At 46.9% G+C, this 68,825-nt stretch overlaps 6 protein-coding genes across 11 annotated transcripts; 2 read left to right on the forward strand and 4 right to left on the reverse strand.

The window, feature by feature from the left end:
• Positions 1 to 990: 990 nt before the first annotated feature.
• LOC136515993 (uncharacterized) lies at positions 991 to 1,293 on the reverse strand. Its single transcript, XM_066509420.1, has one exon. The coding sequence runs from the start codon at positions 1,291 to 1,293 to the stop codon at positions 991 to 993; it is 303 nt and encodes a 100-aa protein (XP_066365517.1).
• A 5,530-nt stretch (positions 1,294 to 6,823) lies between these two features.
• On the reverse strand, positions 6,824 to 10,488 carry LOC136515103 (chaperone protein ClpB1-like). 2 transcript variants are annotated; one of them, XM_066508795.1, is made up of 6 exons: positions 8,988 to 10,486; positions 8,605 to 8,886; positions 8,145 to 8,485; positions 7,754 to 8,033; positions 7,451 to 7,648; positions 6,824 to 7,348 (listed from the first exon to the last, which is right to left on the reverse strand). In XM_066508795.1, the coding sequence occupies exons 1-6, from the start codon at positions 10,323 to 10,325 to the stop codon at positions 7,040 to 7,042; spliced, it is 2,748 nt and encodes a 915-aa protein (XP_066364892.1). In that variant the 5' UTR covers positions 10,326 to 10,486; the 3' UTR covers positions 6,824 to 7,039. The 2 variants fall into 2 exon arrangements, with proteins under 2 accessions (XP_066364892.1, XP_066364891.1); XM_066508794.1 differs by having other exon boundaries at positions 7,451 to 8,033; positions 8,988 to 10,488.
• A 433-nt stretch (positions 10,489 to 10,921) lies between these two features.
• LOC136515105 (probable transcriptional regulatory protein At2g25830) lies at positions 10,922 to 16,220 on the forward strand. 2 transcript variants are annotated; one of them, XM_066508799.1, is made up of 8 exons: positions 10,922 to 11,217; positions 11,315 to 11,430; positions 11,770 to 11,831; positions 12,237 to 12,393; positions 12,827 to 12,876; positions 12,989 to 13,129; positions 15,152 to 15,272; positions 15,622 to 16,220. In XM_066508799.1, exons 1-8 carry the CDS (start codon positions 11,121 to 11,123, stop codon positions 15,712 to 15,714), a joined length of 837 nt encoding a protein of 278 aa, XP_066364896.1. In that variant the 5' UTR covers positions 10,922 to 11,120; the 3' UTR covers positions 15,715 to 16,220. The 2 variants fall into 2 exon arrangements, with proteins under 2 accessions (XP_066364896.1, XP_066364895.1); XM_066508798.1 differs by having other exon boundaries at positions 10,955 to 11,217; positions 12,855 to 13,129.
• A 147-nt stretch (positions 16,221 to 16,367) lies between these two features.
• Positions 16,368 to 22,216, reverse strand: LOC136515104 (dolichyl-diphosphooligosaccharide--protein glycosyltransferase subunit STT3A). 2 transcript variants are annotated; one of them, XM_066508797.1, is made up of 23 exons: positions 22,001 to 22,216; positions 21,833 to 21,895; positions 21,496 to 21,551; positions 21,320 to 21,391; positions 21,129 to 21,234; positions 20,996 to 21,046; positions 20,359 to 20,454; positions 20,223 to 20,282; positions 20,041 to 20,154; positions 19,864 to 19,950; positions 19,385 to 19,488; positions 19,133 to 19,228; positions 18,706 to 18,826; positions 18,545 to 18,625; positions 18,325 to 18,456; positions 17,999 to 18,232; positions 17,769 to 17,912; positions 17,508 to 17,694; positions 17,322 to 17,419; positions 17,077 to 17,156; positions 16,913 to 17,000; positions 16,717 to 16,806; positions 16,368 to 16,629 (listed from the first exon to the last, which is right to left on the reverse strand). In XM_066508797.1, exons 1-23 carry the CDS (start codon positions 22,130 to 22,132, stop codon positions 16,573 to 16,575), a joined length of 2,349 nt encoding a protein of 782 aa, XP_066364894.1. In that variant the 5' UTR covers positions 22,133 to 22,216; the 3' UTR covers positions 16,368 to 16,572. The 2 variants fall into 2 exon arrangements, with proteins under 2 accessions (XP_066364894.1, XP_066364893.1); XM_066508796.1 differs by having other exon boundaries at positions 21,320 to 21,406.
• A 1,879-nt stretch (positions 22,217 to 24,095) lies between these two features.
• Positions 24,096 to 33,349, reverse strand: LOC136518615 (uncharacterized). Of its 3 annotated transcripts, XM_066512288.1 has the most exons (10): positions 33,221 to 33,349; positions 32,921 to 33,136; positions 32,591 to 32,651; positions 32,336 to 32,372; positions 28,334 to 28,411; positions 28,144 to 28,216; positions 27,714 to 27,753; positions 27,491 to 27,536; positions 25,424 to 25,535; positions 24,096 to 24,612 (listed from the first exon to the last, which is right to left on the reverse strand). In XM_066512288.1, the coding sequence occupies exons 1-10, from the start codon at positions 33,269 to 33,271 to the stop codon at positions 24,274 to 24,276; spliced, it is 1,053 nt and encodes a 350-aa protein (XP_066368385.1). In that variant the 5' UTR covers positions 33,272 to 33,349; the 3' UTR covers positions 24,096 to 24,273. The 3 variants fall into 3 exon arrangements, with proteins under 3 accessions (XP_066368385.1, XP_066368383.1, XP_066368384.1); XM_066512287.1 differs by lacking the exons at positions 24,096 to 24,612; positions 25,424 to 25,535 and adding an exon at positions 26,783 to 27,245 and having other exon boundaries at positions 27,470 to 27,536; XM_066512286.1 differs by lacking the exons at positions 27,491 to 27,536; positions 27,714 to 27,753; positions 28,144 to 28,216; ... (3 more) ...; positions 32,921 to 33,136; positions 33,221 to 33,349 and adding an exon at positions 25,778 to 26,415.
• A 29,140-nt stretch (positions 33,350 to 62,489) lies between these two features.
• LOC136517546 (GATA transcription factor 12-like) lies at positions 62,490 to 64,784 on the forward strand. The gene is made up of 2 exons (XM_066511136.1): positions 62,490 to 63,058; positions 63,400 to 64,784. Exons 1-2 carry the CDS (start codon positions 62,732 to 62,734, stop codon positions 64,291 to 64,293), a joined length of 1,221 nt encoding a protein of 406 aa, XP_066367233.1. The 5' UTR covers positions 62,490 to 62,731; the 3' UTR covers positions 64,294 to 64,784.
• Positions 64,785 to 68,825: the final 4,041 nt, after the last annotated feature.

Below are 68,825 nucleotides of genomic sequence, written 5' to 3' on the forward strand. Positions count from 1 at the left end.
CAGGATGGGAGGATTGGAGAGCAGTGCCTTGAGCTTGGTGAGGGCTTCTTCGGCCTCGGGGGTCTAGGAAAAGCGTTCGGATTTTCTCAAGAGGCGGTATAGAGGCAAGCCTTTTTCACCAAGGCGCGAGATGAAGTAGCTCAGGGCCGCAAGGCATCCCATAACCCTCTGCACCCCCTTGAGGTCTCAGATTGGTCCCATGTTGGTCACGGCCGAGACCTTCTCTGGGTTGGCCTCGATGCCGCGCTCCGAGACTATGAATCCTAAGAGCATGCCTCGGGGAACCCCAAAGACACACTTCTTGGGGTTGAGCTTGATGTCCTTCTCTCTAAGGCATTTGAAGGCTATCTCTAGGTCATCGACGAGATCACTGGCCTTTCTGGACTTGACCACAATGTTGTCCACGTAGGCCTCGATGGTTTGCCCTATGCGCTCACCAAAGACCTAGGTCATGCACCACTGGTATGTGGCCCCTATGTTTCTGAGGCCAAATGGCATAGTCACATAGCAGTACATGCCGAATGGGGTGATGAAAGAAGTCGTGAGCTAGTCGGATTCTTTCATCCTGATTTGATGGTAACTGGAATACGCATCAAGGAAAGATAGGGTTTCGCATCCCGCAGTGGAGTCAATGATTTAATCGATTCGAGGTAATGGGAAAGGGACTTTTGGATATGCTTTATTCAAACCAGTGTAGTCTACACATATCCTCCACTTCCCATTTTTCTTCTTAACTAACACAGGATTAGCTAACCACTCCGGATGGGACACTTCCTTGATGAATCTGACCGCCAAAAGCTTCTGCACCTCCTCACCGATGGACCTGCACTTTTCCTCGTCAAATCAGCGTAGGCGCTGCTTCACTGGTCTAGAGTCGGCCCGGATGTCCAAGGCCTGCTCAGCGACCTCCCTCGATATGCCCGGCATGTCTGAGGGACTCCACACGAATACATCGGCATTCGTGCGAAGAAAGTCGATGGGCACAGCTTCCTATTTGATGTCGAGGGTGGCGCTGTTCCTTAGGGCCTGGTCGTCGGAGCCGATGGGGTTGACCGGGACGAGCTTGGCGGCCTCCGTGGGCTCAAAAGTCCTAGCATGACACTTGGAGTCGGGTGCCTTGCTACCAAGTTGGTCAAGGTTGACGATGAGGGTCTCGGCCTCCACGAGAGCCTCGGCGTACTCGATGCATTCGATGTTGTAGTCGTAGGCATGCTCATACGTGGACTCAACAGTGATTATGCTGTTGGGGCTAGGCATCTTGAGCTTGAGGTAGGCGTAGTTGGGGATCGCCATGAACTTGGCATAGCACGGGCGCCCCAGGATGGCGTGATAGGTCCCCTTGAACCCAACCACCTTGAAGGTGAGGACCTCCTTGCGGTAGTTGGAGGGAGTGCCGAAGTAGACGGGCAAGTTGATGTGCCCGAGGGGTCACGTGCGTTTCCCTGGCATGATGCCGTGGAAGGGCGCGGCATTGCCTCAGAGCTGTGACTAGTCGATCCCTAGGAGTTCTAGGGTGTTGGCATAGAGGATGTTGAGACCACTGCCTTCGTCCATCAACACCTTGGTGAGCCAAGTGTTGCCGATGATCGAGTCGACAACGAGTGGGTACTGCCTAGGATTTGGGACGTAATCAGGGTGGTCATCCCGATCGAAGGTGATCGCCTCCCAAGACCAGTCGAGGTACCGAGGAGTGGGCACCTTAACCGAGAAGACCTCTCGATGCTCCCTCTTTCGCTGACATGCCGTGAGGCACGCTGAATGCCCGCCAAAGATCATGAAGGCATTGAACACCTCAGGGAATCCATCGTCCTTGTCGTTGTCCCTATCGTCGGTGTCCCTCTTCTTGGCCTCATCGTTGGGGAGCTTGAGCTTGGCGTAGTAATGCCGGAGCATGGTGCACTCTTCGAGGGTGTGCTTCACTAGGCCCTGGTGGTAAGGGCAGGGCTTCTTAAGCATGTCGCCGAAGAGCCTAGGGCCTCTGGCGGGGCCTCGGGGATTCATGCGTTCTGTAGCTGCGACTAGACTGGCCTCAAGGACCTCCTGCTTTCCCTAGTGACCCTTTTTTTCTTGTGGAGGTGGGAGGCCAAGGCCCCGGGGGCCTCGTCCCTCTGCTTCCCCTTGGCGTCGTTGTCGGGGAAGATGGCCCCGATAGCCTCTTCGCCCGAGGTGAAGTTGGTGGCGATGTCGAGGAGTGCGACCGTCGTGGTCGGTACGTTTCGACCTAACTCCTGGACCAGGTCTCGGTAGGAGGTGTCGGAGAGGAATGCCTGGACAATTTCTGAGTCGCCGACACGGAGCAACTCGGTGCATTGCTTGGAGAAGCATCGGATGAAGTCTTGAAGAGACTCGTTCGATATCTGGCGACAACTCTTGAGGTCCCAGGAGTTCCCGAGGCACATGTATGTGCCCTAGAAATTCCCGACGAAGATGTTTACCAAGTCGCACCAGTCGTGGATCTACAAGGGAGCAAGGTGTTCGAGCCAGGCTCGCACCGAGTCTGACAGGAACAAGGGGAGGTTACGGATGATGAGCAGGTCATCGTCCGCGCCGCCTAGCTAACAAGCTAGGCGGTAATCAGCCAGCCACAACTCAGGGTAGGTCTTGAGGGCCAGGTGGCCCTAGAGAAGGACTATGGTCCTCCCCACTATCGTAGCGACTGCCTCGGTGCGGGTGGTAGCCTCGAGCGGGCCCCTCATTGTCGTGGCGCCATCGCCTGCTGACCACATCATGGTCGCCTTGTGCCTCGTGTCGGTCGCCAAGGCGATCGTGCACCGAGGGGGCCTTGTTGGCCATCGATGCCCGAGCAGGCTCAGGACGAACCGAGGCCTCTCTATCCTACCAAGGCGATGCTACGGGCAGTTCCAAGGCATGCCCGCGCCATCGAGAGGCGGAGCTTTTGGCCTGCTGTACCGTGATGGTCTCGAGGAGGTCTCGGAGCTCGCCGTGGACCTGTCGCCCCTCTATGGTAGAGGGCTCGGGCATAGCCCGGAGTAGCATCGCCGCTGCCGTGACATTCTGGCTATCACAATTGAAGATAAGGGGTTGCTCGCCCCCTTCGTCATTGTTGATGCGGTGGTTGACATCGTGAGCCCTGCGCCGAGCTGCTCCGCCATCACCGCGACCCCGCTGCTCTTGCTCGAGAGTGTCTCGGAGCTGCTGTAGAAGGAGTCGGTCTTGTTTGACCTTGGCCTGAAGCTCACGGAGCTGCTCCAAGTCAAGACGTCGAAGTTCCTCATGTGCGGGGTTCTCGTTCTGTGCCATCGGGGGCACGACACGCGGAGGTGTGGCGTCGCCTGCCCCCTCGTGGGGCAGGGAGCGATTGCCTGCCCCTTCATCCTCATCGCCCGCTCTCGGCATCCCAAGCTCGACGTAGAAGCACTCACGAGTGGGATCGTAAGTGCCTTCATCATCGGAGTCGGAGTAGCCGAAGTAGTAGTCGCTCGTGGCCATGAAGCGGCGCATGGCTTCAGGGTCGCGAAGCCTGGAGAAGTCTGCTCTGGCCCACGCCTCGTCCTCCTCTGAGGAGTTAGCGTGGGTGTGGGTTGAGGTCATGGCGAAGAGGTTAAGGACGAAGCATTGGTGGTGTCCTAGGGGCTCCACATGAGCGGAAGCGTAGGCGATGGCGGTATTGCCCCAACCCGAAGGGGTACAGGGATGGTGCCGTCGTCGAGCGCTGCTCCACCGGAGTCGACTCCTCAGGAGGTAGCGAGGCAGAGCTTGATGATGGGGCGTCGCTGCATGCCACCGGCGTCTTTCCCTTGCTTAGGCTTAAGCTGGACAGGTCCCCAACCAGGGAGCCTGTACCAACAGCCGGGCATGGGGTACCGGCGGAGCGCAGTGCGTCGCCCTGAGCTTGCACGATGTCGGGGTGGTCCCGCCCGCGTCGTGCCTGGCGAGCGCGACGAGAGCGGTGGCCCAGGCGCCGCCTGTGCCTGGGCTGCTGGTGCGTGATGTCGTCGTCGATTGGTGGGGCTCGGGGTGTGAGGAGTACCATATCGTACTCACATCCTAGAGACATGAACTTTAGGCTCTCGAACCAGATCACCGTGCCGAGACGCAGTGGTCGTACGGGGTCTACCATCCGAAACTTGTTGGGATGACTAAGCTGACACGCAGTAGATCCCCTACCTGGCGCGCCAACTGTCGGTGTTTTGGACCGGCAGATCCTCAACCAACTAGTGAAAGTGTACTGCGTGCCCCTAATCCCAGATGGTGATGCAAAGAGACACAAGGTTTATACTAGTTTGGTAATAAGTGCCCTACGTCAAGTCTGAGAGAGCGATCTTATATTCCTTGCACCGAGGTGCTTGTAGTAGGGGTTTATAAGCTAGCGAGAGAGGGAGCTTGTCCTAGGTCTCTGCGTGGAGCAGCGTGGGTTGCTTGAGATGTTGATCTCAGGCAGCGGGGGAGCGTGCGTATTATAGAGTGTTGGGCATTGCTAGAGCGTATGTGTCTGAGTCTACGTGAGTCTGTCTGTGTGTGAGCGTGTGACTCCCCTAGAAACGGCCTCGGTCACTCCCTTTTATAGTTGAAGGGGGGGACAGGGGTGATACATGTGTTCACTATGTGGCTTTTTGTGAGCGGAGGCGGTATGTCCGAGCCCTATACTTGTCACTGTGGCAGCATGGTCGATGGAGCGGTCTTGTCCTCGATGCACTAGAGTGATGCGCCGGTCATGCCCAATCTTGTGCGACGTGGGGGCTCCTATGATGGCTTGACGCAGGGCATGGCGCAGACTTTGGACGACGTGTCGGTCGCTGTATGTCGACAGCGTAGAGAGCCGAGGCCCCGTCGGTGCAGAGGCTGAACCATCGTGGGGGGGGGGCTCGGCGGGCACGAGTTCCGAGGCTACAGGGGTGTGGAGGCAGGTAGCCGAGGCTCGGAGGGAGCAGTTGGTCTTTTATGCTGATTCCGAGGCTACAGGGACCGGACATGACTCTCCACGCCACACTATCCTCGGAGCAGGTGGGGTTAGGCAGCACAGTGCCACATGGATGTCAGTCGTGGGCACAGTGCCGAGCACAGCGACCGGTAACCCCTGCCCCGTCCTGTCCCGGGCGGCATGGCGTTGATGCGACTCCCATCTCGTTGGTCACTCCGCTGTGTTGAGCCATCGTTCGGCTGGTGTCGCGGGAGTGGTTGGTCGCGTTAGTTGGACGTGACATCCCGGTCGAAGCGGTGGTGATGGGGTAGCTACCGAGCTGGCCTCGAGCGAGGCGGAGAATCGGCACCTCGTCCGAGGCCTTACGGGCGGAGCCTCGAGCGAGGCGGAGAATCGACACCTCGTCCGAGGCCTTAAGAGCGGGGCCTTGGGCGAGGTGGAGAATCGGCACCTCGTCGAGGCCTTACGTGCGGGGCCTCGAGCGAGGCGGAGAATCGGCACCTCATCCGAGGCCTTACGTGCGGGGCCTCGAGCGAGGCGGAGAATCGGCACCTCGTCCGAGGCCTTGCGTGCGGGGCCTCGGGCGAGGCGGGAAACTGTCCGAGGTGGGCCGGGTGATCCAGCCGAGTCTCGGATAAGGTGGGGGTTTGCCGGTTATTGTCTCTTGGCTTCGATTTTTACAAGGTCTAAGCGATTTTTTCGGTTCTTGCTTAGGGGACCCATTTTTATGATACCCGACATAATGGTTTTCACATATTTTTCAGGCGTTTTCGTAAGTGTTTCAGACGCTTGCTTTAAGTGATTCATTTATCTTCTTTTGTATGTTGCATCTGGATGTTTCAAAAGTAGATCAGGTGTTGCACATGGGATGCGCGTGGAAAGCGGCTGACGGCGCGGACGACGTTCGAGGTGGCGTGCGCGATGTCCAAGGCGGTGTAGGCCCACGGTTGGCCCTCTCCCTGGCGAGCCCGACGCGCTATGCGCTCGTTTGCTCCCTTTGCGCGTCAGCGTCCGAACGCTACCGTCCTGGACGAACAACCGGATGCTAGCAAGTCCTTTTTAGAATCTTCATGTCTTCTAGAATAAAGAAAATGGCTTAACTTGATGATATATTATTATATGTATTAGAATTTCTTGAGCGTAAGGCCCAATTTTATAGTTTGCACTAGCCCCTCAAATTTCCAGGTACTCCCTCCGTCTCAATTTATCTGTCGTTTTCGGTGTCCGTGCCACGACTTTGACTCAATTTGTATAAAATATATGCAACATTTGTGTCTCTAAATAAATTTGTTAAAAAACTAGATTCAAAGATCTTTCCAATAATGCTAATTATGTATCATAAATAATAATATTTTTTAATATATATTTTGTTAAAGTTATTTTTCGGAAAACGAGAACGACAGATATTCTGAGACGGAGGGAGTACATCCCTATTTGTAATGTCTAGAATAGCTTCAAGAGCTCTACCAAAAGGGCCTTCCTAATTCTTGTGCCTAGCCATCACGTCTTTTGACACTAGAGGGTGCCCATTTCAATTGATATAGCAGGTAAAAAGCACGAAATTGATATAGCAGGTAAATAGCACCGCTAATCTTGAGCTCCGGCGATCACTTGGGTGTTCGCTAGCCCAGACTGGCCCTTGTGTTAATTGACACTAGAGGGTGCCCATTTCAATTGATATAGCAGGTAAAAAACACGAAATCGGTATAGCAGGTAAATAGCACACTGCTAATCTTGAATTGAGGATAGCTTTATGTGTACAACTTCTATTGCTTCTACACATTCATGTAGTACTACACTCCTAGCTCAAGTTCCGATCCAAATCACACAACCGCAATGTGTGATTTGGATTTAAAAAAAATGACGAACTGATAACATTCGTTGAATGATGGAACCAAGTAGTACCACATTGGGGTGAGGCCACCTCTTTCTTCTGAGCACTTTACAAAAACATCATTTCATTCATTCATGCATCCATTCCGTTGCAGATGCTTGACAAACAGCCGCGTTACAAGATCGTCATCAGTCAGAAAACAACATCGTCTTCACACGTTCACGACTTATCTACACGCTTATTCAGAAGACACTCGATGATGACGGCGCCAGACCAGAGCCGGGGCGCGTCTCCGCGTCCTCCGGCCGGCAACCTGCACGCTCTCACTCCTCGTCCATGCCGTCCTCGTCCTCGTCCTCCTCCTCCATGATCCTCATCTTCTTGACGGCCTGCGCGGCGTCGCTCCTGACGGCGTCGTTGGGGACCTGGATCAGGATGTCCGACTTGAGCCCCGTCTCCGCGTTCACCAGCCCGCCGCTCCGGTCCACCCTGTATGCCAGCTCGTCCTTGGCCGGCGCGGCGTCGATGTACACGGTGCAGTTCTCGTCGATCTCCTCCTGGATCAGCATCTTCGACAGCTGCGTCACCACCCTCTTCTCGATCCACCTCCTGATCGGCCGCGCGCCGTACACCTGTTGAATGTCACGCAACAGAGTCAGCGTCATCAGAGCAATAGTGGTTTTCTGACGAGCGGAATTCAGATGAATCAAATCATGGATGCTATGGCAACATACCGGATCGTAAGAGAGAGACAAGATGATGTCCAATGCGGCGTCGGTCACGGCCAGAGCGATGCCCCTCTCGGCAAGGCGGACGGCGACGTCCTTCATCTGAAGGCGAGCCACCTTCCTCAGTTGCTCGTGGGACAGAGGATCGAAGATCACGATCTCATCGAGCCGGTTCAGCAGCTCAGGGCGGAAGTGCCTCCTCACCTGCACACACACCCCACTCGAGTTCAGCATCACATTGCAGATAGGAAGAGGAACAATGTCGAACACACACACAATGGATGATTCTAGATGTATCGCGCTGCGTACCTCCTGCATGACCAGATCGCGAGCGACCTTCATGGAGTTCTTGCCCACCATCCCGGCGAGGAGGTGCTCAGCGCCGAGGTTCGATGTCATGATGATCACGGTGTTCCTGAAGTCCACCGTCCTGCCTTGCCCGTCCGTCAGCCTGCCGTCGTCGAGGACCTGGAGCAGGGTGTTGAACACCGCGACATGCGCCTTCTCCACCTCATCGAAGAGGATCACGCTGTACGGCCTCCTCCTCACTTGTTCAGTCAGCTGTCCACCCTCTTCATGGCCGACGTAGCTTCAGTCAAAAAAAAAAAACCATTCCATGTCAGAACGCGAGTTCAGCCGATTACTCCAAGCTAAAAGCGCAGTGAAAATACGACAGATGCATCCGTGTTGTGCTACTTACCCAGGTGGTGCTCCGATGAGGCGAGCAACCGAGTGCTGCTCCATGTACTCGGACATGTCGATGCGGACAAGCAGGTTCTCGTCGTCGAAGAGCTGCTCGGCAAGGGCCTTGGCCAGCTCGGTCTTGCCCACACCAGTCGGACCCAGGAAGAGGAAGGAGCCGGTCGGCTGCTGTGGCCTGCCAAGACCGGCTCTCGACCTCAGCACCGCCTCTGCGACGGCGTTCACCGCCTCCGTCTGGCCGACCACCCTCTGGTGAAGCCTGTCAGCCAGGCCCACCAGCCTCTCCTTGTCGTTCTGGCCAAGCCGGGTCACTGGAATACCCGTCCACCGGCTCACCACCTGCCCATAGGAAAAAAAACACACACCATTTCAGCACGCTGCACGACTTACACTACAAAGAGACGATCGGCAATCCGGCATTGCTCTGGGAATTCCTATGGTGGTGAACATCAACATACCTCTGCAATTTGTTCAGGGCCGACGGTTTCAGTGAGCATCAGGTTCTCCCCTGTTTCGCTCTCCAGCTTGGCGATCGCGGCGTCGATCTCCTGCAGGGCGCCGTACTTGAGGTCGGCCACGCGGGCCAGGTCCATCCGGCGCTCGGCCTCCTGCAGGGTGAACTGCAGCTCCTCGCGGCGCTGCTTGAGCGTCCTAATCTCATCGATCCTCTCCTTCTCCTTCCTGTACTTCATGGTCAGGGGCTGCAGCTTGTCCCTCAGATCGTCCAATTCCTTCTTGACCTGAACAATGGCCACAGTTAAGCAACGTCAGCATCAAAACAGAACATCAGGCAGAGGATTTGTTAGCCTTACTCTGAAAATTCAGCGATCAAGATACGCACCTCAACCAGCCGGGCTTTGCTGGCCTTGTCCTTCTCCTTCTCGAGCGCGTGGAGCTCAACTTCAAGCTGGATTCTCTTCCTCTCGAGGTTATCAATCTCCTCCGGCTGGCTGTCGAGCTGCACCCTCACATTGGCGCAGGCCTCGTCCACCAAGTCGATGGCTTTATCAGGCAGGTGCCGACCCATGATGTACCTCGCGGAGAGCTGCGCCGCGACGACGAGGGCGCGGTCCTGGATCCTCACACCATGGTGGCCCTCGTACTTCTCCTTGAGCCCCCTCAGAATGCTGATGGTGTCGGGCACGCTCGGCTCCGCGACGAATACCTGCTGGAACCGCCGCTCGAACGCCGCGTCCTTCTCCACGTACTTGCGGTACTCCTCCAGCGTGGTGGCGCCGATGCACCGGAGCTGTCCCCTCGCCAGCATCGGCTTGAACAGGTTGGCAGCGTCCATGGAACCCTCCGTCCTGCCCGCGCCCAGGACGAGGTGTATCTCGTCGATGAAGAGAATGACCTTCCCCTCGGCCTCCTCCACCTCCTTGAGCACGGACTTGAGCCGCTCCTCGAACTCGCCGCGGTACTTGGCGCCCGCGACGAGCGCGCCCATGTCAAGCGCGATGAGGCGGACGTCGAGGAGGTTGCTGGGCACGTCGCCACGTACGATGCGCTGCGCGAGGCCCTCCACGACGGCCGTCTTGCCGACGCCGGGCTCGCCGATGAGGACGGGGTTGTTCTTGGTGCGGCGCGAGAGGATGCGCACCACGCGGCGGATCTCCTCGTCGCGGCCGATGACGGGGTCCAGCTTCCCGGCCTGCTCGACGAGGTCGCGGCCGTACGTCTTGAGCGCCTGGAAGTTGGTGTCCCCGGACGCGGACTCCACGCGGCGCCCCTCCCCGCCGCGGAGCTTCTCGAGCTCGCCGCGCACCCGCGCCGCGGACACGCCGGCCTCCTTGAGGCAGTCGGAGATCTGCGAGTCCTCGAGCAGGCCGAGCAGCAGCTGGTCGACGGCGAGGTGCGAGTCCCCGCGCTTCTTCTGCGCGGACTGCGCGCGGCGGATGGCCTTGATCAGCGCCGTGGACGCCGGGACGGAGTCCGGTGGCGGGGACTGCGACGGAAGCTTCTTGAGCGCGTTGCTCAGCACGCGCTCGAACGAGTCCCCGGCCGCTCCGTCGCCCCCCGACGCCCCCGCGATGGCCTGCCGCAGGATGCCGCTCTTGTCCGCCGCCAGCGCCGCGGCCAGGTGCAGCGGCGTGAGCTGCGCGTGGCCGGCCTCCGACGCCGTCTCGTGCGCCGCCACCAGCGCCTCGTTCGTCTTGTGGGTGAAGTTGTCCGGATTCATGGCTGCTGCTCTTTGCTACTCCTCACAATCTACTATAACAAGCAGGGACGAAATCTCCTCTCTCTAGGTTTCTGATGATGAGATGGTATCACCAGGTGCTTGTGGTATGGCTTTTGCTTCGGCTAGTGATTGTGCTTGACGTGTGTGCCTCGGCGGTGGAGGGCGGTGAGGATAAGAAGCCGGAGTGGAGTGTTCGTCGGGAGTCTAGAAGACCGTGGAAGCGATCCGAAAGAAGCGACGAGACAGAGGAAGAAGCGGCGAGACGTTGCGAGAGGGTTCTATGACATGTGGGCCTTCATGATCCTGGACCGTTGGATTGTTGACAGGAGTGTCCCGATGCCTGACGCCTGGCGCGGCTGTTGACAGTAGTCTCTGGCATGTGGGGTAGGGGTCTCTGTGAGCCGTCTGTGTGGTGGGCCCACGAGTCATCCATAAACCAGGATTAGAGGCTAGAGAAACCATACTCTTGGCACGTGACAACTGATGACGAATTGACAGCTCTGAACTACGCAACGATGACGTGTCTTGGTCACGTAGTCCAGGTGTCAAAGCTACAGACTGGCAGCGCACGGTGTATCGACGGTTCAGACTTGGCGGCGTTCAGTACAAGCGTCAAATCTGAGCCGTTTCTTTCCCATCCCCATTAGATCCGGTCAGCCGGCCAGCCGGGTGCACGCCCAGCTCACCACCGCGGCGGCCCGCCCACAGCAGCGCCCCACCACCCGGGCGCAGCAATTCGTCGAGCAGCTGCCGCGCGAGCTTACTCTCCTGCGGCCACCGGCCCACCAGGGCACCATGGCGTCCGCCGCGCGTTCTCTGGGGGCGCTCCTCCACAGGGCCTCGTCTCTGTCCTCCTCCGCTTCCGCTCTCCGGGGAGCCTCGCTCCTCCGCGGTAACACGCTCGTGCTCGCGCGCTCTCCTCTCCGCCGATCTGGTCCTATTGCACTGTTGGAATGTTTGGTGTGTTGATGGTTTGCTGGTGCTGTCAGGGGATCGACCTATTGGCAGCGCCGGCCTGTTCCAGAGGCATGCGGCGAGGCGGCGGATTTCGTCGTTCCCGCCGCTCTGCATGGGACGACGCTCCTGCAAAATCGCTGGAAGGAAGGTGATGTGCTCTTGCCTTGATCTTCTGCACAGTGTCACAGTAATTCGAAGTTCGGGACCACTGGCTGTGCATATTCTGGTTGGGCCTCTGCTTGGAATAACGGACATGGATGCAGCAACAAATATCAATGTGTTTCGAATTTTCGGTTGTCACTGAGGATATGAGCTAGCTTTTGCTGCTAAGTAGCCTAGTATTAATTTACTCTCCATTAGGATAAATGGATAATTGTGTAGGAAAAAAAAAACTAAAAACAGGAAGCAACTTTCATTTCTTGTTTAATGTAGTTAGCTTTAACGTCTCAATATGTATCCTCACACACTAGTTGTTTCTTTGATTCAGGATGCCCAGAATTTGAAGAAGATGAAGCGCAACAGCAAAATTGGAAAAGAAATTGTTGCTGCGTAGGTGTTGCTGGACACTGTGATCTTGCATTATCATTCTTACAGATTGTCATTTCATCGATTTCTTAATTTGGATTGTTTTGAGCATAAGGTTAATCCAACATGCTACCATCTGCTAGTATCTGTTGGCATGTCCTCTTTAAAAAGCATAGGATGTTTTACTTTTTTGGTTGTTTAAACTTAAATAATTGGACATCTGTAGCATAGCATGTTATTGCCTTGTGAAGTATTGTGGTTGTATTCTGTAATTAGACATTGCCTGCTTAATATCACTGAAGTGAGTGTCACTATATCTTACCAAGTGGTAGGCCTTGTTAAAATGGAACGGCAACAGACAAGACCAAGCATCAGAGTTCAAGTGCCATTCATTTAAATTAATCTGGTTCGTTTATGTATATCACACAGCATCAAGAAGGGTGGCCCGAACCCTTCATCCAACACAACTTTATCAGCTATACTAGAGAAAGCAAGGGAACTTGATGTCCCTAAAGAAATTTTGGAGCGCAACATCAAAAGGGCATCAGAAAAGGGACAAGATACTTACACAGAAAAGGTTTATGAGGTAAACTTCTCTGCCACCAGTTTGATATTATACATTATTAATATATTCTCATTTTATGATATACAATAACTCATCTCAAAGGCAAGTATACTATATTTGCATGCACATAATAAATGGTTTGTTCAGATATGAGTAGGCTTGTATGCTACTCCATCTGTTCCAAGTTATAGTTCACTTAAGTCTCTCTAATTTTGACCAAGTTTATAGAAAAATGCATCAACATTTACAGCATCAAATTAGTTTCATTAAATTCTCCGTGAAATATATTCATAGTGCATTTACTTGAACTTGTAGATTTTAATAGTTTTTTTTTCCTCTAAAAACTTGGTCAAAGTTAGAGAAGTTTGACTTGGGACAAAGCTAAAGTGAAATATAATTTGGAACAAGTACAAGTTACTTAGAGTACATATAACTTTTTATGTGGTTTACATAGGTTTTAAGTGCATGGAGAATTTTCACAGGTCTATGGTTTTGGTGGAGTAGGTATGGTCGTTGAAGTTCTAACTGACAAAATTACAAGATCAGTTGCTGACATTAGAAATGTGGTAAAAGACTGCGCAGCAAAATTGGCTGATCCTGGATCTGTTACCTTTAGATTCAGACAAGCTCGAGTGGTGAACATAAAAGTTACTGACGCAGATAAGGACCAACTGCTCACCATTGCGTTAGATGCTGGTGCTGATGACGTCCTTGAACCAAATTTTGATGATGACGACTCTGAAGAAGAAGCAGAAAGGTACATGCTCGTATAATGCTGAATGCTTTTTTGTTTGATGCAACACTACAACAACAACAACAACAACAACAACAACAACAAAGCCTTTGTCCCAAACAAGTTGGGGTAGGCTAGAGTTGAAACCCAGCAGAAGCAATCAAGGTTCAGGCACGTGAATAGCTGTTTTCCAAGCACTCCTATCTAAGGCTAAGTCTTTGGGTATATTCCATCCTTTCAAGTCTCCTTTTATTGCCTCTACCCAAGTCAACTTCGGTCTTCCTCTGCCTCTCTTCACGTTACTATTCTGGCTTAGGATTCCACTACGCACCGGTGCCTCTGGAGGTCTCCGTTGGACATGTCCAAACCATCTCAACCGGTATTGAACAAGCTTTTCTTCAATTGGTGCTACCCCTAATCTATCACGTATATCATCATTCCGAACTCGATCCCTTCTCGTATGACCGCAAATCCAACACAACATACGCATTTCCACGACACTTATCTATTGAACATGTCGTCTTTTCGTAGGCCAACATTCTGCACCATACAACATAGCAGGTCTAATCGCCGTCCTATAAAACTTACCTTGTTTTATGCAACACTGTTTGACGCAACATACGCATTTCCGCGTCACTCCCTGAACAGTGTTTGATGCAACACTGTTTACTAGAAAACCAATGAAGGTGTTAGTCGGCAATCAGGTGCAGATCCTCAGCCTCACACACACTTGAGAGCTGGATTAGTTGAGAAGAGAGAACAGAGAGCACAACACACACACGCACAGGAGTGCTGCTGCTACTGAACTAAGGATGCAGCTGGTCCTTGAACTTGATTATATACAAATTCTACTTGGTCCTTGAACTTAATTATATACAAATTCTACTCTAGTACAATAGGTGTACACCTAGTACTAAGCCCATATCAGTCAGCATGACAAGAACTGTGGCCATACCAACCATACTTCCTACTATTACAAGGCCATACCTGCCCAACATCAGCTTTTGCTGCTTTCCTATCTACTATTAGCCTCATGTCTGATGCGGCGCTGGCGACGTGGAGAGCGTAGGGGAGAATGGAGTACATGAGACTGAGAGCTATAGAACGCAGAGGATAGCAAGGCCATGGCGTGGTGGGTTCGTTGCCGGCAGCCACCGTTGAAGGGGAAAACGCACCTGCCTATTCCTTCTTCGATAATCCTTATTGCACAATCTAAGGTGCCCTTTATAGTTCAGGTGCACATTACTAATAATAGTGAAGCAAATCTCCTAACGTCACTCCCTGAAAAACCTCTCCCTAGACTGACCCAGCCCTTTAGCCACGGTCTGGTCAATCTCCTAAAATCACTCCCTGAAGAGCTTTCCTAAACCACTCAGCCGCTAGACGACCTGGTGGCCGTGCATGCCCCTGAGCCTGGTGGCCTGCATGCCCTTGAAGACCTCTTCCTAAACCGACTCAGCCCCTAGACGCAGTCTGAGCCTGGTGGCCGTGCATGCCGTCGCCTGTACTGCCGCCCAACAAATGAGTCTGACAACATGTCATAGGACTGTTGGACAGGATGAAATGAGTAGTACAGAAGATGGGAAGCATCACAAGAACTGTGGCCATACCAGCCATACTACCTACCATTAACAGGGCCATACCTGGCCAACATCAGCTTCCCTATCTACTTAGCCTCATGTCATAGGAGACAGGATGACATGAGCAGCACAAAATATGGGAGTAAAGAGCAAGAGCTGACCGAATTACTAACAGAAGTTTCAAGTTGCAATACACTAGATTACTTGCCCACATATGATACAAGTACCAGTTAACACAAATTAGGTTATGAGCAACTTTCCAAAGGTGCAGGAAAGCTGTGTTCTGAGTCAGAACATAATGAAGTCACCAGTTTTGTACTTAGTAATGGTTATTAAGGTCGCTGTATGATAGTACCAAATTCTATGTTATATCTGGTGCTTTCCTTTCTTGTTTACTGCATTTTAATAAAAGCAAACTTCCTTTGGATTCTCCTTGTATCTGAAAGCTGCCCCTTTCTATCCTAAGGTTCTACAAGATAGTTACTACGTCAGAAAACTATCCAGTTGTGCTATCGAAGCTACAAGAAGAAGGATTGAAGTTTGAAACTGATAATGGCTACGAACTTCTTCCTCTGAACCCAATTGAGGTACAGTGGTACACTGTTTTCCCTTTTTATTGTCAAATCTGTTGTTTGCACAAGTTGCAAGTTAGGGTTTAGGGTGCAGCTGTACTTGAACATGGTTATATTGATGCCAAATCTTAGAAATTATTTTTATTGCATATAGTACAGGACAGCCAAGATAATTGCATAAACAATTGACAAGTGAAGGCACAAAGGCAGGATGATTTAGTGTCAAATATGCAAATTCTTCATAATGTAGTTCATTGGTCGTTACCATGTTATCCATTTGGATTCTATTCTTGTAAAATGTCCATTCTTTTAGTTCCTACTAGGAGTGTCATATTATCTGACACTTTCCATATTGTTTTTGCAGGTGGACGACGAGGCCATCGAACTAAACAAGGAACTTGTTTCAAAATTGCTAGAACTTGATGACGTTGACGCTGTCTATACAGACCAAAAATAAGTGAATTCATGAGCTACAGCCTACAGCTCGCAGTTCTAGACACGCCCAACCCATTGGCCTTTGTTGGAGTATATTCACTTTTCATTGATGGTTAAAAATTGATAGGTCGGATTATGATGCCTGGTTAGTTGCGCATCATTGGCTCTAAGTTCCCAAAAACTTAATAGTGATCCAACAATTTTTTGATACTGTGGCATATCTCAAACTCATGTTTATACCTTGGGTTTTTGCCCAGCCTATCCTGTTGGGAAACTCATCAGTGATCTGCTATATGTTCAGAAAGAAAATCTGAGAAATCATTGTAAAATAATACGATGACGCCGATCCATTTATTGGTATTTGGTAAAGCATTTAAATGAAAATGCATTGGCTCTCTGAAATGAATAAATGTGCTCTTCGACGAGGAATATAAAATACGTGGAAGAAACAATCTTTCTGCCCGTTTCAATATCCACCGGTTTCAAGGGCAGATCTCATCAGATTGGAAATTCTCCGCACCACTTTCATCGAGCGCCACACAAGTTCCTTGACAGCATTCTGTGTTTACTGCAGATGCCGAAACTCACTATTATCCGAGCACCTTGTAAGAAAATTTGTGGGTTACACAAAACAGCAAGTACACTGGGAATTTAAGCAACCCTTTCGCCAAGAAATTCCGCATCCAATCTCTACCCATGGGATAGATAAACTTCCTCTGGTCTATCAAAAATTTCATCAGCACTCTGGCCGCAAGATCATATAACGAGAGTCAAATACAACAGTGCAGATCTCTAATCTAGTTCTGTGGTTCTCTGGTTCACGTAGTGCAGTTGACCTAGCAACAAGTATCAAGTAAATGGCGCTATTGTTAACTTCTATCTATTGCCACGGGTTCTTCTTTTGCCCTGCCGCAAGTGTGGAACTAGTTTTGGCACTCTGCAGGTACAAAACCAAGCATATAATGTATTAGAATGAGCTCAAAAAGAATGAGGTACATAACTACACTAGGTCTGTCACACTTACAGCCTTCAGCTTCTTCAACTTGCCTCGAACCCTGTTCTTCTGGGGTTTCAGTTTATATATACGGACCATCCAATGGTGGGTTGTGAATACCTTTATTCATCATCAAGATGGGTAAACATAAAGCAAAGGTTCAAGTTAGTATAATAGAAGAAAAATCAACTGTTGCCTATTTGAACAGAGAGTAACATCATAATACCTCCTCAAAATGTGTTAGCTTGAAATGCTTCTTTCCTATTTCATATCCTCTTACTCTGTCAAAGCCTTTTCCATCTGTCTCCACAAACCTAGAGGACACAAAGGACATATGTGATGATTGGACGTTCCAATTAAAATCAGTCTTCTTGATTCAGTTTACCAGACCTGTAATAACAAAGCTTGTACATGAGACAATTCAGCATAGTTGGAGTGGCTTGAGCATCAACGCGGTATTGACCATCCCTCTGCCAATAACATTAACTCAAAAATCAGAATAAAGAAAGAGCTATGCAAATGCATGTATATTTCACCTTCCCCTCCCCCCCCCCCCCCCCCCCCCCCCCCCCCCCCCCCTATTATGCTACCAAAATGATGTGTATAGGGCGTTGTTGACGGAGTTCACAACTTACAAGATAATCTGGTTCCTTGATGTGAGGGAACACACCACCTCCTATCCGTACCATCCAAAGGAACTTATTGATATCATCGCTAGGGTATCCAACAAGTCCTGTTAAAGAAACATTTGTGTCAGGATTTGCGACCAACTGTCCAAGTTACATTGGTTTTTTCCCTCCTATGTGCCATAAAGCACCAACCTCCAAAGACAACAAGCACATATTTGACATCTAAAGAATTGAAGATTTCCCAAGCTGCTTTTTCTGGGGACGACATTGCTGTACCAACTGTTGCTATATGAGTGTTGTTCCAGGTGTTATTGTCTACAATCACAGTTCTGTTGGCCATTGCAGTTGTTTGGTAACCATAGTCCCACCAGGAAGCAACCTTCAGCGCAACACCTTAATGTGTAAGTATAAAAGTCAGTCCACAAACAATAGAAATCAAAGGGGTGATCATACCTTGTCATCAACATCTGTGTTATGGCTCAGCCATGCATAAGCTTCACGGAAATCATCAAAAACATGCAATCCATCCCGTGAACGAGATGTCAACACAATTGAAGGCGCTGAGTACGCTTCAGCTGCCGCCCATACACAATGGACCTACAAAAATGGAATCATTAACAGTAAGATTGCCTCTCTTTCAATGAAGACATTCATTCTGGTAAGACTAACAACAGAGAACTTACCACATAGAAACCACCTAACACGATCAGCAACAAAATACCCATAACAGATAATTCAAAAGGCAGAACCAAAAGCCTCTTTTCCTTTTTAGGCTTTACAGAAACACTCTCTGCTACTTCTTTCTCCTTCTTCCGGTTCTTCTTTGATGGTTTTTCCTTTGGAGCCGTTTCAGATTTTTCATTCCTATTTTCATTTTTTGTTGAATTTGTTGAACTCTCTGGGCTACTGTCACCTGACTTCAGTTTCAGAAGAAAACAGGTTGTCAACAAGTGATTGGATGGGTACTTTGATTCTAGTATAAAGGAAAAAATGTAAGAAGGAACCATACAGAAGTAGGGCTGTCATAAAAAAATTTTGACAGCTGAAATTTAATGGATCGTGTGAGGACACTGAAAACTTCAGATAGAGCAATCCCAGATAAAATGCACGCAGCAGGAGCAAGGACAAGCATAAGCCGTACCTAGCAAAGCATGGATGCCACAGAAAGTTATAACAAGTAAATAATGAAAAAAGGGTGCATGAATTCTTCCTACTGCAAGGATTCTTACCATAACTCCAGAAAAATACACTGCAGTGACTAAGTACAAGACCATGAAGGAGCTTGCATCAGACAGAGGCAAGAAGCATGACTGTGGATCATGTAAATATCGATTAATAAGAACTAAGACTGTTGCTGGTACAGTTTTAATTGACAAAGTATAGTTCTTACAATAATCCCAGCAGGAATCAGGAAGGCCAACACATTAATGTCCATAAAATAAGAGGGCCAGGTAGGAGGTTGGTGTTCACTGACACTAGCAATGATGGGGATGTACTTGCTTGCATAAGTTCTGTCAGAAAAAAAAAGTGAAGTTGCAGCGATTAATATGAGAAGAGAAGCAGAACAAACACACTGTAACAGGGCGCTACATACAAAAAGCAACACCAGAAAGGAAAATAAGACGTTGCAATAGCGTTATACACTTTTATTTGTCTAAGCCTAAGCATTAAATGTCAACATCATTTCATCAGCTACACTAAAACCTAATAACAGCCGAGTCATCATTAAGTGTTATTTCATGTTTATTAGTTCCCAAGTCAGGTCAGTCATAGTCTGATCGGCAAAATAAATGAATTTTTATTCTAGAAGAACTTACGGGTCAAGTAGACTCAAACTGCGGCCGCTCCAGCCTTTCGTTGGACTAGATGCCACCAATGCGACAAGTATGGCTACTACTGCGAAACAAACAGCTCTGCAGGAAGGATCTTGCAATCAGCATTTGGACATTGAGATGATAAAGATTGAGATATTTATATTCAGAGGACAAGGTTCTTGCTGGTTTCAACTTTCAAGGTCCAAAGATATTAATCCTGTGTATTGTAAAAGATTGGTAACTTCAGAGACTTACAAGCCAACAGATATGACAAGAGTCATAGCAACTTTGAACAGCCTAGGAGTCAGAAGCCCTTTGATATAATACACAATAGCAACCACATGAAGAATTATGAACACCTGCAATACAGGTATCCTGTCATTTTGCATTTCTTCAATACAATAGCAATGATAAGGTCTAGTTACTTATATAGAGATTCTTGGTCTACGCGCACTGTGCAGTGTAGTTGGACAAATGTCGTAAAATGAGGGAAGTATTTATTGTACATATGCTACATATGAACAGTAATGAATAACGTCAATGCATGCTTGTATTTGGCCTCAACATCTAGGAAATGCATTTTATGTTTACTCCAACACCTTTTTGGACTTGAGAAATCATGAGTTTTCATATTTCAAAGAACAGCCTCAAGAAGCAAAACATTTGCAAGAGTTGGCAACAATATTGTACTGCGGAATGGAGAAAAATCAAGAAAGGAGAAGGCATATAGGTACCAGAAATGATGCGAAGTGCTCAGAGGTCATTACTGCATTAAAACCAACCACAGGTACTAATGCTGCCAGAAGCGTTCCAAGTATAACCTGAATGATCCATGGATCTGGTAAGTTACAGTTCCGGACAAAAAGTCTGTAAAGAAGAGTGTGCCAACCAGAGGAAGCCTATGCACTCACAAGGGGAGCATATGCAATGTAGAGCCGCGAAGAATAACGACCAGTTACAATGCACAAGAGGACATGCATTGGGATAAGATTGATAATGAATGTGTAGCCTCCCCAAGAGCAGACCTAGAAAAGCCTAGTATATGATTACAAAGAACATTCGAAAAACGTGGATCAAAATTCAACACGTTTACCATGTAGAAATATGAGAGAGCATTGAGTGTTGCATAAAAGAGTGATCCCGTGTTCAGCGTCTGTATATGCATAACAAGTCAGAGCATTGCATATGTCAAAGAAGCAAAATGGAAAACATATCTTGAGCACCATTACCTTTACATATAGATAAAATGTAAATATCAAGGCAAATATTGCTACAGCTTCATTATCATAGCTGCCTGCAACAGATCTTGAGATGTATGAGGGAACCTGTGATGATGTCGAGAACATTCTGATTAATCACATGGTACTAGGGGAGTACGGAAGACTACATATATAGATAATACGATGTTCTAAGAAGTGGGCGATTAGCTAGAAATTAACATCTTGGTGTTATCTGAATGAAGCATTACAATTCGGCAACATTAACAAAATCCTGTAAAAAGAAAAATATTGCAAACCCGAGTAACTGAGGAAACCGATTGTCAAGTACCCAGGTTCAACAAAACACAGATTGAGTCATTCAATAATATTTCTCATTTACTTTAGAAATATATGTTTAGGATAAAGAAATCAGCAATCATAAATAGTATTGCAACTTGTAACACTTATCTTTCCTAAACCGTACATGGACACTATAAAGCTGAAATGAACTGACAATAAATTTGGTTTGATTAAAGAGAATCCTTATTTCTATTTCCACCATGACATGAAAATGGCTAAATATATATAAACCAAGGAAGTTTTGTACCAATTTAGCTTTTCTTTAATTATGGTCAAAATTGGTAGGGGAGTCGTTAGCGCAATTTACCATTGCCAAAATGGCTGCTGCCATTAATCCAGCTCCAGTACCCTTTGCTTCCTATCGCAGAAGTCAAAGTAAGCACACAATTTGCAAATGGGTAAGAATAATGTGATAATCCACACTTCGTTGAAAAACAAACCTTTGTTAACAGGTAAGTAGCCCAGGATGCATTTGCTGAGAAAATTGGAGCTGTGAACACACAAACTGTCTCCACAGACAGTGGGATGTTGAGAGAGTTCAGCAACCTAGTGGACCATTCAAATACTTTAGGCACATCTAATCAGAAGAATGTAAATGTAAGACTGTAAATTGTGTCCCTTGATGGCATACCACCAAATAGTTCCAGCAGTCAATGTCAAACCAGGATACACAGTGCCACCAATCACACGGCCAAGGGGATACCTAAAACAGCAGCAGCAGCAACTAAATCAGCCTAGTAAATGATTCCTTTTACACAGAGATCGTGCAGTACTAAATGACTGAGAAATTGGAGCTGCTGCTCTTACCATGTCCTATCATCAAACCAGTTCCAGAACTCGTAAATTCCATTCTTCGACAGAAACTGTAACAAGGAGAAATTTAGACCAGATGTGACAGATAACTGTTTCAACCAACAATTTATGCCTCCAAGTGAGTGTCGCTTGCTTTATACTTCCACTAATTATCTCATAGTAAACTAAATCTAGCAGACAGGGCACAAGAGTAAATTCCCAAAACCCAAAACCCTCCCAACACCGAAACTCAGCATCAATATACCACCGTAGTCTCCTACAGAAGTGAGCTGAATTCCACATACTGCAGAACAGAAGCAAAACGTTAAACCAATGGAACCAGCAATCAAACCTGAGTGACGCGGAAGTTGAAGTAGGGGTCGAACTCGTGGATCACGCTCTCGTACTTGATTACCTGCGCGCCAGCAGGCATAACGCATGAGCACACACAATTCGGGGATGAGCGCTTCGCGAGCACCGAACTGGATCTGGAGGCTCGGGGGGGCAAAGCGGATCTTACGGAGAAGAGGCGGATCGAGAACGCGACGACGCCTATGAGGAGGAGCGTGAAGGCGCAGAGCACGCCCCCGAAGGCGTTGCGGAGCTGGCCGCCGCCGCCGGCCGCCGCGGGGGAGACCTCGGGCTCCGCCATTGCGGCCTGCGTGCGTCCTTGGGTGTGTGTGGGTGGAAGGCGCGGAAATCCCAGTGCTGGACCCAGGCGGAGACGAAGACCTCGCGATCGTGAACTGGGCTCCAGTCCCGTGCTACGACTCGGGATTTATTGCACTTTTTGCGAGTACGCCCCTGGGAACGCTGTTATTTGTCGGAACAGGGTTATGCACGGCACGGTGCCCGGCTGCCAGCCATCCTGCAAAGTTGTGTGATTGTGTCCCGCTTCAGCCTACCGTATATACATACACACAGTGTTCGTCGTTGTACTAATGATAGTACTGTGATTTCATTTAGTTTGAATATTTATTAAATTTATTCTATTCATAAACCCCATATTTTTATTGAGATAATCAAGTCACAAAATTTTCAGCCAGCTTTTGCGGCTGCAGCTGCTGGTACAGCCCAGCTGCGCGTCAATGTAGCAAGAGCTGCAGCAAGCTTCAGCTGTAAGCAGAAGTGAACAGACCTTTTATTTGTGTCCATCGAACTGTCGAAGAGATGAAAATAGATGGGTTTTTTTAGAATAATAAATTGCAAAAGGTAGAAAACGAGACACGATGATAAGAATCCTAGGGCTAATGTGAAAAATTGAGGGAAGAGACGATCAAGACCGTTGGTATTTTCATCCATGGGTTAGGATTCGATTTCTCTTTTTTAGTCAAGATCAAGAAGGCTCCTCCTAATTGGTTCGATGACATGTTTTCCAGCACACTAGCCAATCAGAAAGCCGCAAACAGCTAGGGACCACAAGAAACACCTTTGGTGTAAAAAAACGGTAAAAGAAAAATGCAATCCAGTAGCGTGACTGCATGAGCGCACTTTTTCATAAAAAAGAAAAAACGTGAGCGGATAAACCCGAACTATTATGGCCACGTTTAGTTGGCGCTGGAATCGGTATTTGCAGTGTTGGGAGTGACGGCAAACATTGTAGCAATTTCATTTGTATTTGTGAATTATTGTCCAAACATTGACTAATTAGGCTCAAAAGATTCGTCTCGCAAAGTTCAACCAAACTGTGCAATTAGTTTTTGATTTCATCTACATTTAGTACTCCATACATGTACCGCAAGTTTGATGTGATAGGGAATCTTCTTTTTGCATAGTGTCAAAGTTGGGAGTTTGGTGGGAACTAAACATGGCCATATATAAAAAGAGAGAAATTTGTTCGGCTGATAGTTTTGCGGTTGATAAGCCAACTGATACTATTTTGTTGGAAGAAAAAAAAATGTACCACGACGGATAAGTTCAAAAGAACAGGGCTAAAAAAATGGACTGTCATCTAGCAGCCTGTTCGGTTGGCTGGTTCATATCATTACTGGTTCGTGAAGAAGTACTGCTGGCTGGTTTGTGTGAGAGAAAAATACTGTTCCGGCTAAAAATTTACAATCGTTTACGACAAGCCACAGCTAAACGAACAGGCTATAGGTGAAGCGGCGAGTAATAATGTTTCCAAGACCTTGAAACCTTATGAAACTAGCATCGTTTCAGCCGGAAGTGCATTACAATTTACCAAGCCATGAAACAACAAAATGACACAATTCACCGGGGAGGATCACTTCACTCTAACTCAAAAACACTCTAGATGATGTAGCACTTTTGGAAACCGAAAGAGCAAAAAAAGAAAACTTGCCACAAAATAACACTATTTAGTATTTGAGACCAGTGTTTCCTTCGTTAACTGAAAGCATTCTAGATGATACGAACCACTTGGGAAAAAAATGAAACCTTTCATTTGGATTGGCCTGAGCAATATATGACTTCTCGAAAATTACAGCAGCACCTCTTCCGAGGGAGAGGCAGAAGCAAGGTAACACTTAAACGACAGGAGAGAAAAAAAATACACGAACGAGTTAAAAATATAAAAAATCGCCCACAACAAGAGCTATAGCATTGCCATTAACATACAACTGCCCTCATATGGACATACCATGAGACAACATATAAGTACAATAAACGTGGAAAATTGCATAATTTTAATGTTACATCACCGAAAGAAAGTTCACTCTGTAAGCTCTCAAACTTCAGCAAAATTTGCTGCTGAATCTTTGGAATGCTGGCATTGTCGAACAAGTAAACAGAGGAAACAGAGAAGGTCCCGGATGCATTGGTCCTCATTGCATATCAGATGCCAAATATCAAATCCATCACATTGGTTACAATTGATTTTGCTGGTGCAGCAACGCTGCTAGTTGCACGACGGCCTGCATCTCGGCTAACATTAGTGTTAGCTTTAGGGTCATACGGGCGGGGCAAGGCTCCTAACTGGTGCGATGCACCTGTGCTCCTCAAGCCAAGTGACTTTGAAGGCAAGGAAACCATAAATCCACCTTGACTGCTTCGCGCGAAACTCTCGTCCAGCTGCTGCCGGTGCACTGCATCAATAGGCTTTACTCCAACTATCAGACCGCTGCTTAGTTGGATACCATTTTTCTGAAGGGCCTTTCGAGCATCATAAGAGCGCTTCAGGACCACATACATGATGGTGAAATTTGTCAGTATTAGGACTAGTAATGTAGAAACATTTACTATGATGAATGTAAAGAACAGAACTGACAATATTGTCAAATAAACAGAGATGCTAACATCTCAAAATTAAGAGAATCAGAAATAACAATAGGAACAATACATCTAGAAAGGTAGAGTTGATAGTGACCACCATACACGTTTTTAATTTAAAAATACATAAAGCAAACTGACACTACCAACAAAAGAACTACCTGAAGACCTGATGACAACAAGAGCTCAGAAGAGTTGCTATTTGGATAAGCCTCATAACTTGGCTGTGCCAAGGGAATTCAGAAAGCACATGACATTTCTATATGTTTTCCAGCATCTTTCAAGGATATTTGTAAACCCATCGTCAGCAGACACATAACAATGCATCATTTTATGAATTTAGAGAATTCATAAGTAAAGTTGTGACCTTGAGCATGTTATGCTAAAAACCTATCCAGGAGACCAGGACTAAGTTACCTATATGCTTCTGGTTCAAGGGATAACCAAAACCATATGCCACGTCATTTACACACGCGGATAAAACTTGGTGTTGATATTGTGCAGCTAAAAATTGACACTATATTAAACCGGTACAAGAACATTATTCAACCTAATGGGGGAGCCCAAATCAGTTTATGTAGTTGTTTCAGTTCACTGGCAAGCTACAGAGCAGCCTGAGCTAATATGACTACTATGTGAAACCTGGGTACATGAAATTAAATTTAAATGGTAGAACAGAAAATGGAAGCACAACAGTAGTTAAATGTATCATTACCTGGTACAATATGTGGATCCAATTTCCATCTCTTGGACCAGAGTGATGTCTCAATATTACTCCACATTTCTCGAATTCCCGAAGAACAAGGTTGGTATCTCCAATAGAGAATCTGTAGAAAAAGCACCAACAGAACTGAATCAATTTATCATACAAGGCGCCTACAATTTCGGGTTAGCAAATAACTGCCGAGGGACTGAGGGAGGGAGCAAGAAAAATGCAAGGAGCGTGTCAACTCATGATAAACATTTATCATAGCCTCCTAGCCAAATCTACCGTGTTCATAAGCGTCTGCCAACACATTTATAAGCTAATAATCCAGTACAAAACAGAGCATAAGTAATATTTGCTCACCCGAATACAGTGACCCACTCCTCCCGTTCGACCTCCCCTCCGTTCGCCACTGGCTCCGTCCTAGCCGGTGACTGCGCCTCCGCTGTCGTGGCAGGAGGTGGGGCGCCAGGGCTCGCGGGCGGCGGCAAAGCGAGCACCTCTTTCCGAGCCGGCTCGACGACCCCATCCATGGGGGATCCTGGTGGCGAGAGCGACACCTTGCCCCGGGACAGGTCCCATGGCGGCGAGCGGCTGGCGGCGGCGCGGGGGGAGGGGGAGGACGCGACGGGGAGGAGGTCGGAGGCGGTGGGGTCCGGGGAGAAGTCCGCGGCGGCGTAGCGGTCGTCGAGGGTGAAGATGGGCGGCGGCGGCGGCGTGGCGGAGGGGGCCGCGGAGGGGGAAGCCCCCGAGGCGAAGCGGGAGACGCCGCGGTGGGACGGGATCGGGGTGGCGAGGTCGCGGAAGAAGGGCGCCTGCCGCGTGCTGCGGCCGCGCCGCGAGGCGGCGAGGGAGTGGGAGGAGGAGGCCATGGGCGGGCGGCGCGGCGCGGCTGGGGGTTGAGGGTTTGGGCTTCGGAGTTGGTCCGCCCTTTCCCTCCTGCTGGCCCTGCTGGCTGCTGCAGTGGAAAGCGGGGCCTGCGGGGGGGAGTATTGGGGAGCGTTGGTAGGTTGGCCGACGAGCGTCGTTGAGGTGCGCGGATGCCTTTGCCTGGCTGCAGACTTGCAGCTGCTCGCCTTTATTGGGCCGCTCCGTGCCTTGCGAGGCTGGAAATTGGCACGGGCCAGCCCGAATTCACATTGGACTTGCGGAACTTTCAATGCAGCAGGACTCGTACGGTCATACTAGCTGTTGTAACTTCTGCATATTTTGTCAAAGTTTGCATTGGTTTGAAAGGTATATTTCCCAAGCTCTGAACTAGTACCGGAGTGTGTACAAACTTAATGCCACTCTTCGCGACGCAACGTATGATCCAAGTAAGTTCTTTGCTTCTCAACATGCAAACTTGAGAAGGTACATCGAGTCCCGTTCGTGGAATCTCGCACGGTCGAGGAAAGAATCAGCAGGAACACTTCATGATAGTTCAGGAAACCTGCGTGCCCTGCCGTTTTGAAGGAACTAGGAAGGCGCGCACAACATCCAACAGAAATGCAACTGATTATGCTACGAATGTTTGACGAGAAAGGCTACCATGCCCTCTACACGAGAGTTAAGACATGCTTGAAGTTTCCTGTTGGCACAAGGTCCAGGTATCCCTTACTTAGAGTGGAATGATACCTAATCCGAAACTACAAATACTTCTCAGACATAAAAATACAACAAGATGGATACATGGTTACAAGCAATGGCATTTCAGATGGGCCACCTAAAAACGGAAACTTCCACGAATAATCGTCAGGTTAACCTTCAAACGGCTACAACCAACCCGAGCAGGCAACTGTTTCTGATGCTAAACGAGACCGCGGGGCTCTTCAAGTGGAAAGACAATACTCTGGAGAGAGAGAAAACATAAAACCCATTTTAGCAGTAATTATCCACATTAAGTGATTCGGATTGCTGCATTAAGATGGGATTTAAATAATCAAGTACTTTTGCTACTATGATTTTTGAAAGGGCTCTCAAATTAGTGGTCATGTGAGGTCCAGTTAATAATCAGATATGTTGGCATGACAGTAAAACAATCATATGAAGAAATCATAAGAACAGATGATTGACCATCTCCGAGATGCAGATCACAGCAAACGCAGTTTCCCAGTAACTGAATCGATGTCAGCTTTCCTCCCTGCACAAGGTAATTTCAAGGAAAATCCTCAGGTCATGAAAAACTCTTGTCGCATTGACAAACAGAGGGAAATATATGGGACTCACGAATTCCAACATACAGTTCAAACTTGCAACTTAAAATATAGCTGCAGAGATAAAAAAAAAAAAAGTCTGAACTTCTGATTGAGAATCTAACCTGGTCCTATTGCAAGAACTGTTTTGGATCCAGCCAACACCTATACAAGGAAAAAATCGATGAGGGTAAACACTAAATAGTAGTAGGAATGTTTGATAATATTGATGTCCGTGCCAGCCCATTTCCTGAGCACAGAAGATAGAAATGGCACACCATAAACTCATCACATGGCACATAGGCACAAAAATAGTTAAGTATCTGGAATGAAAAAACCTTGCATGGAACTAATGGTTGAAGTATATCATTTTAGTAAAAAAAATTTACCCAATCTACAATAAATCAAATACTAATTTTCAAATTAAGAATCACTTAGATATGTTAAACCATCCGAAATTTAGAAGGATATTGTTTTCTTGATTTTTGTGAAGGCTGACAGGAGGGCTAGTTTTACGTATCAAAGTAGGTAGATCCGCATAAGCATGAAACTAACCTCTGTGCGGCCTGCATCAGCAACAATAAATGTAGGAATACCTCGATGTTCTGCAGTTTCCTTTAGCCTGTTCCTGATAATAGACCACAGGGGAACAAGCATGCTTATAAAGTAAAATACAAATTTACACATCACCACCAAGCAAACATGTTCTATGGAAACTTAGGTATTATGAGAGCAAAGGACTAACATTTCCTGTTGATTCTTGCATGTCAAAACAATCTTAGCTTGTCCAAGTTGTTCCCATTGTCTCAGTAAACCCCGATTGCTACAGAAGATATGTAAAATGAGTTTGGGGGAGCTCAGTTTTCACCAAATACTGACGACAAGGTACATAAAATAGCTATTTGGCAAAGGCTTCACAGGAAAATGTAAGGGTGGGAAAATAAGATTACTGAAGCCTGCACTTTCCATCCATTTAATTTCAATTCAGTCTACATCCACCACACCACTAGTTGTTTGAACAGTTACCTTTTTGTATGGAGGATTTACAACATAATGAACAGAAAAGGTTTCAGTACTGTATTTAAGATCACATATGGAACCCGAAAGAAAATCGTTGGGGCGTAACCCTCTTAGCGACGCGCCATATCGGAACCCGGGTATGGTGTTAAATGGGCAAGGGCCGGGTCGTCACCCCCGTGACGCGCCGTGTCGTGATCTGGGCATGGTGTCAAGTGACCAAGGATCGGGTCGTCGCTTCCTTAGTGGCGCGCTACATCGGCGCCCGGGTGTAGTGAAAAATGAGCAAGGGTCTTTGCATCTGAGTCGACGGGTGCGAAGGGTAAGGAAGCTAGTCGAACCAACTAGGATCCATTTAGGTAGTTGGAATGTAGGGTCACTTACAGGTAAGTTAAGATAATTAGTTGATAGCGCGACTAGGAGACGTGTAAATATATTATGCGTTCAAGAGACTAAATGGAAGGGTCAGAAGGCGAAGGAGGTGGACAATACAGGTTTCAAGCTTTGGTACACAGGGACAGTCGCGAATAGAAATGGAGTAGGAGTTTTGATTGATAAGATCCTCAAGAATGGTGTGGTGGGAGTGAGAAGGCAAGGAGATAGGATTATCTTAGTCAAGCTTGTCGTTGGTGATATGGTCTTGAACGTAATTAGTGCGTATGCCCCCCAAGTAGACCTCGACGAGAGTGCTAAGAGACAGTTCTGGGAAGACTTAGATGGCCTGATTAGAGCTATACCTAGTAGTGAGAAGCTTTTTATAGGAGGAGATCTTAATGGGCATGTAGGTACTACAAGCGCAGGTTTCGAGGCAGTTCATGGAGGTTTTGGGTATGGTAGTAGGAATCAGGAGGGGGAGGAAGTTCTGGACTTTGCGGTAGCTTTTGACCTGATGATAGCCAACACTTTCTTTAGAAAGAGAGAATCTCATCTAGTGACCTTCAGCAGCGGACAACACTGTAGCCAGATTGACTTTGTCCTCGCAAGAAGAAAGGACAAACGAGCATGCTTGGATTGCAAGGTGATACCAGGGGAGTGTGTTGTTTCTCAACATAAGCTTTTGGTGGCAGATTTTCGTTTTTAGGTGCGTGCCCGTAGGGATAAACAAGCTAAGATTGAAAGAACAAAGTGGTGGAAACTGAAAGAGGAGACGTCAGAGGTATTCAGGGAAAGGGTTATCAAAGAGGGCTTTTGGAAGGAAGAAGACGACATAAACAACATGTGGGACAAGATGGCAACCAACATTCGGAAGGTGGCCTCAGAGGTGTGTGGAGTAACCAAAGGAAGTGGACGCGAGGCTAAAGATACTTGGTGGTGGAACGAGGAAGTCCAAAGGGCTATTAAGGAGAAGAAAGAATGCTATAGACGCTTGTACCATGACAGGAGTGTGGACAACATAGAGAAGTACAAGGTGGCAAAAAAGACTGCAAAGCGAGCTGTAAGTGTGGCAAAGGGTAGAGCATACAAGGATCTTTACCAACATTTGAATACGAAGGAAGGAGAGAAGGACATTTATAGAATGGCTAGGGTTCGTGAGAGAAAGATAAGGGACTTCAACCAAGTTAAGTGTATTAAAGATGAAAGGGAGCATCTCTTGGTGAAGGAGGATGAGATCCGACATCGATGGCAAGAGTATTTTGACAAATTGTTCAATGGTGAGAATATGGACACAACCTTTCAGTTGGATGACTCTTTTGATGACACCAATAGGCGCCTTGTGCGGAGAATCCAAGAATCTGAGGTCAGAAAGGCGTTGAAAAGGATGAAAGGAAGTAAGGCGATGGGACAGGATGGTATCCCAATCGAGGTGTGGAGATGCCTCGGGACATAGCTATAGTATGGCTAACCAAGCTGTTCAACCATATTTTTCGATCGAACAAGATGTCTGATGAGTGGAGGAGAAATATATTGGTACCGATCTACAAGAATAAAGGGGATATTTAAAGTTGTACGAATTACCGGAGAGTTAAGTTGATGAGCCATACTTAAAGCTATGGGAGAGAGTTATCGAGCATCACTTGAGAGCAATAACGCGGGTCTCTATGAACCAATTTGGTTTCATGCCCGGGAAGTCAACCATGGAAGCCATTTTCTTAATAAGACAAGTTATGAAGCGATATAGGGAGAAGAAGAAGGACCTACACATGGTTTTTATTGACTTGAAGAAGGCTTATGATAAAATACCAAGGAATGTTATGTGGTGGGCTTTGGACAAACATAAAGTCCCAACGAAGTACGTCGGGCTCATTAAGGACATGTACAACAATGTTGTGACTAGAGTTCGAACAAGTGATGGAGACACGGATGACTTCCCGATTAGGATAGGACTACATCAAGGGTCAGCTTTGAGCCCTTATTTGCTTTAGTGATGGATGAGGTCACAAGGGACATACAAGGGGACATCCCTTGGTGTATGCTTTTCGCGGACGATGTAGTGCTAGTTGATGAAAGCCGGACAGGAGTGAATCAGAAACTGGAGTTATGGCGGGAGACTTTGAAATCCAAAGGCTTTAGACTCAGTAGAACTAAAACTGAGTATATGAGATGTGACTTCGGCACTACTACTCGGGAGGAGTAAAATTTTAGTTTGGAAGGTCAAGTAGTGCCTAGGAAGGATACCTTTCGATATTTAGGATCAATGCTACAGAGGGACGGGGATATTGATGAAGATGTTAGCCATAGAATCAAAGCAAGGTGGATGAAGTGGTGGCAAGTGTCTGGTGTCCTATGTGACAAAAGGGTACCACAGAAGCTAAAAGGCAAGTTTTATAGGACGGCGATTAGACCTGCTATGTTGTATGGTGCAGAATGTTGGCCTACGAAAAGACCACATGTTCAACAGCTAAGTGTCGCGGAAATACGTATGTTGCGTTGGATTTGCGGTCATACAAAAAGGGATCGAGTTCGGAATGATGATATACGTGATAGATTAGGGGTAGCGCCAATTGAAGAAAAGCTTGTCCAACACCGGTTGAGATGGTTTGGACATGTGCAACGGAGACCTCCAGAGGCACCGGGGCGTAGTGGAATCCTAAGCCAGGATAGTAAGAGAGGCAGAGGAAGACCGAAGTTGACTTGGGTAGAGGCAATAAAATGAGACTTGAAAGGATGGAATATACCCAAAGACTTAGCCTTAGATAGGAGTGCTTGGAAGACAGCTATTGACGTGCCTGAACCTTAATTGCTTCTGATGGGTTTCAACTCTAGCCTACTCCAACTTGTTTAGGACTTAAAGGCTTTGTTGTTGTTGTTGATATGGATGGTGAAATAGTTAAGGCCTTAGCTCTATAGATGGGTGATGGGGCCCTAGCTCTGGGAGTCCGAGGACTCCACAGATTGGTGATGAGAGTGTCAAGGGCTTAAGGCCATATGGACAACACAATGCTGCAGTGTCCAGTAGTTAAAACTCAGCAGCTACTCAGGCAAGATAAAATGGTTTGTGAGCCTTTTTTTTTACAACAATTTGTGAGCCTTCAATCCAATAAAGAAAGGTCCCAGTACCCATGCAGAAATATACTCGACATTATTTTGATGAGTAGAACAGCATTTATTCAATCAAAGCTTTTCAAAATCAATCAATGAGTGCCAGCATCTGTATCTACGCAAATTCAAGCCTACATAGTGTACAGTAACATTATAAAGGAATATTTATGCCTATGAAGAGAAAAATATACATCAGACATCCTCCAACTAAAACTACCTAATGAAGAAACAGTGCAAACCGCATTAACACCTTGACAACAACTCGGCGTACAAGCCAGTCGCTGCATCTGCAAGAGATTAGCAACGAATGAGGTGTAAGTTGGCTCAAAAGTTCAGTACATATAGCAAAAGTTCAGTGCTGCTCTGGCTAAGATTTGGCGGTTGCAGATTAGGCAATCACATAGGTTATACATTTTTTTTAGCGAAGTACAAAAACCTATGGATAATGCAAAGAAAAAGAGGTGCACCAAATAAACAGCATGCGTCCACTTGGAGATGAACTTACGGGCACATTGAGAAGCTATTTTCCCAGCCCCCATCTTGAGGTCCTGGCGTACCACTAAAACCTGCACATCGCATTGTCATTAATGAGAGCGAGCTCAACTCTAGAGTTGTGTGAAGTTCAAACAAAGCAGCAATACTTGAAACAAAATTCAGACGACCAGCGTCGTAAATCCTCGCAATGGAATTGTATCGGAAGCGATAAAGCGCAAGGCAAATGGTGATGTTTCAGTTTTAGGAGCCAAATCAATCAGATGTAGGCGGTACAAGTAGCTGCAGCAACGAAGAGCTCCCGTCACGTATACTCACGCGGTACACTCGCAGCGCAACTTACCATCTTAAGCTCCTCGCCGCCTGAGGCAAACGAACTCCCCGACGCCCGCTTGGAGCTGGAGCCCCGCGCGGGTGCCGTGGCCGGAGCCGGCGGGGAGCTGGACTTGGGTCTCCACGACGAGGACAGGTCGAGGAGGAGGCCGAGGAGGAACCCGATGGCGAGGCCCGGGAGGAAGTTCGCCGGGCGCAGGCTCGCGGTGAGCCACGGCTCCTCGCCCTGCGACAGGGAGTAGACGAGAGAGTTAGGGTTCCGGAACTGACGGCGAGTACGGGGCCCGTTGGGTGGTGCGTGCGCGCGTACCTTCCTCCGGGTGGGGTTTTGCTGCGGGTTTCGCCGCGGCGGAGGAGCCATGGAGGATGCAGCGCTCCGGTCGGTTCCGGGGAAGAAGAGAGATGTGCTTGTCGATAACGGGTTGCTGCGTGGGCCGGATGTCTGCCAGTTTTGTTGGGTCGTCCAATGGATGGGATGTGCTGCTTGTGCACTTGGGCCGTATGGGCTGGGCATCAGTATGAAGGCCGGAATGAACAGCACATTCATCTTTTTACGGTTCATGTACAGCCTTTTTTTTATATATACAAAAGCCACTTGTAGAATATGATTCCCCGAATAAAAAAAGAAATGAAGGTCGATTTTTTTTTAAACATGGAAAATCCATTACTCAGTAACTGGGGCCAAATCATTGGCCAACAGTTCATAGATACACATTGGGATACTATCAAAGACAGCAGTATCCGGACTCAACTTGTAACCTAAAGCCGCCAAACCAAGAGCAACTAGATTACAGGACCTTGGATTATGAGCTACTACCCAAGAACTGAAATTACAGCGCAACAATGCTTTTAGCTCCCACACCAAACCGGCCACTAGCCGAGCTTCGATCATCAAATAGAAGACAGAGCTGCCTGGATTACCATCAATGCATCCATTTCAAGAATGACGTTTTGTAGACCAAGATCAGCTGCTCTTTGCACCGCCTGTAAACAAGCAATGATCTCCGCATGGAAGGGTTCCAGCACTCTTTTCAAATTACCGAAACCTGTAGAGATGACCTCCCCTTCAGAGCTGCGAATGACAAAGCCCCAGCCTCCCGATCGTTCTTCCTGCATGAAAGCCCCATCACAATTTATTTTCGCCACATCCTGAGGTGGTTTCCTCCATCTTGCCTTTAATTGAGGGGGTGGCACCACCGGCTGTTTCAGTGTTGATGTTTCATCAGCATAAGTTTTGATCAAAAGCGCTAAGCTTGTTGTACTTCTTGGTAATTCCCCTTCACGTATACCACACCGCTCTGACCACCACAGGTACAGCAAGATAGCTACTTGGGACTGAATATTTTCAGTGAGTTTCAGAATCTCCCATATCACTTCCTTTGCTGATAGGACTTTCTTTTTACGTTATGTTTTCACGACTTGGAATTGCAGCTCCGAACCGCATGCACTACACGTAGCCTGAGACGTGGTACGCGTATACTAAGCGTGCATCCAGTCGTTGCACGCGAGTACTGCTGATTTTGGGCAGGCAATCCAGTCCGGCGGAAAGCAAGTTCGGCGCATAGCACGTATACCGCCTAATTTGCTCGAACTCTCTGCGGTGCGCTGCTGTGCGCTTCGTTCGTTTTCAGACGCGAAAGCGCTCTTTGATCGATCGCGTCGGGAGAAAAGCTAGCGGAGACCGGAGAGCCAGAGCTTCGTGTCGGATCGGGATCGTGAAGCGAAGTTCAGAGCACCGTGACCAAACTCCCAGCCCCAGCTCTCTCTCCTTTTTTGTCAACAAACTGTGTGCTGTGTCAGTGTCACCCTCCGCGAGGAAACATAGCACTCGCTCGCTGAAAGACATCGAAGTGCATTACCCGTTGTGTACCTGCTCTCACCGAAAATTCGAAGGAAATCGGCACGACGGCGCTAAAAGAAGCATTATTATTGCTTATCGTCACTCATCAGAGCCTCCAACATTTTGTCGAGCATTCGTCACCCCTGCTACTCGACATGTATGCACATGGTCCGCTGGTTTCGTTCTCACAATCATTGTAGTAGTACTAGTAGCTAGGATGATTCGGACGCTCTAGCGTCGCGCCTGCACACGCTACTGCTCTAGCGCGACGCGGCGTGGCTGACGGGGCGGAGCCGGGTAGCACGTAGCAGGCGCCGCGCGATGAATCGCGGCATGGGCTTCGTCGCGCTCGCCCCGTACGTACACGTGCGCACAGAGCAGGCGTGGAGCCGGAGACGAAGCCGAGCGGGCGGCGCCGGCCACGCCTGACGCTTTGCGTTGCATTGACCTCCAGGCTCCGGTGCAGTGAAGCCCACGACTCCACCGCCACCCGTACCGCGCGCGGACGGGCGGGGACGGGGAGTCGCGTCACGTCCGCGGCGACCCCGCCCCTCACATGACGCCTGACACGGCAGCGGGCCGCCAGCTCGCACTCACGTGGCCGGTGGGATCCCTCGTCCGTCGCCTCGCTTTATAAGCCGGGCCGTGGTGCACGTGGGTGCAGCGTGCAGGCAGGTGCGGTGGAAAACTGGAATATGTGGCTGTTATGTTACCGGAGAATTGAGGTCTAAGCAAAGACCAACTGCAAGTTTTGGATTTTGTGACGTTTCATTGTTGTCGCTGCCATGTTAATCTTTTCCCGTTAGCGTTAAATTAACATATATGATTGTATGTATATATATTATTATTGAATACGTAGAGCCACCGGCGTCTCCTCCTATTGCATGCTGAAGTCTTAGGCTCCTCTGCACCATCACTGCCGGTCCCCTTCTCCTCATGTGGCCAGCCTCGTCGGTGGTGAACAGGAACGGGGACTCTCCTTCATCCAGTCTAATCATCATAAGATTTAGATTGAATAAATTTGTCTCATGGGCTACTCAATGGCATTGGCTTCGTTGATCCCTTGTTGGGCCTTTTTTTCTTACTAGTAAAACATGCACATACGTTATAACAGGAGAAAAAACTATCATATATATATATGAAAAAAATGAACGGACATATATAATAATATAAGTTAATGGTCTTGTTCGCTTCTCTTATAATCCGTACTTTTCAGCTTATTTTTTCAGTTGAAACAGTGTTTTTCTCTCACAACAAATCAGCTGGAACAGTATTTTGGTTTGTTTTTTCAGCGAAGCGAACGAGGCCAATGTTGGTAACGATACATCAATATCCTATTAACATGTATCCAATTAAAGTACAATCTTGATAGATTTGTTTTTTTTTCCCAATGCAAGGAACGGAAATATTTATACGTCTTATCGTAACTTATTAACTTTAATTTTCATACTATTCATGTGTTTTAACGATTAAATATCGTGAGGACCTATAAAAATCTATAGTTTTAATATTTAATTAAAGTCGGCAAGTAGTTAGTCGTTGACGTGTCAACAATTGATGTGTCCATTGATATTTTTTTAGACTGAATTAGACAACAAACTACTTAAAAGATTTTAGTTCACACATTGATTAGTTGGACCATTTGCTAATCTAGGTTTTAATAAGAATAATTTTGATTTCTAATAAAAAACTACATCAACAACTTTTGGTGAAAATCTTTGTTTCATAGAAAAATGTCAATGGTTCAAAGACCCATAAAATTGTATTTGTTGTTTATTTTGAGTTTTACAAGAAAAAGTAAAAAACACCGCAATGGATGTACGGGTGATTTTTTTGGCATCGGGGAAATGTCGACTGTTTTGGCATAAGCTGCTATGACCTGCATTTACGTGAGCTAACGTGACCGAATTGAGTTAGAACTCTATTTTAATTTATTAAGATGTGAGAATCATTCTAAACAAACTTCTAGAAGTGGACATAGATAGAATAGATATATTTTCTTTATCTTTTATAAGAAAAATAAGAAAATACCAGAAAAGATATAAAAAAGGAAAATTGGGATGGACTCAAAGCAAAAAAGGAAAAAAAAGGTTGAGTGGCCATCCGAAGGAAAGAAAAACAAAAATGGACAACGACGGAAAACAGAAAAGGAAAAAAAGAGACCTGAATGGTACTCCCTCTGTCCCAAAATAAGTGATGTTTTATATTTGTCATAAGTCAAACCATTTCAAGTTTGACCAAATTTATTGAAAATAATATCAATATTTATGACATCGAATAGGTAGAATATGAAAATACATTTCATGATAAATCTAATAATACTTATTTGGTATCCTAAACATTAGCACTTTTTTATATAAATTTGGTCAAACTTGAAATAGTTTGACTTAGGACAAACCCAAAATATCACTTATTTCGGGACGGATGGAGTAGTAGAAATAGATATAGGTACATCCAAATTTGTCTAATTTTTATTCTTATCTTTCTTGTGTTTTGAGTAGGATTCCTATTTAGGTACTTAGAATCCGAAGAATCTATTTGAATCAGGATTAGGATTCTTAGCTATCTAGGTTATTTATCAAGGCCAACATATATTATATAAAATAGGAGGGTGGTAGACGCATAATAGAGTCAGTTTTCACATTCACGGAGTTAGTTATGAGAGGCCATACCAAAAAATGGGAAGAAAATTTTGCCTCTTATTCTTATCTTTTCTGTATTTTGAGTAGGATTCCTATTTAGTTACTTAGAATCCGAAGAATCTATTTGGATTAGGATTCTTAGCTATCTAGGTTATTTATCAAGCCCGACATATATCATATAAAATGGGAGGGTTGTAGACGCATAATAGAGTCCGTTTTCACATTTATGAAGTTAGTTAGGAGAGGCCATACCAAAAAATGGGAAGAAATTTTGCCTCTTTATTATTATGTATATAGATAGAGAATTTCTGTGCAAAGAGAATTTCCGTGCAAATATATATATCTAGGCATGAAACCTGGGGTCGTTGAGTTTTGACATATCAGAATAACTAACAATCGTCAAGGATATAGATTGGAGGTGAAGAATGTCATTATGTAACTCTGGATTTACCCATGTGTGTCACTCTTATTGTCCAGAGAGTTAGATATAAACAAAGATGTAATTGTTCTCATGATTTAATAGAATCATTTCCCCTATGTAACAAAACTTAATATATGAGTATTGTGTCAAAAGTAAGGATAGTTCTTTGTTTCAAACTAGATATCAGTACAATTTTAATGAAATTGTATGGCCTATTTCAGACATTTGTGGATCTAGTATCGCCTTGCTCCCATGCAAACACTACTACTAAACGAATTTAAAGGCGCACCACGTTTCTTCAAACATGGTTGTAATTTTACTGGTCCCCTGTAAAAGGTTGGAGAGGAGCCCAGTTAATGAACTGCCCCTTATAATAGATTTTTCATGGTGGTTGGTAATACTGTTGTGCTTAGCTAATGGGCTTATCCTATGATTAAAAAACTATCTTTATCACTATGTTTTAGCTATTGGTAAATGATTTCTAGGGGCAGACCATGTTAATTACCAACTATCCCTACAAATCGATTTATATGGGATATTTGTAATGTCAACTTCCACAATGAATGCCTTATTTCTAGAAGCGTTAACAAAAACCAACCCTAGAAATCATTTTACCATTCTAAGCATCTCCAAGAGTTCCCTAAATCCCTTCCTACCTTGGTTTTTAGTAAGATGAGAAAAAAATCATCTCCAACAATTTCTAATCCATCCTCCTAATTTTTTAGAACTTGAAAAAAATCACCCTGCTCCGCGTAAAGTTACGCGCTTCCGAGTCGCGCGTATCTTCCCTCCCTGCGCGTGTTTGTCGGCCAATCTAAAGGTGGAATGGCGTGAAAAGAATATAGAGTAAAAAAGAGTTCCTGATGCAAATGTACTTATATAAAAGTGGCTAGTATAATTTAGAAATAGTATAGGATTTCTGACGTAAAATTATCTTCTATATTTTAGGAGTGGATTATTAGAAACTCTTGGAGATGGCCTTCTTTATTCCTTTCAATACTTTTTTAGGAGTTGTAAAACTCCATGTTTTTTTGGAAGAAAATATTAGGTACTCTTGGAGATGCTCTAAAATACTCAGGCATGTGTGGTTGCTTACGTTATCCTGTATCTAGAACTATGGAGTGCATTTTGCTTGTGTCTGGTTGCTCATAGTGAATATTATGTAATCTTGTACATTACTTAAAGTAGACCCAATGCAACATTAGCTGGTAAGCATGGTTTCGTTGTATTAGACAATGCAGAAGCCAACGAGACACGGAAAAACTTGTGGAGCTAGCCTTTCCTTGCCTCGCCATGCAAACACTACTACATAAATGAATTTTAGAGGCATCTTGTTATTTTTTTTCATAAGCTATCTTGTTCTCTTTTTTTCCAGATGTGATGGTAATTATGACCGCTCCTATAAATAGTTGTAGAAGGGGCCAGCAACACACTACTAGAAATCGTTTTTCTAGGGTAACACTACAGTGCTTAGCTAGTGGGTTTGTCCCATATTTAAAAAAATAAATTTTTTTGCATGTATTTGTTTTGACGCAAATACTGTGGGAGAGGTCCCCACAGTTTAATTTTGCATGTATTTGTTAATTTATAAATAATATTTACATGGATGGATCATGTTCCAACTACCACTGCAAATCAATTTCTAAGGATAGACCGCTCCTTGAAATCAATTTCCATGGCAATCGCCCCTAGAAAAATGCCTCGTTTCTATAGGTGGTCTCGACGGCCTGCCTAGCAACACACGCGCCACGGTTCCCCTTGGTAGGGTCCTTGACAGTGAAGGCGCCCAGTTGTCATAGTCATAGGTGTTGATGACAATCTTGTAGGGACGAAGCTAGCCATATTCAATATTGTCATAGGGCAATAATAATTTTCTGTGATTTTCATTTCAAATTGATGTTCATATGTGAAGGTGATCTATGGTGTAGTCGAGGTGATATTGATGGATCTTAGGGTTGGATCCGCCCCTACAATCTTGAGACTAGCTAGTAAGGCCGACATCGCCATAGAGGTTGTCGATAATAGAGCACCTAGATGGGTTGAGGATAATATAGTCCAATAGAATTCTCGTTGTTGGGGGCAGGGTCGAACCCTTGGAACCCCATGTGGTCCTCCATCGTCCAGCTCTACCATTTGCAACTTATGGCGCCATTTCGCTGAAGGCAACTAAAGACCGGCGCTTGCCATTCCGCTTGAGCGAAAACGGCGTTTCACCTAGTGACGTCATGCAAAAAGCAGCTAGCACAGCTCAACACCATTTTTGTAGGATCTACTGGAAGATAAAGAAGGCCTAGAGGGGGGTGAATAGGCCTGTAAAAATTCAACTTAAAACTCTGTTGGAACAGAGGGCGGCACTGCCAGCCTTACAGGGCGGCACTACCGCTCTACGAAAAATACTCTAACATAGTTGAGATTTAACATAGATAAACCTGACCCCACTAGCTGCTTAATCCTGCAATATAGAGTCAAGATCCAGTTCGAAGACTGGATACCACAGAAACTTCACACAAAGGTGAATCGAGCAACTAAACCCTAACAACAGCTAGCAATAATGTAAACAGCAAGTATAGTGAAGAAGAAGCACGCAAGACATAAGATTTATCCTGTGGTTCAGCTCACCACTAAGGTTTGCCTAAGTCCACATTGTTGAGGAAGCCACAAAAGGCTTGAGCTTGCCACAAAGGCTTGCTTTACCCTCGTTCTCAAATTATGAGAGTGAACTCTTGAAGTGAGGGGTGATTTCTTAGCTTTCAAGTGAGGTTACAAACCTCCCAAGGCTGCCACACGAGTTGGCAAGCACAAGGGCTACGCCTAGCCGGCTAGGAGCAAGCTCCAAGAGTAACAAACCCTAGAACCGCCGGCCAAACGTGAACCAAATGCTCTTAGACTTTGAGAATCAGTGGATCTCCTCTCCAATCGAGTTTTGCTGTCTTTTCTCTCAAGTTTTGATGGTTGGAATCAAGGGTTAGCTTGAGGGATGGAGGAGCAACAATGGAGGAGAGGGATGAGCTTTGGTTCTGTCTGTTTTCGAGCAGAGTGACTCAGTGAAGAAGATGACCGTTGTGGGCCGGGCCTGAAGGATATAAATACCTCCTCGAGCCCAACGGTCAGTTAAGGGCGGCACTGCCGCTCTTAACAGGGCGACACTGCTGCCCTAGCCAAAACAGGTAGTATGATATGAAATTTGGCTGACTGTTTTGACTAGGTGGGAGGATATAAATCTGTGAATTAGAGCATTTGATTCAACAGTTGACCAACTGTCCTAAAGTTCCTCTTGATAGTACGGCTTTTCCTAAACTCAAATTCAGAACATAAAAGATTTTAAACCTTCTTTGAGCTTGGTCTGGCCACCTTTTGTAATTACGACTCCTACAACCTGTACATCATCCTCATTCTTTGATTCACTGCTTGTCATCTTGATAAATCTTATTAATCCTCTAATTTGGTGATCATCAATGCCAAAACCCACAATAGGACTTGATTGTACTTACAATCTCTCCCTTTTGGTAATTGATGACAACCCAATTAGAGCTTACAAATGATATAAAATCTAAACTGAGATATTTCGAATCATGGGTGTAGGAGCCTCCCCCTAAATATGTGAATGGAGATTTGAATTCTCAATCTGATATAAGAGGCCATGATTCACATTTTAGGTGTGATGGGGAACCTCCTCCTACATCCATGCCTGTTGTGGGGTGCTGAACAAAGTATCACAGGAATAAACATGATGCATATAACAATTTATATCAGTTCAGGCACCTAAGATTCTGGCTGATACAGCACAGGGCGGCACTGCCGTCCTGACCATGTCAGTCAGATAGCAATCAGATTTCTACAGCAGATAATATGAATATAAAATAGTTTAATCTAAGAGTATGACAAGCTAAAACAATAACTATGAATACATGTCTATATCCGAAGCAAATTAAGTCATAAAGTAGTATAATTTCATAAAATAGAGTTTTGAGCGACTCTTAAACTCACAACCTAACTACTCTTAATGGATCTGAACATCAAGCGTAGCAGCAAAGAACATATGGCGTCAAAAAACTCAAAAAACTATTGACCCCTCTAATTTTCTCCCCTTTTGGCATCAAATACCAAAAAGAGAAGAAAAAGAAGAGAAGTCACTCATCACTGTCGAAGTCGACGCGGGCACGTCCGGCAACATGGGTGTGCGAAGTGAAGCATGCTGAATGTCGCGGTGGTGCAGCCCCAACCGAAGTAGAAGGCCCTGCCTGATTCGTCGAAGGACGCGGTCTCCTAGAGTATGTGCGAAGCAAAGCTACCTGTACCTATGGATCGGCCTTAGTAGGGTGAATCTCTGCACCAAGGTCCTACTGCAATGAAGGCTCCTCAAAATGCTGCCCCTGTAGGTATCCATAGTACTGACTAAATGGCTCATATGAGTGCTCATGCTGCTGATAATCCTGCTGCTCATCATGGTGCTCATGTGATTGATCCTGCTCCTCATCAGAAGAAGAAAGGCGAGGCAAGTCAGGAAACCGAGGTGGCGACTGCACTGGTGGAAGTGGTGGTAGCCCTACCATCTCCCTAGCATGCCTCATAGCTTCCCTATTCTCTATTCTATCCTCATAAACAGTCTGTGAAGTATATGCACAATGAGCAAAGATTGCCTTCATCCATGCACTCATCTTTCCCCACTTTGATTTCTTCTTTTGTTTCCTAGCCCTAGACGGCTCAGGAATATCTCTTTGTGCAGCCCTAGAAGGATGAAGACCTGCTGCCCCACTACCTCCAAGTCCTCTAGAACTAGTGTGCTGAGTAGCTAAACCAAGTCCCCCTAAGCCACCATGGGTCTTCTTGATCTTATAAATAGTATGCTCACAATCCTTAGGGAACCACATGCCAGTCATTCTCTCAATCATAAACATGAGGTAAGGAGCATAGGACAAAGATCTCCTCCCATCATCCATGGCATAAGCTAGCTCAACCCAAATGAATCTTGGAACATTAAACTTTTCACTGCTGGGAAACCTAGACAACACATTAGTAATATAGCCATTCAAATCTGTTGCATTGTCTTTAGGGTTGAGAGTGATCCTGAAGAGATTATTCATGATGTAATAGAAGCTCTTGAGCTTTGTCCTTGACCAATTAGGAACTACAAGATTTTGATCCTTCCACATGAAGCTTACTTCCATTGGCTCAAAACGACACTCATTATGTATCCTCTCATATCCCCTGTGGATGTGACCAAAGCCAAGAATACGACAGAAGGTGATAAAATCAATGCGATAATGTCGCCCATCAGTCATCCAATGAAGCTCATCCATTTTCCTGTTCCAAAAGTAAGTGGCATGAAACTGAGCAAGAATCTCCCTGTTCTAATTATACCTGAAACTCATGATGTCTGTCATCTCAAAGCGGTCATAGGTCTTGATTGCTGTAGCAAACTGATGATCATTCCTGCTCTTCAAGTCACCAAAGTCAATGTACTGCATCTTGCTAATCTTCCCCTTTGACTTGGATAGAATGGCTATAGTATAAAAATCAGATTGAAAAGCATTCCAAAATCTATAATCAATGCCATCGGATCTGTCAGAGGAGTATGGATCAATCTCTCTAGCTTCACATGTCTTCTTCCAACTCATGGAATAATCAACAACTCTATGACCATAACTGTTTTGTGAAGGTATGAGGTCAAACCTATTAGTGTTATCTCTCATGTAGCTGCTATCAAATTCTAAAAGATGTAAAGGAGAATCAGGCCACACACGAATGGTTCTTCCCATCCTCTGAATATTTTCCTCTTCAGCAAGGTCTTCATCAAGATTTCTGTCTCTGTGAGTATAGCTTGCCTGTCCCCTGCCTCTCTTGACCTTTTGCTTGGTTGTTAGTACTTTCCTCTTTCCTTGGTCCATCTCTGCAATTAAATAAGACTTGATAAGAAACTGTATAAGATAATGAGTTAGACATAGCTGCAAGCAGGTTTTAATGAGAAAAAGAATTTTGAAGATGAATCAGGAAGCTTTGCTGGATTTGGAATCAGCATGGTAGGGCGGCACTGCCGCCCCCTAAGGCTAACACTGGCACCCTCAGTTGCTTCACTATTTCATCTTCGATTTTCTCATTCTGGCTAAATCCTATTTCCAACATTATCTATTCATCATCACAATTTCAAAATCACAGTCGAAGCAAAGAATACATGAAACCCTAGCCATGAATTTGAAAGATTGAGTATGAAAATTTTAGTAACAATTTTTGATAAATGAATCCAATCCATTCTAAACTTCATCGGATTTGTGAGATTGAGTACAGCAGTTAGAATCTGCTAGGGATGCCATTAATGGTCCCATGGGCGGTATTGCTGCTCTCCCCAAAATCATCCAACCGGTGAAATCTAAAATCAACTCGAATCAATCATCAAAAACCTTTCTAAACCCTTCATACTCCCCCTAGAAACTAAAATCCATGACTAAAAGCTTCACATTGCATAGATCGAAAAAGGGGTTAGGGTTTCACCTTGCTTCCAAACCGTTGGAGTGGAGGGAGAAGAGAAGAAACGGCTCAGCCAAGAGCCTCCTGTAGTGACCAGCGAAGAATGGACTAGGCCGGCTGCAGGAGCGGCACTGCTGGGGTGGCAGGTCGTGAAGAACGGCGGCGGCGCGTGCTTGAGAGAGAGGAAGAGAGAAGCACGGGTGTTAGCGTCGGCTGGGAGAGAAGGAGAGAGTTGGGTCGGGGGCCAGAGAAGGAATAAGTAGAAGAAAACGGGCCCCGCAACCCAGCCAAAATTGGCTGAAAATGGATCAGTTTCCAGAGAGCCGCTGCTTTTCTAGCTTCTTTTCTCTTCTTCATGTCTTTGAGCCGCTGCTCTTCCTTCTTCTTTTCTCTAGCTTCTCTTGTTGCGATCTTGGTGGCTTTTCTTTCTTTTCTTGCCTTTCTTCTTTCGGCATCGGTGGTCTTTGGTTCTTTGATGGTGGCATCACTTGCTGTGGACATAGACAGCTCACTGCTGCTGCTGACATCCTCAACGTGCACACCACTTGCGTCCGCAACGTGAACGTTCTTCGAACCTTCTCCTTCTTGAAAGGTCCTAATATGGCTAGAGGGGGGTGAATAGCCTATTTAAAAATCTACAAATCAACTAGAGCAATTTGATTAGTATGACAAATAGCGTAATGCAAACTTGCTCTAGCTCTATAAGGGTTGCAAGCCACCTATCCAACAATTCTAGTTACAATGATTACTTAGGCACACAAACTTGCTATGTAATTACTCACTAAGAGCTCTCAACCTTGCTACTCTAAAGAGCTCAACTAGATGAATATAAATAATAAAGCAAGCTCTCAATTCTAATTACACTAAAGAGCTTGTGTCAACTAGTTTGCAAGAATGTAAATAAGTGAGTAGAGTGATTATACCGACGTGTAGGGGATGAACCAATCACAAGATGAATATATAGCCAATCACCGGGAGAATGCCAAAGACAAGAGACAATCGATTTTCTCCCGAGGTTCACGTGCTTGCCAACACGCTAGTCCCCATTGTGTCGACCAACACTTGGTGGTTCGGCGGCTAAGAGGTGTTTCACAAACCTCGTCCACACGATAGGACACCGCAAGAACCGACCCACAAGTGAGGTAACTCAATGACACGAGCAATTTACTAGAGTTACCTTTCGGCACTCCGCCGGGGAAGGTACAACTCCCCTTACAATCACCGAAGGCAGCCACGAACAATCACCAACTCGTGCCGATCCTTCACCGCTGCTCCAACCGTCTAGGTGGTGGCAACCACCAAGAGAAACAAGCGAAATCCGTAGCGCAACACGAATACCAAGTGCCACTAAATGCAATCACTCAAGCAATGCACTTGGATTCTCTCCTAATCTCACAATGATGATGGATCAATGATGGAGATGAGTGGGAGGGCTTTGGCTAAGCTCACAAGGTTGTTATGTCAATGAAAATGTGCAAGACCTTTTCTTTGAGCCGGCCATGGGGCTATAAATAGAGCCCCCATCAAATAGAGCCATTATACCCCTTCACTGGGCAAAACGCGCTCTAACCGGACGCTCCGGTCATACTGACCGGACGCTGGCCCTCAGCGTCCGGTCGCCCGATGGACGCCACGCGTCACCGGCTTCAAACGCTGTTTGTCAGATTTCAACGGCTATGAAGCTGACCGGACGCTCCGGTAAAATTGACCGGACGCTGAAGCCCCAGCGTTCGGTCGTTTCCAGTAAGCTCCCCGAGGCATGTTTTTTCGACCGGACGCGTCTGGTCCACCTTGACCGGACGCAGCCAGCGTCCGGTGCTCAACCCTTAGCCACTGTGCAGACCCATCAGTTTGACCGGACACAGAAACCAGCGTCCGGTGCATCTCAGGTCCAGCGTCCGATTCAACACCGAAACTGGCGACCTCTCTGCCAGCTCGACCGGACGTAGCCTTTCAGCGTCCGGTCGCTAAGTGACCCAGCGTCCGGTCAGTAGACCGACGCCAGCATCATTTCGACCAACTCCATTTCAACTCTAACTTCTTCACCCTTGCTCAAGTGTGCCAACCACCAAGAATTTTGCATCCGGCGCAATAGAAAATAGACATTTCATTTTCCTAAAAGCGCCGAATCCCGCCTCGCAAGCTCGGCGGGAGGGAGAGAGGGACCCAAACCCATCTCAACCCTGCAAACACCTTATGCACATGTGTTAGCATATTTTCACAAATATTATCAAGGGTGTTAGCACTCCACTAGATCCTAAATGCATATGCAATGAGTTAGAGCATCTAGTGGCACTTTGATAACCGCATTCCGATACGAGTTTCACTCCTCTTAATAGTACGGCTATCTATCCTAAATGTGATCACACTCACTAAGTGTCTTGATCACTAAAACAAAATGGCTCCTACATTTTATACCTTTGCCTTGAGCCTTTTGGTTTTCTCTTTCTTCTTTTCCAAGTTCAAACATTTGATCATCACCATGCTATCACCATTGTCATGATCTTCGTCATTGCTTCATCACTTGGAGTAGTGCTACCTATCTCATAATCATCTTGATAAACTAGGTTAGCACTTAGGGTTTCATCAATTAACTAAAACCAAACTAGAGCTTTCACTTCTTCTATACTTCACGTGGTAAAGCGTATACAAAGCAACCTCGCTCCGATACCAATTGTAGGATCTACTAGAAGATAAAGAAGGCCTAGAGGGGGGTGAATAGGCCTGTAAAAATTCAACTTGAAACTCTATTAGAACAGAGGGCGGTACTATCGGCCTTACAGGGCGGCACTGCCGCTCTATGAAAAGTACTCTAACACAGTTGAGATTTAACAGAGATGAACCTGACCCCACTAGTTGCTTAATCCTGCAATATAGAGTCAAGATCTAGTTCGAAGACTAGATACCACAGAAACTTCACACAAAGGTGAATCAAGCAACTAAACCCTAACAACAGCTAGCAATAATGTAAACAACAAGTATAGTGAAGAAGAAGAACGCAAGACACAAGATTTATCCCATGGTTCAGCTCACCACTAAGGTTTGCCTAAGTCCACGTTGTTGAGGAAGCCACAAAAGGCTTGAGCTTGCCACAAAGGCTTGCTTTACCCTCGTTCTTAAATCAAGAGAGTGAACTCTTGAAGTGAGGGGTGATTTCTTAGCTTTCAAGTGAGGTTACAAACCTCCCAAGGCTGCCACACGAGTTGACAAGCATAAGGGCTATGCCTAGCTGGCTAGGAGCAAGCTCCAAGAGTAACAAACCCTAGAACCGCTGGCCAAACATGAACTAAATGCTCTTAGACTTTGGGAATCAGTGGATCTCCTCTCTAATCGAGTTTTGCTGCCTTTTCTCTCAAGTTTTGATGGTTGGAATCAAGGGTTAGCTTGAGGAATGGAGGAGCAACAATGGAGGAGAGGGATGAGCTTTGGTTCTGTCTATTTTTGAGCAGAGTGACTCAATAAAGAAGATGACCATTGTGGGCCGGGCCTGAAGGATATAAATACCCCCTGAGCCCAACAGTTAGTTAAGGGTGGCACTGCCACTCTTAACCGGGCGACACTGCCGCCCTAGCCAAAACAAGTAGTATGATATGAAATTTGGCTGGCTGTTTTGACTAGGTGGGAGGATGTAAATATGTGAATTAGAGCATTTGATTCAATAGTTGACCAACTGTCCTAAAGTCCCTCTTGATAGTACGACTTTTCCTAAACTCAAATTCAGAACATAAAAGAATTTAAACCTCCTTTGAGCTCGGTCTGGCCACCTTTTGTAATTACGACACCTGCAACCTGTACATCATCCTCATTCTTTGATTTCCTGCTTATCATCTCGATAAATCTCATTAGTCCTCTAATTTGGTGATCATCAATGCCAAAACCCACAATAGGGCTTGATTGCACTTACAATTTCGCGTGGGCGAAATGGCACCATGACATGGGGGATCGAGCTGGCAATGGCCGACAGCTATGATTATCCTTTCGACATGGTGAAATGACGCTCGGTGTTTACTTTGCGATAGCGCACCAACAGAAAGAAGTTATACCTGGATCTAGCATTTCGCCTTGGCGAAATGTCCGAGCGATCCGCAAGTGTTCAAAAAGCAAGATGTGATTTGATCTTTGTTTCTGCAGGTAACTATGTTTGCAGGTTCCGCATGGGCAAAAGGTCACTAGGGGACAAGGCACCGACAACTTCTGCCCAGCTAGGCCCACAAGTCCAGAAAGGAGGGCGTGATGTGGGGAGCAGGTGGGGAGGTGGAAGCCAGTAGCAGCCCGGGGAGGTGTTACCCAAATTAGGCATCGATGCCCAGGATAAAGTGGAATATGCTCAGAATATGTAGTGGTTGTAAGGGCATTAGCGTCCATGAAAAGCCTACGAGCATGTATAAATAGTCCCCTCGGAGGGTTGTAAAAGGAGAGATGGAACCTTGGTTCCGAATATCATTAATAGACATTTCGCTATTTCCTTATTTCGTCCCGTTGGGTTGTTCATGTGTTTGCTTGAGTGACAAGCGGATGTTCGAAGGTTAAGGCCTAGAACAACACTCGTGAAAGTTAAGGTAACCAATGTTGTCTAGGAGAGGGTACGAAAGAGAGAGTGTATAAATTTTATTTGTTGATAAAAAGTAGACGACATTGGCATAGTAAAACTATGTGCAAGAGCAACTATAAGAACCTCTATAAATTTCAATCCCTATATCTCTATTTGAAGATCCATTCAATGAATATTTTCTTTGTATATCTCTCGTGTATATCTCTATTCGAGACTTATAACTTTTGCTACACACTTAGATATACTCCATGTCTAGATATATAGTAAAAGCAATATATCTAAATAAGTCAAAACGTCTTATAATTTAAAATGAAGGGAGTATAATATATAGATATAGATATAGATATAGATATAGATATAGATATAGATATAGATATAGATATTGTTAGTGCATTACATATAGTAGCTCTGAGTAGCAATTGTTAGTGCATTTTGAGACAAATGTTATGAGCGCAAACATATGCACCTGAACAGTTGTTGCTAGGCGGCAGTTGACGCACTTCTCCAGTGTACATCTAAGTGATTTGGTTTATGGAGAACTCAAAGCTCACAATCTCTTTGTCGGTGATGAGCGAGCAGAGATAGCCTCTGAGGTCAACTGCAGTCGTGACACCTTCGCAACACTCTATAGACAGCCCTTGCTCACAGTTGTTTTTGAATTGGGCAGCCAACACCGAGGCATTGCCTGACCAAGATGCATCCATCGACGAAATGGTTCCTGAAAGTATGCCCAAAATTAATTTTAAGGGAACTTCAAAATCAGAGATCATGTATGTAGTCTTACAAAAAGGGGTGGGTTCTGCTACATCCGGCGTGTATGCGAATGTGGCAGAACTGCCTCATCTAATGCCTCCTAGGAGTACTTGTCTTCCATTAGACACTAAGTACCCAAGAGAGGACACTAAACTATGCAGTTCCGTCGAGCACACCCCAAGGGAGAACTCGAAAATCCATATTTTTCCATCAGGATCATAAATGAGAGAATAAAGCTTACAACATTTTGAAGTCATTTCTTACATCACTTTATTATAGTAGTAGAATATTACCTCAATTGATTATAACAGCGGAATATAACAATGTTATCAGAGTTACAGAGGAAGAAAAGATTAATTTTAATGACATGGTGGAACATTAACATAGTGGACATTTTTATACAAGAGATGCTAGAAGATTTTACATCTTTTCTTATAAAAACCTTTAGTGTGGGTTATAAATAAACACTACGGTCGTAGCGTGAAGAAATCTTCTCTGAGCCCCCCAGGAGGTTTCCACACACAAGAGTTAGCTCTATGTATCCTCCGATCACCTGCAATAGGGGGAATAAAACCCTAAATACTCGATTGTACTCAGCAAGACTTACCTGACAGGAGAAAAATAAAAGACTCTAAGGATATACAAGGCTATCTGGCTTGTGGATTATTGCATCTACAAGAAATATTACTAAATGTGCGTCCTTATATTCAATTTTTATTAGCAGTCATCATTTGTTCATTAACTAACCATTCTATGTAAGCACCCATTCTACTTTCAAGCAGGTGGTAAGCAATCAGAACCATTTTATCACATTTCAAGTTCTAGTTCTTACTATGGTGCTAGACCATAGCCAAGTCGTACCGTCTCACAGAAACGGTGATTCACGAATCAATGTATCCCAGCTGGGTATCCTGAAACACACACCACATTTGTACCCCCTAGCACAAACAAGACCAAACCATTCCACTCTTGTCGAGGGGTTCAGGTCCTCGTCCAAACTTGGACTCCATGCCCTACACTTGAGACCCGGTCTCAGTATGGTGCTTAGACCTCCACCTTTCCCCGCCTCTAATCAGTCGATCCGGAAAGAGTTAGAACCCACGACAAGAGCGTAACAAGCCTTTCCTCTCCCATAAGCAAGTATGTGCTCAAGATAATAAGTCTATGACCTGACTACCATCCACAACAACGGACGGTCCTCAATCGACACAGGTGGAACAAATGCAATCCAAGCCTCACTTGAATACGTGACCAAGTCCAGATCCAAAGTACCATTCTGCCTGGTCTTCAATTATCATTCATATATATTCCATGTGATAGTAATATAATAACAACAATAATATCTTTCCTATCTCTCGTGAGTGACAGGTAATCACTCGGCTTCTACCGGGTCCTATAGCAGAGCAATCTACATGATCCTGATATACTAGTAGGACTCAGGATAAGAATATATATGCAAGTGGTTTTATTCAATGCCTTAAAACTTAATGCACAAGTATAAAATAAAGTGTAGAATAATAGGGGTTATGCACCGAGGCTTGCCTGGGTAAGATATAACCAAAAGTTAGCATTCCATCATGGTGACATGATCATCGAGGCACCATCTTTTCTACTACTTCGGTCATCACCATGATCCATCGTTGTTCCTATTATGATATACATGGATGCAATGCAGAGACGTAAATAATCAACGACAACTAAAACTCTTAGAAATACGATTACGCCTCACAAGCTAATGATATAGCTCTAATAACTAACGTGCTAGGCTATATATCCATGTTGTCGAATAAGGCGTTGTTTCCCAACAAGTGTTTTAGTTCTAAACTCTCAAGGCGTTTTGGCATTTTATTGGTTAAATTTATATTTTTGAACTAGGGCTCATTTAGCTACCTTAGCAAACTAATTATTATGGAGCTACAAAAATTATAGTTAGCACCTAATAATGTTAGGAATTTACTGTGAAAGTTTCAGAGTGTCGATAAAAGATGCTCGACAGTCCTCCGAGGGGTATCCCACGAAGGTAGATTTGTTGGTGGGGGTGCGCGTAATCATGAACCGGATGGTGACACAAGGTGTAGAGACAACGATTTAGATAGGTTTGGGCCATTTGATCGACGTAATACTCTACGTCCTGTGTCTTTGTTGTATTGTATTGAGTATGAGATGTATCGATCTGTCCACTAGGGGACCCCTACCTCTCCTTATATACTATGGTGGGGTAGGGTTACAAGAAAAGTATCCTATTTGGTACTATAAAATAGCTTACGATGAACGCCGAGCAGCGTCGTGCATGCCTTGATCTTGTGGGCTGGGCCACCTCTGATGGTGCAGGCCATGTCTTGTCTTGTGGATACTAGGAGCCATACCCCCATAGCTAGTCCCCGAGCCTGACAGTAGGTGACGTAGTCACGTGGTGCCAGGGTTAGAAAGGAGAAGACCAGCCAAGCAGGTAGCCAGTCCCCAGGAGTAGCCTCAAGATGAGAACAAGCACATTCACCATAAGGTGAAGTGTGCCCACTTAGTCCCCGAGCCTGCTGGAAGATGAAGAATGAATCTTGTAGCAGGATCAAAGAAAAAGAAGTCTGAAAGCTTTGCCGACATCATCCGACATGCGCGTATCAAGACCCCAGACGTGCTGCCCAAGATCAGCACCCTGATCCAAACAACATGGAGCAGCTTGATAGCACACCGATGAGACGTAGCAAGATCCGACCACCAAGGGCGATGTCTAAGCACCGAGGAGTCCTTGACGTAGCTGGCGACGTCCGAGCACCGAGGAGTTCTCGGTGTAGCTAGCGATGTCGGAGCACCGAGGAGTCCTCGGCATAGCTGGCGATGTCCGAGCACCGAGGAGTCCCCGACATAGCTAGCGACGTCCGAGCACCGAGGAGTTCCCGGCATAGCTGGCAATGTCCGAGCACTGAGGAGTCCCCGGCGTAGCCGGCGATATCCGATCACCGAGGAGTTCCCGATGTAGCTGGCGATGTTCGAGCACTGAGGAGTCCCCGGTGTAGCTAGTGATGTCCAAGCACCAAGGAGTTCCTAGCGTAGCTGGCGATGTCCGAGCACTGAGGAGTCCTCGGTGTAGCTGGCAATGTTCGAGCACCGAGGAGTTCCTGGCATAGCTGGCGATGTCCAAGCACCAAGGAGTCCCTAGCGTAGCGGGCGATGTCCGAGCACCGAGGAGTCCCCCGGTGTAGCTGGATGTCCGAGCACCAAGGAGTCCTCGGCGTAGCTGATGACGTGCGTGCGGTGCAGTGTGCCCACTTAGTCCTCGAACACGAAGAATCTGAGCATTGAGGAGTAACCGACGTAGCTGGTGATGAAGCATGAGCGACGAAAAGCCTGGTCAAGTGGTTGGCGGCGAAGTGAGCATTGAGTAGAAGCGACCGGCGAACAGTCCGATCAACTGGTCGACGACGGAGTCCATGAACTAAGCCATCCGACCAGTTGATCGGTGGAGAAGTCCGAGCACCAGGTGGTCCGATCACCTAGACGATGATCCTGTAATACAAACATGTAGAACAGGTAGTACATGATGTAAAAATATATGAACTCCGGAGAAAAAAATAGCGTATGTAGCTCGACGATCAGTTGGAGCAAAGATGTATTTATATTTAATATAAATCATCTAACTAGTTAGTGTGTAGTTGAGTCTCCAACCCTAGCTAGCCCATAGTCCATAACGTCGAGCACAGAGCCCGTGCACGTGTAGGAGGAACATGCGTCACCAAGGAACCACAGCCGACCACCCATAACACAGAGCGCGGAGCCCGTAGCACGTGTAGGGAGGAGCCGGAGACAGGGCTGTCTCTGGGGACATCTGAGTGTCAACATGATTGTTCGGGGGTTTAGAAAATTATTTGAAGAGCAAACATGGAGAAAATAGCTCAGAGAAATATTACGGCGATAAATGGAGACTGGAGAATATCTAGAAAAATATTAAAGCATGACTTAGCTTTAGATAGAATGTCTGGTCGGCGGCGTATGGCGTTATTTGGTCGGCGTTGATGAAATTGCCAGGCGCTCAAGCTTTCCGAACTATCGTCATGGCGGCGGTCGCGGTTGTCATGGCACCGTTCTTTGTGGCGATCATCATTACGACGCGGCAGGTGGTCGGAATAAGTAGTCCGGGTGACGTCGTCCTTATATTAGTGGTCGGCAACATGAGAAGCTTACTCGACGGCTCTGACATGGAGTCGAATTAGTAGTCCAAGCAGTCAGAAGTACATCATAGATGCATCCACCTAGGCAAGCTACAGGGACGTGATGTATGCCTTTGTAGATGCAAGTTTGGTCCATAACTAGCTTGCATGCCTGGTGATCCATGGAAGCCTCTGTCTTCATGATTTCCATAATTAGTTTGCTTGTGTCATCATGGACGGCGTTGAGAATTATTGATCCTGAGCATCTTCACGGATATGCAATACAAGCCGATTCGTCGTAGATGTTGTTGAAGGAGGCCGGTTGCAGCAAGATGAGTTGCCGCAAACGATGTTGGTCTTGAGGTACGCCATCTGGTTCACTATGGATCAGCACATAGGCCCCTACCTAGCGTGCCAACTGTCGACAGAAGATGCTCGATACTCCTCCGAGGGGTATCTCACGAAGGTAGATTGATCGGTGGAGGTACGCATAATCAGGAACCGGATGGTGACACAAGGCGCAGAGACAGCGATTTAGACAGGTTCGGGCCGTCTGATCGACATAATACCCTATGTCCTGTGTCTTTGGTGTATTGTATTGATCTGGATGACCATGTAGATGTATGTAGATCTAACGACTAGGGGACTAAGTGTATTGATCTGAGGAGGAAGATGGAACGGCAAAGTGGCAAAGGTGGGAGCGTGGGGCGCGGCGGCGTAGTTATAAAGCACTCCCTCCACTGTTTTGCGTTTGAGGGCTTTTGGAAAATTGTTTCCATGATTTGCGCTTCTCCGAATTCTCTAAAGTGGTTTAATGGGACGATACCTGGGCCTTCACGCAACCGCAGCTCGTATCGCCCATTTATCGCCGCAATTGGTTATTACTCGCTGAATATTCGCCGACTTTGCCGTCATTTATTGGGGCTCAGTAACCACTGTTGTACAGCCATTACTCTGGTATTTTCTCCGCGATTTAACTTCTCCAAGATATCCTAAAAGTGGCTCGAGGACTGCGTCAGTAATACGTCTCGGTTCCTCACCACATTGGTGATTTTTCTTCAATTGACTGCTTTTTCTGACCCTGGCACCACATGACTACGTCATCTACTATCAAGCTCGGGGACTAAGTGGGCGCACTTCACCTTGCGGTGAATGTGCTTTTTTCTCACTAAGGGGCTATGCCCGGGGACTGGCTACCTACTCGGCTGGTCTTTTAGTATTCTTCTGCTTCGGACCCTGGCACCACATGACTATGTCATCTACTGTCAGGCTCAGTGACTAAGTGGGCACACTTCACCTCGTGGTGAATGTGTTTGCTTTATTCTACAAGACTCCGTGTCTCTTGAAGCTGAAGAAGACTATCTCATTTTCTCGTGGTCGGACTCTAAGTGGCCACACTTGGTCCATTGCGAAGAAATTTTTGATTCTGAACTTGAGCTCCTTACACCCTTATGGCAAGTCGTACTTGGGTTATATTGCTCGGCTATGGTTCACGCCGCTTGATGATAGTTCATGCTGCTCGGCGACGGTTCACGCTGCTCGGCGATGGTTCATGCTGCTCGACAACTCATCACGGTGGTCGGACCATGAGTTTGACTGCTCGGCTTTGTTCGCACCTGCTCGGACAAGCTCAAGACGGCGTTGCACAACGGGTACAAGGTGCTCAGGGACTAGCTATGGGGGGTACAACCCAGGATACCCACGGTAGACCACATGGGCTGTGCCCCTAGGGGTGGCCCAGCCCACAAGACGAAGCCTTGCAGGGCACGACTCTGCTCGGCGCCTCCCGTAAGACTCCAGAAAGATATCCTAAAGATACAACGAGATCTGTTAGGATACGTATGATCCCAAGATTCCTGTAATCTGTTATTACTTTTTGGTTATCTCTTAGATCTAACCAACTTGTAACCCTGCCCCCAGACTATATAAGGTGGGCAGGGACTCCCTCCAAACTCACGCAATATCATACGATAACTAATACACACCAACAGACCACAGAAGTAGAGTATTACGTCATACAGACGGCCAGAACCTGTCTAACTCGTGTGTCTCTGTTGCCTTCTTGTTCTTGATCACACGCTTCTCTGTTGATCAATCTATCTTTGTGGGATACCCCTCGGAGGACTGCCAACGATATTCTATCGACACAGAGCCAACACTATTACCAATTTATCACAAAAATTCCTACAAGTTTATATCTTACAATATTAAGCATCTCAAATTAATTAGATAACTCCTGAAAATATTATAAAACTATGTGAACAAAATATACTAGCAGATAGATCATGATTTTAGAAACTTAATAAAATTGGTTTCATAATTTTTGGCCAACTACATAAATTTATATTGTATTTACAAGTTTGCCCTAGATACTAAATTAGAAAATACATTAGAAAAAGGAAAGGGCCAGAAGCAACCCCTTTTGGCCTGGTAGCCTAGGGCGGCGTGGCTGCGCACACATCGCGGCAGGCCAGTACGGCCCAAGGATGGGGACGCCCGCGCGCGTTGGCTATTTTGCAGAAAAGCCCGTGAGCTTTCAGAGATTAATACGACTACTATACGCACTATTTCTACCGTCAGTAATCTTTCAACCAGACCCTCGGATGTTTTCACCTTTACCACGGGGAGGTCCCTAGAAACCTCACGCGCGTCGGCGCGGCGGCCGACGGCATAAGGCGGTTACGCTGGGCAAACTAGGCTCGCTATGACGGAATTAAGGGGCCGACCACCATCTACAGCTAAACACGCAAGGATGGGTGGCGGTTAGGGACTCAGAGGCGCACTGCCATGGGCTGCAGTGGTGAGCGGCTATCCACGGCGGTGGCACGACTGTTCCGGCAGCCTAAGATTCTATTGGGGTGGTAGAGATAGTAGATAAGCACCAGAAGCTCACCGGAATTCGTGCTGCGGTGCCGGTTGAGGCAAGGAAAAGCTGAGGTGGTCTAGCCACGTGCGCCTGGGCAAGGCGGCGATGCCCTGAGTCGGACATCGGCGTGTCACCACGTCACTGACGAGTTCCCTGGCCAAAACAGTGCGAGCACCGGATAGAGGGAGTCAAGGCGAGTTTAGGGTTTTGAGCAATTGAACTGTTAGCACTCCTACGGGCCTTACCCCCAACCCTCCGATCACGGCGGCGCACATGACCGGCGGCGAGGAGAAACCAAAATTGACCACTGACAGACCAAGGCTGGGCTCGATGAGAATGTGGCACCTAGCTAACTCGCAAATCTACCCACCGGTGTGAGGAATTAGACTAGGAGGGCTTGAGTTGGTGATTAAGAAGGGGAGAGGAGAGTGGTGCACTGCCACCGCCACGTCGTGGAAAGCGGCCCCGGCAGAGGTGGCCCGGCCACAACCCGACGAAGCACGGCAACGCGGGGATAGGACCACACGAGCGAGGGACAAGCAGCGCATCAGTTAGCGCTTGGATGGAGCCATTGAAGGTGTGCCCACGTGCGGCCACATGCACGTAGCCAAGGTTTTCATTTTCGGAAATTAAAATTTATCAGGGGTCACAGATAAAGAGGATAAACATGATATATCGGAAATATCGGACCAAATTCAAATAAAATTTAATTTGAATTTAAGTAAATTTAAATAAATTTAAATAAAATTTATACGAAAAAGATAGATATTTCCTTATCGGCACCTACGTATAAAGAGGACATATTAGAAATATCAGGAGATTTCAACCGATATTGGAAACCATGCACGTAGCAGCATGGCGTCATGATGCAGTAGACTATGTACGATGTCGAGCTCGGACTTGGTAGGTGGGTTGTGCGGCTGGGAACAAATGCTATAGCGGCCGGGTGAGTCAGAGGGCGTGGGACAGCGCCATGAGCAGCGGCGTGGCTCAAGATAAGGAGGGCAGCAGGTGGGGCAGCAGGGCGGCAGTGGTGGCCGAGGGGCAAGTGCCGAGGCCATCGACCAGCAGCAGGCGTCGTAGCCGAAGGTGGCCAAGCCACGGCCACGCCGCAGCCAAGCTAAGGGCGGCCACCATCAGCCTGCCCACGCACGCGCGCGGCCAGAGGCAGCCACGGCGCGCACCAAACGCGGTGACCACGCACTCCCGGCCGAACGGCCAAACACATGCTAACCACGAATTTTAAAGCGCGCCTAAAAACTAACCTAACACAGTTGAAGCTAAACTATCTTGACCATGCTAACGAGGGTACATCAGTCTACCATAAGGAACAAAAACACAGCATTGACATTTAGCTAGATTTTCTAGAATTAATTCACCAACATGGCATTGTCACACTACTTTCAAACTTAAAATTTCTTCCAAGTCTTGAGCTGAATTTGACTTCAAGTTCCATTTCCAAGCCATTAGAAATACTAGCTAGTCATATTATTTTTCTACAGCAAGAGTTGCATTGTCATCTACAAAGTTTGTACTTCAAACTTTATTTAAGTATCACACACATGTTCTATAGTATTTTTGCTTAATAAAAATTAATTTTCAACCCTACTTGATATACATGAGCTATTGAATAAATTTCTATTTAACATTTTTATTCGTCATTTTAGGCTACAAGAAATTTATCAACACCTTCTATCACATGCATTATTACATAAACATGGTGCTCATGACTTGATTTAATAGTTTGTTTAAGGCGTAACACCGAGGGTGTTACAGCGAACTTCAAAATCAAATGATTAAATAAAAAACTATGAGCACAACAATATTGTTCGATAAATGGCTTGGAGGGAGTGAAAGATCGAGAAAGGGCAAATCAGAGAGAAATTTTAAGGGAATGTTGATGGCAGGATTCAAGAAATCGAAATCAATATTAGTAAGAGCAAAATCAATGAAAAAAACAAGAGAGACACGGGGAGGTCAACAATAATAAAGCAACAGAAGCAGAAAACAAGATAATTGGAGAAATCAACACCACCGCAAAAACAAGAGTATACTAAGAAGAATGAACAAGCGGGTGCAGAAACAAGAGCAACAACCCTTGTTAAGCATGGCGGTGAGGGAGGTCGGAGGGGACGAGCGAGATCCTCCGAAAAGGGTGTGTCGCCGAACACAAGGATAGCGAGGGCTGGCACCTGTCGGGCACGTCGCTCTAATCGCACCGCCTTCGATGGATTCGGCAAGAGAACACGATCGAAAGAAATCCGGCGAGATAACACAATCAAAAGAACACGATCAAACACATGAATCTACCTCGAGCGGAACAAGAGCACAACGACCACGAAGGGGAAAGGCGGCAAGCCATGTAGCCTCTCAAAATTTTTTATTTTATGCCCCTTCATTTCTAATTATAATACGTTTTGGCTTTTCGAGACATATAACCTTTGCTACACACTTAGATATACTCCATGTCTAGATATATAGTAAAAGCAATATATCTAAAGAAGTCGAACCATCTTATAATTTAAAATGAATGGAGTAATATATAGATATAGATATAGGTGTAGGTGTAGATGTAGATGTAGATGTAGATATATCAACCAGATTGGTTGCCTTTGCTGTTGGCTGTAGCTGTTGCAACTGCAAAAATTTGCTCTACCAAATTACTATAGAAGCAGTAGGAACAGATGCAACAGTAGCTGCAGCGAGCACGATCATAGATATAGATTCCCATATACCGATGAGCAAGGTTATTTTCCACAGACCAGCATGGTATTTACCGATGTTTGATTCAGACGTAAGGCATTGCTAGCCATCAGCCCATTATGTGAGGTTAAACTTAAAGCCGTGGGATGCTCAAGTGCTGGCGCCTCACGATCTCGAGGCAGAGATGAAAATAAACCCAGGCCTAGTTTAGATTGCAAGTTTTTTCACCCTCTCCGTCACATCAAATCTTTAACACATGCATGGAGTATTAAATATAGATAAAAAAAATAACTAATTACACAGTTTGATTGTAAATTACGAGACGAATCTTTTAAGTCTAGTTAGACCATAATTAAACACTAATCATTAAAATACAAACAAAAAAAACAACAGTGTCGAATACTGGTTCCTAACCTCAGTCTAAACACGTCCTCAGCAAAAAAAAAAAACGAAAGCGGCCCCAACACCGTCACACCTTTCGAGGCCAATCCACCTAGGGATCGGAGACTATGCAGGAGGGCCGGACCTTATCTGACGCAAGTCACACAGCCCACCAACAGCCCGTCAATATTTTATCGCTAGCCGCACTCCGATGGCTCCCACGTGTCTAGCGTTGCGTCATCCAACGGTCCGAGAGCGAACAGCGGCGAGCTCGCCCACGTGGTGGTTACGTGGTAGCACGAGGCGGCCCGTGCGTGACAGCGTGAGCACCTTCCGGTGAGGTGACCCCGGCGCGCTCGACGTGGCACAATCACCGTGCTAATAACGTGGGTGAGAACGCCTTTTTAACGCTGAGCTAAGTTACTATGCTCTAGTAGAGTTCAAAAAGAAAGTTAGTACTATGCTCTATATATTTATTTACAACTCAAGTACCGATGTGCTCATGATTCACTGTGGTAGATGAATTTTAAGGGGTTTTTTTTTTGTTACATTTTTACTCTAAAGAATTGTGGGTCAGTGTAGCATAGCACAGTACCACACGATGGTAGGTTTGATTAACCTTGATAGGTGCATTTTTTGTGTAGACGAAGTCCAGATAATGTGACATGATGTTACCATGCTATGATGATCCAGCATGTGATGCTACTTTTATATGATAGTGCTCCCCTCTCGAGTGCGCAGGCACAATAGCTCAGCTCTGTGCTCAAATTTCCGTACCAGCCCCACATATGTCAATCGAAATGCAAATACATGGTCCAACATGAGGAAATCAAGCGTACCTCATGCTGAATATGCATAAAACTTGCACACGAAAATGTTTCACAAAAGAAGAATCAACTTGTGTATACACTAATTTGTTCAACTTCGGCATATCTGGCACACAATTGAGAGATGTAAAACTATATGAGATATAGTTGTTTAGAAGGAAAATCTATTTTTTTTTTGCGGGGAAAAAATCTATATGAGATACTCCTGTAAACATAGGATTGCTTTTTTCCTAGCGTTATTTAAAAACCTAGGTGTGTGTGCGCTAAAAATATCTAGTGAGTCATTTTGGTTTAGTTCAAGCTTGGCTTTTCAACGAAGCGAACAGGGTCATCATTGCAAAGCACATATATATGTTTGAACCTATGTTTTTTAACAGGTTTACTTGACTGGCAGTTGCCTGCTATCCTATGAATCCATCAGGCACCTACCTCCTCCGTCCGATTTTTTCCTCCTCTTGGGTATTCGCTGTCCATCCATCCGTATGTTCCGTCTGTCGATCTTCTTCCTTGGCTTCTCCCTCCAATCCCCATTGCCCACCTGCCATCGTGTTCGCCGGCCGTCTGGCTAGCTAGCTAGCTGGGCTTTGGTTCGCGCCATTGCCGAGGAGGTCCGGCTGGCAACCAAGTTCGTTGCGATACGCGAAGCGAAGGGGGAGGGAGCGAGCAAGAGGCGGTGAGCAAGCTAGGGGCGAATCCCAAGAGCAGGAAGGGCACACCGGTGAATTTGGGGTCGACGTAGGAGGCGCCTGGCGACTGTGGCTGCAGCCGGCGGCGGTGGAGGGAATGGCGGCAAGGTGCCGGCGGAGGAGGTATGGGCGGTGCAGCCCGGCGGGATGCTCGTGCAGAAGAGGGGCGGCGGCGTGGGGCGGGCAACGACGAGCCGTCGCCCAACATGAAGTCGGTGCCCACCATCCGGGTGAAGGTCAAGCACGCCGGCGTCACACACGAAATCTACATCGGCTCACCCGCTCGCCTTGTTTGTCCTGTCCACTCGTCCGATGGGGAGGAGTGGTGACTGATGGATAGATATACCCTTTTTTTTAAAATAAATCATGCAGGAGAATTGCCGATTGAATCCACTTTGATGTCATCCATTGAACCCCCCTCGTAAGGGCCAGTTTAGTTCCAAAATTTTTGGCAAAATGGGCACTGTAGCATTTTCGTTGTTATTTGGCAAATAGTGTCCAATCATAGTCTAATTAGGCTTAAAAGATTCGTCTCGTGGATTTCGTCTAAACTGTGTAATTAGTTTTATTTTTTATTTATATTTAATACTTCATGCATGCATCTAAAGATTCGATGTGACGGGGAATGTGAAAAATTTTGCAAAATTTTTGGGGAACTAAACTGGGCCTAAATATAAATCCACTTAGACTCCTAACTCAAAACTTTTTAATATTTGACCATTGATATAAAAAAAATTATATAGATTGACGACACAAGTCTGCCACTACTAGGTACATTGTAAAAGGTTCTTTTATTTATAATATAACCTTTCCTTTAAAGATATCATATTTTTCATAAACATTTGCTTGTCAAAATGTCATATTTAAATTAAAAATTGTCGTACTCACAAACCATGCATGTTGATAGTATTGTCCCAGTAGCCGTTGTGTGATAGGAGATTTTACTTGCAGCAGAGTACGAGAAAACTCACCGCATTGCAACAATTACCCACGTGGTAAATAGTAAACACAACAAATCGAGGAAACTCATTCCTTCCATCTGCCATCAATTTCTCCTTGTTTTTCTCTTCTGTTGAGCAGCACCACTACAGTGTCATCGCCCGACTTTGACTGTGAAGCCTCCAAATATGTACTCCAAGTATTGATTTTTCTTCTGCCCTACTTTTTACTCCCCATTAATATCTGGATATTTTTTACTGCTATAAAAAGAGATATATCTCATTTTTTAACAGGCCATTAAAGCTGCCTATAGACTATAGTACTCGTTTCCAGCCATGGAGGGAGTGGCTGTGGCTTTAGCCTTTATTTACTCCTTAAGAACCGTTCATCTCTGCTGACCTCCCTCCCCTCGTCGTCCTCCTCCACTCCGCTCTCCAACGCCACGGATACGTCCCAATTAAACCCTACTCTCTCTCTCTCTCTCTCTCTCTCTCTTGTTATTTCCGCCAGCCTCTCTACGCACGCAGAAAAAATCAGGACAGAAATAAGCGGAGGGGAGGGAGAGGAGGAAGGGAACAAAAGACGAATTCTCTGCGGTGGAATGGAGGTTTCGGCCGAGTGCGCGGGCGGCGGGAGGGTCAGGAAGGAGGCGGACCTCTTCCTCGTCGACGACCTCCTCGACCTGCCGTGCGACGAGGAGGAGGAGGCGCAGGAGGCGGTGGTGGTAGGCGATGGGGATGGGGACGGGAGTAAGCAGCAGCAGGCTGCGGTGTTGGGCCGGGCTTGTGGCGCCGGCGGGGAGGAGGGTGCCGCCGGTAACGCGTCGAACGACTCGTCGGCGGTGACGACTGCGCTGGACAGCTGCAGCAATTCCCTCTCCGTTTCCGGACTCGCCGACGGGGACTTCTCCGGCGGGTTGTGCGAGCCGGTAAATTCCTCGCCTCGCGTTGTAGTTTTCGTCTTTTCTTCCATGAATTCCGGCGAACTGCTCGATTTCTTTACGCGTTTCTTCGAAGAATTAACGGTTCCGATAACCCGTCCGACTTCCACCACTGGCACCCATTAAAGTTCTCCTTCAATGGGGGGCAAACGCCCCGTGAATAGTAAGTAACTGATGCGACCTGCAGCAGCCCAAAAATAGCGGCGTCCTAAACGCTGGCCACTGCACTCTGCAGGCACCCGAAAATAGTCTGGTGCTCAACTGATTCATTGACTTTTAACGGCGCCATTGCTAACTTATTTTTCTTGCTCTGATGAACCCCTGCGCAGTACGACCAACTGGCGGAGCTGGAATGGCTGTCCAACTACATGGGCGAGGACAACTTCCCCACGGAGGACCTCAAGAAGCTGCAGCTCATCACCGGCATTCCGCCGGCTGGCACCGGCACCGCCACGGCGCCCGCTCCTGCTCCTGCGGTCGCCGCCGCCGCACAGCAGGCACAGCCAGCCGGCGGCGTGTTGCCACCGGAGGCGCCCGTGCCAGGCAAGGCGCGCAGCAAGCGGTCGCGCATCGCGCCATGCAGCTGGGCCTCCCGCCTGCTCGTGCTCCCGCCACCTCCGGCGTCGCCGCCGTCCCCGGCGTCCGCGGCCATCTCGCCGTCCGAGTCCGGCACCGCGGCGCCGGCTTTCCCGGCCAAGAAGCCGTCGAAGTCTGCGAAGAAGAAGGAGGCGCCGACGACGCCGGTGCCAAACAACGCCGCCGCGGCTGCGGCTGCGGCGGCCGCGTCGGCGGCGGCCGCGGGGGAGGGGAGGCGGTGCCTGCACTGCGAGACCGACAAGACGCCTCAGTGGAGGACGGGGCCGTTGGGCCCCAAGACGCTGTGCAACGCGTGCGGCGTGCGGTACAAGTCGGGCCGCCTCGTGCCGGAGTACCGCCCGGCGGCGAGCCCGACCTTCGTGGTGTCGAAGCACTCCAACTCCCACCGGAAGGTGCTGGAGCTGCGCCGCCAGAAGGAGGCGCACCTGCACCCGCACCCGCACCACCAGTACCAGCCGCAGCCGCCGCAGGGGGCGCTCGCCCACGTCGGCGGCGCCGGTGGCGGCGGGGCCTTGATGCACGCGCCGCCCCCGCTGATGTTCGACGGGCCGGCGGGGCCGCTCATCGGCGACCACTTCTTGATCCACAACCACCACATAGGGCCGGACTTCCGTCAGCTCATCTAGGGACGTCATCGTCTGGTCTCTGCTCGCTCTAGAGTTGGTCCAATAGCCCAGCCCAGGAATAATTCAGCAAAACCAAAAACTGATCCTTTTTAGGAGTTTTTTCTCCAGTTTTTCTTTTTACATTTTCATTAGACAGTCTTTTCCCGGAATCTTTGTTTTTTGTTTCTCTCTCGATTTCTCATCTTCTTTTTTAAGCCTTTTTTTCCTTAAGACTCTTCTCGCATTTTTGAGTTTCTGACACCTTAGAAAAATAATTCTAGGGAGTTGTTTGTTTTCTTACTCTTTCTAATTTCCTCTCTTTCTTAGCATCCTTTTGATTTGTATAAGTGAAGAGTTTCATCATACAGTTACCAAGACTGTCACATCTGTGACAGCGGGTTTCATCTAGATGAAACTCTATGAAACTCTCTCTATCTCTCTCTTCATAATTAACCTGCCAACTCAGCAAATTTGTTGATGTGTCACAGCATTAAATGAGAATGAAACTATTTTGAAAATCCAATTAAGATTGGCCTAATGCAGAGCTCTCAGAGGAAGAGTAAACAAGCAGTTTTAAGTTCAAACATCAAAGCTAGTGTGAGACTTCTCTACTTGTTTATGTGAATCCCAATCTTGTCTGCATTTCGGCGAGCAAGATGATTCGCTCTCAGTGCTGAATCGATCGCTGTTATGATAAGGAGGCAGAGGTGCGCGCAAACTGTCACAACTCACAGCTCACAAAAAAGTCGCACAACTCACAAGCGTGACTGCGTGAGTGTGAGTGCAACCAAACCAAGTACGGAGCACTACTGCTAACCAGCAGTAGGGTGAAAAAGGTGCACGTGATCGTCGGAATCTCGCACTGCAAAAACAAACCACACCTCTCATGCTCACTCTCAAAAAAAAAAAAAAAAACTGAATGGTCAAGTTCTTCCCTTTGCTTTGCTCAGCACGTATGGCTCGGCCTTCTTTTACCCACCACAAGGGAAAAAAAAAAGCATCGCACAGTGTGACTACTGGGATGTATTGACAGGGCCCACATGCCAGGCAGTTGAACATGAGCAGGGAAAGTAATATATACCGACATCCTGTACATGTAGCAGCAGCGTGGTGTGCCATGGCATGTAGGGTTTGGATATGGTTGCAGGCCGGCCACGGCCAGAGAGCATTGGATCCAATTCCAACCACTTCGCTGCTGTAAAAAAGGGTTTGGTCCGGCGCTGTTGGATTGATCCTCCTCGTTTGGGCCCATTTTTGGGACGGATCGACCGGTGCGTACCTGACCACCGAAAGCTTCGAATTTACCATGTGTGTTTGTTTCGATAGATATTCATGGGACATGGATATTCATGATACCGGGTGTTTCGGTTGAATGGACAAACTGAATCTGGATTCTAGGTAGATGTCGGATATCGTGGTCCTAAAAAATTTAGCGGATGATGATATCTACATGTTGATTAGCGTATGTTTTGTGTGACAATTAGAGTAGTATAGTGCTAATTAACATATTTTACTTTTAATTAGTGATTATAATGACAAAATTAATGTCCGTGCGTATTTATTAGGGTATAATTAGTTGTTATTATTTTTAAATAATAGATATAATTAGTCAAGTATTCTTATCTCACGCAATCTCATCCATGCAACCAAAAAGAAAAACAACTCGCCCCAAGCATCAAACCAACGGACAACATAGCCATATCCCGAAATCTATGAACGGTCGTATGCTATCCACCCTTATCCTCGAACAAACACACCCCTATTGGATGCATGCTATGCTAAGCTACCAGTACCTGCCCTCGCTACCACCGCCACCCGGCCCCTCGATGTGATGACGATGTGCTCTACCTCTACTCCTACCTGCTTTGCCAAAGCCCTGACGACGCCTGTGCACTGGCACTGCACTGCACAGAGCGGCCACCGGTAAATGCATGTAATGTCACATGACAAGTGCAAGGGCCACCTGCAGGCCAGGACATGCATGTCCTGACGCCGAGGCATCGACGTCTGATAGATTTCGCCTGAAGCAAAGGCACTCACTCCACTCCAGTGCTTTCTATGCATGGTGTGTAGACCTGAGTTACTGAGCTATCTTCAGAAACACTTGTGAATCGCGTACCGCAAGCTGCTAGGCGCTAGCTGTTCATGTCACTACGTTCATAAGTAGGAGTTCGTAAAGACTAAATATGGTCTGACACGGTATGTTTGTACACACGGTACATGTTAGGAAAAAACCGCTTGCTCCTTATCGTACAAGCGAAGAAATGTATGTAGCGACTAGTGAGTGTCCTGGATACCTTCATACCGGCTTACACGTACCGTACCGGCCGACTTCACTCTCAGGACAGTTGTGAGTATGCACCATGTAGGGCACAGGCAGGAGTAGCAGTATCACCGGTCTCCGGAAGTTTTATGGTGGTGGGTACCGTACCACTGTCTAACTCTATGACCAGTCAATGCGCATGCAGGGAGAGCTTTCACTCTTTCAGCACTTTGATGCCACCGTTTATCCAGGGATCAGATAGTTCGATGAAGTTTCTTCCACGATCGAGTATACACTACTGGATTCGCCGCCTTTGCCGAGTGCCGGCCGCACTCGGCAAAGGAACCTTTGCCGTCGGCAAAGGCTTTGCCGAGTGCGGCTCTCGGCAAAGCCCACTCGGCAAAGAAGTGGTCGGCAAAGGAATCTTTGCCGAGTGCCACGTGGCAGGCACTCGGCAAAGGATTTGCCGAGTGCCACACCAGCACTCGGCAAAGGTAACGGGCGCCGTCAACTTGACGGCACCCTTTGCCGAGTGCCGACGTGTCAGGCACTCGGCAAAGGAATTTTTTTTTTGAAAAAATCTTCGCCGAGTGCTGACGTGTCAGGCACTCGGCATTTTTTTTTTGAAAAATTCTTTGCCGAGTGCTGGCACTCGGCATAGGTTTGGTCACTTTGCCGAGTGCCACGCCAGCTGGAATTTTTTTTTGTTTTTTTCGGTTTTCTTGCATTCCAGACATGCAATTTCACATATATTCATGACAATAAACTAGAATATCACATAAAAATCACATTTCATCATCAAATGACGTCTCAACACGATATAAGTTCATAACAAGTTCATAACATGTCCAAAACCTGCAAGAAAACAACGGCGCGAAGGCCGATAACCACAGCGGCACGAAGGTCGACAAGTCCACAAGCGGGCAATAGAGGTACCTAGCTCGACCCGGCGTCCCCAGGGGCCCCAGAGCCCCCACCTTGCTCCCACGGAGACCACCCTGACTGCGGCGCCGCCTAGAACGTCGAGTAGGGCCCAGAGTGCCCCTGCTGCGTCGGTGGAGGAGGAGCGGTACCTGGCCACGTGAAGCCCTGAGTCGGGAAGGTCGGGTGAGCCGGCCACCCGTGCGGTGGAGAAGGGCCCAGTGGAGGGCTGGCACCTGGAGGAGTCGGGTTCGAACCCGCCGACTGTTCCTGCACAAAGGATAAGTGATCTCATTAGTACCTGCAGGATGGCCGCACAAGCTAAAGCAACAGGCAATATACTCACCGAAGTCGCTATAGGAGTAGGCAGAGGAAAAGGTGGTGGAGCGAAGATCGAGGCAGGGAGCTCGTGCTGCTGCATTCCCGGGATCTGAAGGCCCCGGAAGTAGGCGGCAAAGTCCTGCATCTGACGCTGGTAGTGCTGCATGACAGCCGCCAGCTGCCGCTGATGGGCCACCGCCATGTTCTCCTGGTTCGTCTGCAACTGTGCGATCTGGGCCTACAATATTACACCCGCAAAGTTGATGGTATGTGAAAGCAAGGTACATGTGTGAAACGAGTGAACGACGAATGAAACTGCACTTACCTGAAATGCCGAGAACATTTGCGCGTTGCTCGGCTACCGAGGCGCTATGGGGATGTCGGAGGAGCTCCTGGTCCCGTCTCGTCGAATCTGGCTCAGCGTGGGAACAGAGGACGACTCGATGGCGTTGTTGGCCATTCAGTACCGGCCGTGCTGCTTTCCTCCTCCCAACCTCATCAAGAGGTCATGTGTCCAGGGGGTCGGTGGCGGGGTCGAACGTCTCCCCATGGCGCTGGCGAGCCGCGGAGGTGTACTCGGTGAGCTTGGGGTAGACGCTCGTGTTGGTGTACGCATCGGGCCCGTCCGCCGGGTCGTAGACGTTGTCCGCCGCTGTCGCTTTGCCCTTGTGAGCAAGGGCGTACCTCGTGAACTCGTTGACGACCTGCCCACCATGCGACTAGGTCTGCGAGGAAAACACAAACATGGTTACAAGTAATGACAATTGAGCGCTAGAATTAATAGATCAACAGAAGCATACCCATCTTTCCATGAACACTGGGAGGGACTGGTTCCCTTGGTGGTGTGGTGCCCCTCGCATCTGTAGGTGGCCCTCTCGACGTTCTCTGTGCCTCTGGTACGCCGCGTCCGTGGTCCACTCATGCACAATGGCCGCCCAGCAGTCCTTGTAGTTGTCGCACCACCCCGGACACATTTGCATGACATCAAGTATTTGACATGCCAGAAGATGAATTGAATGTTTCACGGAAGGAATCAGAACGAATGTTT

The sequence above is a fragment of the Miscanthus floridulus genome, chromosome 17, assembly GCF_019320115.1.
Source record: "Miscanthus floridulus cultivar M001 chromosome 17, ASM1932011v1, whole genome shotgun sequence".
Taxonomy (NCBI): domain Eukaryota; kingdom Viridiplantae; phylum Streptophyta; class Magnoliopsida; order Poales; family Poaceae; genus Miscanthus; species Miscanthus floridulus.

Bases quoted from the DNA above. Each gene is read 5' to 3' on its own strand.
- LOC136517546 (XM_066511136.1), top strand. From the start codon at position 62,732: ATGGAGGTTTCGGCCGAGTGCGCGGGCGGCGGGAGGGTCAGGAAGGAG. The intron at 63,059-63,399 runs GTAAATTCCTCG...ACCCCTGCGCAG, and splicing joins CCGGCGGGTTGTGCGAGCCG to TACGACCAACTGGCGGAGCT.
- LOC136515105 (XM_066508798.1), top strand. From the start codon at position 11,121: ATGGCGTCCGCCGCGCGTTCTCTGGGGGCGCTCCTCCACAGGGCCTCG. The intron at 11,832-12,236 runs GTAGGTGTTGCT...TATATCACACAG, and splicing joins GGAAAAGAAATTGTTGCTGC to CATCAAGAAGGGTGGCCCGA. The intron at 15,273-15,621 runs GTACAGTGGTAC...TTGTTTTTGCAG, and splicing joins TTCCTCTGAACCCAATTGAG to GTGGACGACGAGGCCATCGA.
- LOC136515104 (XM_066508796.1), bottom strand. From the start codon at position 22,132: ATGGCGGAGCCCGAGGTCTCCCCCGCGGCGGCCGGCGGCGGCGGCCAG. The intron at 21,552-21,832 runs GTTTGATTGCTG...TCCTTGTTACAG, and splicing joins TCAACTTCCGCGTCACTCAG to TTTCTGTCGAAGAATGGAAT. The intron at 17,001-17,076 runs GTCTGGTAAACT...TGTGTCCTCTAG, and splicing joins TACAAGCTTTGTTATTACAG to GTTTGTGGAGACAGATGGAA.
- LOC136515993 (XM_066509420.1), bottom strand. From the start codon at position 1,293: ATGGCGATCCCCAACTACGCCTACCTCAAGCTCAAGATGCCTAGCCCC.
- LOC136515103 (XM_066508794.1), bottom strand. From the start codon at position 10,325: ATGAATCCGGACAACTTCACCCACAAGACGAACGAGGCGCTGGTGGCG. The intron at 8,486-8,604 runs GTATGTTGATGT...TCCTATGGGCAG, and splicing joins GCCCTGAACAAATTGCAGAG to GTGGTGAGCCGGTGGACGGG. The intron at 8,034-8,144 runs GTAAGTAGCACA...TTTTGACTGAAG, and splicing joins CTCATCGGAGCACCACCTGG to CTACGTCGGCCATGAAGAGG.
- LOC136518615 (XM_066512288.1), bottom strand. From the start codon at position 33,271: ATGGCTCCTCCGCCGCGGCGAAACCCGCAGCAAAACCCCACCCGGAGG. The intron at 33,137-33,220 runs GTACGCGCGCAC...TCCCTGTCGCAG, and splicing joins AAAACCCCACCCGGAGGAAG to GGCGAGGAGCCGTGGCTCAC. The intron at 25,536-27,490 runs GTGATCTGCATC...CTTTTTCTACAG, and splicing joins ACTGGGAAACTGCGTTTGCT to ATTCTCTATTGGAGATACCA.